The sequence below is a fragment of the Apium graveolens genome, chromosome 8 (assembly GCF_009905375.1).
Source record: "Apium graveolens cultivar Ventura chromosome 8, ASM990537v1, whole genome shotgun sequence".
Taxonomy (NCBI): Eukaryota; Viridiplantae; Streptophyta; class Magnoliopsida; order Apiales; family Apiaceae; genus Apium; species Apium graveolens.
Genome location: NC_133654.1, coordinates 34,237,547 through 34,309,635, shown reverse-complemented (window position 1 = coordinate 34,309,635; position 72,089 = coordinate 34,237,547). Strand labels below are relative to the sequence as shown.

At 34.9% G+C, this 72,089-nt stretch overlaps 4 protein-coding genes and 1 non-coding gene across 5 annotated transcripts; 1 reads left to right on the top strand and 4 right to left on the bottom strand.

Annotated features, from left to right (window-relative positions):
• The first annotated feature begins 13,754 nt into the window (after window positions 1–13,754).
• LOC141678483 (uncharacterized) lies at window positions 13,755–23,998 on the top strand. The gene is made up of 5 exons (XM_074484817.1): window positions 13,755–14,118; window positions 20,508–20,585; window positions 20,667–20,751; window positions 21,437–21,525; window positions 23,572–23,998. The coding sequence occupies exons 1-5, from the start codon at window positions 13,852–13,854 to the stop codon at window positions 23,713–23,715; spliced, it is 663 nt and encodes a 220-aa protein (XP_074340918.1). The 5' UTR covers window positions 13,755–13,851; the 3' UTR covers window positions 23,716–23,998.
• A 488-nt stretch (window positions 23,999–24,486) lies between these two features.
• LOC141678484 (uncharacterized) lies at window positions 24,487–26,241 on the bottom strand. The gene is made up of 4 exons (XM_074484818.1): window positions 25,986–26,241; window positions 25,718–25,880; window positions 24,954–25,000; window positions 24,487–24,804 (listed from the first exon to the last, which is right to left on the bottom strand). Exons 1-4 carry the CDS (start codon window positions 26,103–26,105, stop codon window positions 24,649–24,651), a joined length of 486 nt encoding a protein of 161 aa, XP_074340919.1. The 5' UTR covers window positions 26,106–26,241; the 3' UTR covers window positions 24,487–24,648.
• A 1,974-nt stretch (window positions 26,242–28,215) lies between these two features.
• LOC141677647 (uncharacterized) lies at window positions 28,216–31,037 on the bottom strand. The gene is made up of 2 exons (XM_074483654.1): window positions 28,523–31,037; window positions 28,216–28,453 (listed from the first exon to the last, which is right to left on the bottom strand). The coding sequence occupies exon 1, from the start codon at window positions 30,837–30,839 to the stop codon at window positions 28,572–28,574; it is 2,268 nt and encodes a 755-aa protein (XP_074339755.1). The 5' UTR covers window positions 30,840–31,037; the 3' UTR covers window positions 28,216–28,453; window positions 28,523–28,571.
• A 325-nt stretch (window positions 31,038–31,362) lies between these two features.
• Window positions 31,363–33,666, bottom strand: LOC141679475 (uncharacterized). Its single transcript, XM_074485970.1, has one exon. It carries the CDS (start codon window positions 33,664–33,666, stop codon window positions 31,363–31,365), a length of 2,304 nt encoding a protein of 767 aa, XP_074342071.1.
• A 5,172-nt stretch (window positions 33,667–38,838) lies between these two features.
• LOC141682231 (small nucleolar RNA R71) lies at window positions 38,839–38,945 on the bottom strand. The gene has a single exon (XR_012559633.1). It is a non-coding gene; the product is annotated as a small nucleolar RNA R71 (small nucleolar RNA).
• Window positions 38,946–72,089: the final 33,144 nt, after the last annotated feature.

The following is a 72,089-nucleotide window of genomic DNA, read 5'->3' as shown; positions in this document are numbered from 1 at the left end:
ATGTTCCCTGATGAAGTGGTACCTGATGCTGATGTGCTTTGTCATCGAGTGTTGAACTGGATTACCTGTCATAGCAATAGCACTTTGATTATCACAGTAAATAGGGATTTTGAAATATGTTAACCCATAATCCAGTAACTGATTCTTCATCCAAAGAATCTGTGCACAACAGCTTCCTGCAGCAATATACTCTGCTTCTGCAGTTGATGTGGAAATTGACTTTTGTTTCTTGCTGTACCAAGAAACCAATCTGCCTCCAAGAAATTGGCAGCTTCCACTTGTGCTTTTCCTGTCAATTTTGCAACCTGCAAAATCTGCATCTGAGTAACCTATTAGTTTAAAATCTGATTCTCTAGGATACCATAATCCCAGAGCAGCTGTTCCTTTAAGATACTTAAAGATTCTTTTTACAGCTGTTAAGTGAGGTTCTCTTGGATCTGCTTGAAATCTTGCACAAAGACAGGTAGCATACATGATATCAGGTCTACTAGCAGTTAGATAGAGTAGAGAGCCAATCATACCTCTGTAGTTAGTAATATCTACTGATTTACCGGTATCCTTATCCAGTTTTGTTGTAGTGGCCATTGGAGTGGATGCATTTGAACAATCTTGCATTCCAAATTTCTTTAGCAAGTTTCTGGTGTACTTGGTTTGACAAATAAAAGTGCCTTCCTCATTCTGCTTGACTTGAAGGCCCAGAAAATAGCTAAGTTCCCCCATCATACTCATCTGATATCTTGACTGCATTAGTTTGGCAAACTTCTTGCAAAGTTTGTCATTTGTAGATCCAAAAATGATATCATCAACATAAATCTGGACCAGAAGTAAGTCCTTTCCATGGTTGAGGTAGAACAGTGTTTTGTCTATTGTCCCTCTGTTGAATCCACTTTCCAGAAGAAACTGAGCTAAAGTCTCATACCATGCTCTAGGAGCTTGCTTAAGTCCATAAAGTGCTTTATCAAGCCTGTAGACATAATCTGAATGTTTGGTATCTACAAAACCTGGAGGTTGTTCAACATATACCTCTTCCTCCAATTCTCCATTGAGAAAAGCACTTTTCACATCCATTTGAAAGATAGTAAACTTTTTGTGAGCAGCATAAGCCAAAAATATCCTTATGGCTTCAAACCTAGCAACTGGTGCAAATGTTTCATCATAATCAATTCCCTCCTGTTGAGAATATCCTTTTGCAACCAGCCTTGCCTTATTCCTTGTAATTATGCCATCACTGTCAGTTTTGTTTCTGAATACCCACTTTGTACCAACAACAGATCTATTCTTTGGTCTTGGCACTAGGGTCCAGACTTTGTTTCTTTCAAATTCATTCAACTCTTCCTGCATTCCTTGCACCCAATCAGCATCTTGAAGAGCTTCTTCTACTTTCTTTGGCTCAGTCTGAGAGAGAAAAGAATTTTATAGACACTCATTTGAAGTACCTGTTCTAGTTCTGACACCTACATCAGGATTTCCAATTATCAAATCAGGTGTATGTGATTTTGTCCACTTCCTTGCAGATGGAAGGTTTTCTCTAGAACTGGATGCTCCCCCATGATCCATCCTATCTTCATTTTCATTTTCTGATGCTCCCCCTGAAACTATGCTCTCTGAGTTAGATTCTTCAGTATTTAGATTTTCAGCACTATCAGAACTTGGCTTATCAGAACTTGACGAATCAGAACTTGAAGAGCCAGATGCATGTTCTGATGTTTCTTGAGATGTGGTAGGATCTTGAGTATGCTCCCCCTGCATAGGTGCATCTTCCTTTAACGTAGTCACCACAGTTTCAATAACATCAGAGTTTAATCCATCAGAGTTTGTAGTATCAGGACTTAGACTGTCAGGTTTTTCAGTATCAGAATATGAGTCTTCATTTTCAAATCTCAGCTGATCATGGTCAACGAAATCTTTAAGACCAGTGATCTTCTTGTCATCAAAAGAGACATTGATAGATTCCATGACCACTTTTATTCTCAAATTATAGACTCTGAAGGCTTTTGTGGAAAGTGGATATCCAACAAAGATTTCTTCATCAGCTTTTAGATCAAACTTTGATAGCTGTTCAGGATGAGTCTTGAGAACAAAACACTTGCATCCAAATACATGAAAATATTTCAGATTTGGCTTCTTTTTCTTCACCATCTCATATGGTGTTTTTCCATGCTTGTTAATGAGTGTTGCATTTTGAGTAAAACAAGCAGTCTGCACAGCTTCAGCCCAGAAATAGGTTGGAAGCTTTGCTTCTTCAAGCATTGTACGTGCAGCTTCAATGAGAGTTCTATTCTTCCTTTCAACAACTCCATTTTGCTATGGAGTTCCAGGAGCAGAAAATTCCTGCTTGATTCCATGGCTTTTGCAGAACTCTTCCATTATCAAATTCTTGAACTCAGTGCCATTATCACTCCTTAAAATTTTCACAGAATCTTTGGCCATTTTATCCAGCTGTTTGACATGATCAATCAAGATAGATGCAGTTTCACTTTTTGTGTGCAAGAAATACACCCATGTGTATCTGGTGAACTCATCCACTATGACCAACGCATACTTCTTCTTTGCAATAGACATGACATTTACTGGACCAAATAGATCAACATGTATAAGATGATAAGGCTCAAGAATTGATGATTCAGTCTTGCTCTTGAATGAAGATTTTCTTTGTTTGGCATTCTGACATGAATCACAAAGACCATCAAGAGCAAATACTGTGTTTGGCAATCCTCTCACAAGATCTTTCTTGACCAGTTCATTTATATTGTTGAAATTTAAATGAGAGAGTTTCTTATGCCAATTCCAGCTTTCTTCAATTGATGCTCTACTTAACAGACAGATTGCAGAGCCATCAGTACTTGTTGAAAGCTTAGCTTCATAAATGTTACCACGTCTATATCCTTTCAGAACAACTTTGCCTTTAGATTTACTCACAATTTCACAGTGTTCTTCAAAGAAATCAACATGATAACCTCTGTCACAGATTTGACTTATACTCAGAAGGTTGTGTTCAAGTCCTGAGACCAGAGCTACTTCTTTAATGATGACATTCCCAAGATTGATATTGCCATATCCCAATGTTTTTCCAATGTTGCCATCTCCATAAGAAACACTTGGGCCAGCTTTCTCCACAAAGTCTGATAGCAGGGCCTTATTTCCAGTCATATGACCTGAACATCCACTGTCCAGAACTAGAATATTTTTCTTGTTGCCCTGCAATCATAAAGACCACTAATTATTAGTTTTAAGGACCCAGACTTGCTTGGATCCTTTGGTCTTATTAAGTTTGTTAACATTTGCAGCGGATTTAGCATCAGAGTTTATGTTAACATTTTTCTTATCAGAATTTACATTATCAGACTTTGAATCAGAATTTATACTAGAAGGAACAATGGAAACTTTCTTCAAAGAAGGTTTTATTTGATAATAATCATAGTACAGACTATGATATTCCTTACAAGTATAAATGGAATGCCATAAACTACCACAATGAAAACAAGGATTTTGTGGTTTGTATCTAACTGACTGACTCTTAACTCCTGATTTCGAAGGTAAGGAGTTAATATTCTTATTTTTCCTGCAAAAAGAAGCCAAATGGTTAGAACTTCCACAGTTATGACATGTTTTCCTAGGTGCATCAGGAACAGGTTTATAATCATTGCTTTTATTCACACCTTCCTTTCCATTCCTATTTTTCCTAGGTGATTTTACCTTGTTTGCATTCTTGACATCTTTCAGCTTATGCTTAAGCTGCTTCTTTGTCATTAAGCCTATGTTTACTTCAGCTGTCTTTTCCTATTTTAGTTTGTCAGAAGTTAATTCCTCTTTAACTTCTGATTTCTCATTATCAGACTTTACAGTTACAAACTTAACAGGTTTTAACTTTGGCTTTTGCTTAACAACAGGCTTAATTTCTTCAGTTCCTTTATCATTCTTATTTTCTCCATAACCTAAGCCCTCTTTCCAATTTTCACTACTTAGCAAATTTTGAGTTGTTCTGCCAGAGTTAGTCCAAGTCCTGATTATCTCTCTTTCCTTTTCTAACTCAGTTTTTAGAGATTCATTCATTTTTAGCACTTCATCCCTAACATAAAAAGCATCATCTCTATCCTTCTGAGTTTGATGGAATATGACTAACTCTTTTTCTAAGAAATTATTTCTTTTCTTATATGCAAGATTTTCAGAAGTTAATCTTTCACATGTTAAAGTTTGATCTCTATAGCTAACAAACATGGTCTTAAGATATCTTCTCAACTCATTAATATCATCAGTATGAAAAGCATAAGTAGTCTGAGGTACCTTTGTTTCAGCAGCTTCAGAACTGCTCTCAGCACTTTCTTTATCAGCATTTGCCATTAATGCATAGTTCTCCTCACTTTCAGAGTCTGAGGTGTCTGTCCAGCTTTTCTGCTTTATGACAAGAGCCTTGCCTTTGTCACCCTTTACCTTCTTGCAGTCAGGAGATATGTGGCCTTTCTCACCACAGTTATAGCATTTAACATTGGTGTAATCTCCTCTGTCAGACTTTCCTCCTCTTCCTTCAGATCTTCTGAAATTCTTCTTATCAGAACTTATGCTTTTCCTGGAAAACTTCTTTCCCTTCCTGAACTTCCTGTATGCAATCTTTGTGATTCCTTTCACCATAAGAGCACACAGTTTCATCATCTCCTCATCAGCATCAGTCTCAGGCAAGCTTTCAGAATCTGAGTTATCATCACTCTCAGAACTTGATGACTCAGTATCAGACTTTATGAAAAGAGCTTTACCCTTGTCTTTCTTTGAGGAAGCTGCTTTGGGAAATTCTTCTTCAGCCTTAAGAGCAACTGTCCTTGACTTTCCTCCTTTCCTCTTGCTTCTTTGTTCCATCTCCAGCTCGTGTGTCTTGAGCATTCCATAGATTTCGTCAAGAGTTGTTTCATCAAGATTGTAGTTGTCTCTTATTGTCGTTGCCTTCAAATCCCAGCATTCAGGAAGAGCTAACAGGAACTTAAGGTTTGAATCTTCAAGATCATACTCTTTATCAACCAGTGACAAATCATTCAAAAGTTTGACAAATCTATCATATAAATCATTCAATGACTCATTAGTCTTTGAGTCAAAGTGTTCATACTCTTGAGTGAGTATTGTCTTCCTGTTCTTCTTAATTGTGTCAGTTCCCTGACATCTTGTTTCCAGAGCATCCCATATCTCCTTAGCAGTCTTGCAGTTGATTACCCTGTTTGACATTACATTATCAATGGCACTATGCAGTAAGTGTCGTACCTTAGCATCCTTAGCAATTGATGTTGTGTCCTCAGCAGTATAATCACTCTTCTCCTTTGGTACGGTCGTTGCTGCTTCACCTGCAACTGCAACAGCGAGTTTGGTTGGTTTGTGAGGACCTTCCTTGATTCTATCCAGGTATTCTGGATCTGTTGCTTCCAGGAACATGGTCATCCTTACCTTCCATATGGCATATTCAGATGGTCTCAGTATGGGGACTCTGATGGTCTCATACCGACTCTGAATTTGTGTCTTTGGCGGTTCCTCAGTTTTGGTAGGCTTAGTTGGAGTTTCTGTGTCCGACATGATTGTGTTTGGATCTTTAACTGTATGTAAGTTAACAGATAGGCTCTAATACCAATTGTTAGGTCACACACACATACTGTAGAGGGGTGAATACAGTGTATAGTACACTCAAATCGAACTTAAAGAACTTGAGTAACAGAAAACAAACTTTATTGAAATAATAAACTCTGTTACAATATGGAACTGTTACCTCTCAGTGATGAACAAATATCACGAGAGCTGCTACGGTTATATAGAATAATAACTTCGATAATGATAACACATATAGTGTAAACCCTATGCCTGTGTGTATATACTACACAGTTATAAGATAATCGCTAATTGATATGGAATATAATTCTGCTTCCTAAAATATATCAATCAGATATCTTCTATTCCAAGTATTCCATTCTTCACGGAATTCCTTCTTCATGCATATCTCTTCTTATGTTTTATCTCTATCTTCTTTCCTTTAATCAGCTACTGTCCTTATCTGATCATCCTTCAGCACTTAAGTTCTGATATCTATCTTCTGATGATTATCTCCTGATAATATAAGTACTGATATCCTTAAGTCCTGACTTCCAGTATAAGTACTGATCAACAGTTAAGTACTGATCTATCCTGTTCACACAAGATCTGAAAGCTAAACATAAAACATATTAGCCATGACATTATCAAATATATCTAACAATAACGATTAGTTCATAATCGAGCTCATCGTCACCATGGGTTCCAATGAAAACCTGATATAAGACAATATAAGAGTACTAGGGTTCAAGAAAAATTGAAAACAAGCATCTAAAGTATCTAATATATTGAAGAATACGAAAGTCTTCTTCTCCGTAGCCATCTTTTGCTCTATAGGTCTTCGTACTGCTCTCCCTGGTCTCCTTGTTGTTAAAAATGACTTATTATTGAGTAATATAGACTTCTGGTAGACCTGGGCTTTAAATTCTCCAAAATGAAGTCAAAATAGGAATCTGGCTGAACAGACCAGCGCAGCCGCCCTGCATACCAGCGCAAGCGCGCGCTGTGTTTGGAAGTCTGGCGCGCCCGCCGCGCATACCAGCGCGGGCGCGCCATGTCACTGATTTTTGCTCCAATTTTTTCTTTTGCTTGTAAGTTGAGTTCCGCTTATCAGAATTCAACGATCCAATAGTCCATGCAAAGCTCTCGAGATCCTCTACAATTTGGGAATGGCCTTGACTTCAGAGTCTTGACTCTTTTCATCATATATTCAATAAAAGCTCCATTATTCCTCCAACTAATGCCTGAGATGCAAAAACACAAAAATACATCAAAAATACCAACAACTTGAGTTCAAAATACCAACTTAAGCTTGTAATGAAGCGCTCCAAGTAGATATAAAATCCATTTATCACGAACTCCCATTGCACCACTGCTGACCTCCTTAAGGATGGCTCCAATGTTTTCTGTAGGTACATCTTCTGGATCTCGGAGCTATGAGCGGAGTGTATCCGTGAGGGTGAGTGAAACACAAACCCCTAAACCGAGTGATAGAGTGTTGAGTGATACACTGCGAGAATCCCATGAGACACCTACCTCCCAAACCACACATATAGACATGTCACAGTACGTCACAAAATCTTACCTTGAAGAGCAGTTAGCATTTAAAGATAGTTATCTCAAAGAACAGCTGGCTCTCAAGGATCAATATATCAAGAATGAACTGTCTGTAAGGGATCATCATATTGCACGTCTTTCCGAACAACTTGAACTTTATCAAGCATCATTTGTTAGTTTACGAGAATTTGTTGAATAATCTCTCTCTCTCACTCGGGAAAGGGAAAGGCAATTGCCAATATTGAGCCAAAGATCTCAGTTAGCAAGCAAGCGCCAATCCCAGTTTCCACTGAAATAACTCTTGCCAGTACTGGGCCAAAGACCTCAGTCAGCAAGCAAGTGTATGTTTCGAAACCATCTACCAAGAGATCCCTTTCTTGATATTACCTGCTCAATCAACCCCAACTCTGAAGGATAACACAACTGAGGGGGAGAAATGGGTGGAGCAAGAAAAAGTATTTGATGCTGTGAACTTAATTCAAGATGCTTTTCAAGCAGCTGATTCTGGATATGATGAGTTTGGAGATAAGCTTCAGGAAGAAGAAGAGAGGATTGATGAAAGGTGCTATTAAAATCAAGATATGTTGCTGAGAAGAGTTCAACAACTAAGGGGGAGCAATCAACATCAAACCAAGATCACCTGAGCAAAGTCATTACGACTCAAAGGGATCTTCTGTCGGAGATATATGCTCCAAAGCCCCTATTCTCAGAGTATGAGCTGGAGGAAGGAGAAATAGATGAGAGCGATGTTCCTAAGGGGTATGAACCCAGATCTGAAGAAGTGATGACGGAAAAGAGAAAGGTTATATCTGAGGACGAAGAATTTGAAGATGAAGATGCCTTCTCGGATGACTGCTTGTTCTATGGATTGCCGGAAAAACTAAATCGATCTTATCAAGAAATTCAAGGAGATATTGAAAGATCAAGAGCTAGAGTACATGAAGTAATACAGAGAAGGGAAGCCAGAGAAGCAAGGGAATCATATCTTCGAACTAACATGACAGATAGTGAATGGGATGAGATAAAAATGAAAATGGACAAACCTGAAAAATCATAAGCTAGACCCTGGCAACAGGAATCTTCTAAACACTGTAAATAATTACAGAGTGGATTATCCCAATATTCATGAGTTCTATAATCAATTCAATAGGATAATCACTGGTACCACTGTGAATATTCTAAAGAATGGATGGAAAATCATTGTCAATCACAGAGATGGACTCCAAATGAAGATCTCTACTAGTGTATTGAAGTAGCTAAATATTGTGGAACTGTTTGTCTTAGTATAAAAAATTCCTTGGTTAAAATCGAATGAGAATGAATACTTCAGAGACAAGCTTCGGAAGATGATGATGGATGTATCTCCTCAAGCATTCTCTTATCCTTTTGTGATCAAAGTATTTGCAGATGGCAGAATGCAAAACATCACCATGACTGATCAACATATAAGATCAATTCGTTTTCTACAACTCAATTTCCTGGAAAGTCAACTCGGAAGCAAAAGAGCAAATCTGGAAGCACCAGGAGTCAAAAGATCAGAAGCAGACCTGAGAGCTGCTGAAGTTCTATATGCTTATAGGCTCAATGATAAAATGATCATGGATTCAGAGAAGGACATGAAGAAACTTAAAAGAGCTTATCATGAGATGGTGTTCATAAATGGAGAGCCAAAAATTAATCTTCTAAAAGATAGTGAACCTATCATCAGCACTAATAGTGAAGGGGATCTAATCTTTGAGATTAATAAAGCGAAGATCAAAATCAGTGACTTCGGAACAAGCAGATCATAAGCAATACATCAAGCTTTAATGGATGTCAAACTCTCCACATGTAAGAAGGATAAGATTGCTTTGATTCCAATCATAAAGATACTTGATGAGGTAGTGGAAGAAGAATCGATCAACGACACCAAGAGTACGAGGACATCCTAAAAGGATAACAGTCTTTGTAATGTCAAAAAGATCTACAATGTTGTTTGCACTTGTTCCTAAGTGCTCCAAAGTCAAATATCTTCAGATGATGCTGAATGAACTGAATAATCCACCTCCCATTAATGCACTAGAAATAGAAGCTCGTGATTTGGTCCAAGCAAGACTGAATGACCTTCTGAATAGAAGCAAATGATCATCTCTCTGAGATTCAACAAAATCAACAGATCCTAGAAAGAAAGCTACCAAGAGAAAGTCTGCTCAGACTCAATCCACTCAAGAAGGAGAAGGTAGTCAAGGCAAGAAGCTCAAGAAGACAAAGACAAATAAGACCTAGATAATTTGTTCCGGCTAGAGGAATACTTTTTTGTAATTTGTAATTTAAGATATCTGGAATTGAATATGTAATCTAGAATGCATTTAAAATCCTTATATGTTTTGAGGTTGGACTTTTTCTTATTGTCAGTTGAGTTATCCTTAGTGATTTGCTTGTCGAACTCTAACAATAAAATAGGGGGAGATTGTAAAGCATAATGTAACGTAATATGTAATCGAGGAATTATAACTCAACATGTAACAAAAAAAGATAAAAAAATATTAAATTATGAAGCACAGGAACCCTAAAGATGAATACAGGATATACACAAAGAATCAAAAGATGCAAATGACTCTCTAAGTCCACAATCAAATCATGGGAATAAATTCATTAATATGTTTAAGCCTCCATGAAGAATAAGACATCAAAGGACTTACAACATCAGTTACATGGTTTGATTTGAAGTATTAAAGATCAGGGGTTCAGTGATTTAAGCAATGATAATCAACCAAGATGTATCAGTTCAGAATTGTCAAGGAAATTGAATTAAACCAGTTCATGTTAGTTGTTTATGAACCAGACCAGTGCACCAAGCATCAGCATTTCAGGAAGGGTTTGATTTAGTTATACAGAAGAGACATTAATTGTTGATACAGTTATTGGAAACTAGATTTTCTCTAAGGAAAGAAAACCTACTAGGTTTACAAGGTCGCAAGTAAGTATGCTGTGGAAATTTGTTTAACTTAAGTTTTACTACTGTGACATCTAGGTCGCAAGTAAAGTTGTATGGTGAAATGTCCAAGGCAAATTTCCTAGTCGCAAGTAACCTTATCAAGGGATCTAGGTCGCAAGTAACTTGCTAAGGAAAATTGACTAAGGCACAAGGTCACAAGTAACTTGTGTTACAGAGTCAATAGAGTCGCAAGTAAGTATGAGAGACACGATTGGCTAAGGCAATACTCTGGTCGCAAGTAACTTTGTATACAAGGTCGCAAGTAACTACCTAAGAGAATTTTCTAAGTCAGAATCTACTCTACACTCCCAGGTCGCAAGTAACTAGGTTGCAAATAACTACTTTGCTTGTGGTCACAAGTAACTACTTGGTTGATTTATTGTTAAGTACAAATGCACCAATTGAAATGGTTTGTGTGGATAAAATGATGCCACCTGTCCAATGAAAATTGAAGTCTACAAAACAACAAATGAATTCATTTCATTTTGGTTATCTTCTTCAGCTAATAGAAAGTGTTTTACGGAGCTCCATTAAAAACTTCATTTATTAAGCTTGTAAACACAAAGTTGTGCTGCTGAATTTATTGTAGCTAATCAATTTATTGATTAGATTGTAGCAACCTCAAGTTTTATATTAATAAAACAATATATTCCTCGAATTGTTGTTTTGTCTATTTTGATTCCATACTAATAACGAAGAACTTGTAACGAATCGAAAAAGATTGTAGGTATTGTATTCAACCCCCCTTCTACGATACTTTGGGACTAACAGACATTCACCATGCACCCTTTTGTAGCAGCTACGCCTAGAAACCGTGAATTGTCCATTTTCCTCCGATAACCAAAACCATGAATCCTCTTTTTTACTCGTGGGTACTCGTACACGCTTTATTAATTATACCAGCTTAAAACCTGTGCGATGCACAACTATTTTAAATTATTATTATTATTATTATTATTATTATTATTATTATTTTATTATTTAATTTTATTTATGCCTAAATAAGTATAACCATATATATCTTTTATTAAAATAGGTATTTACAATAATTAGGCATGTAAAAATGGGTATATATTTTTTAAAACAATTAGAACCTCCTGTAATAAATAAGTTTTAAATTACAATATTCTAAAATTAAACAATTCGGTCATAATTTTGTGTTACTATTTTGTTTTAATATGGATTGAGCCAATTACCACTAAACTTAAACTGAAGCAGTGTCGGAGATCGTATTAAGAAGCCGTTATTGTGCCCGTTTGGGAAATATTAAAATAAGTAATTTATAACTTAAAATGAATAAGTGATTTACAAGTGATAAGTAGATGGACACTTATAAGTTACATAAGTGTTTGGATAATCTTACTTATAAAGTCAGAATGTTTTTTACTTAAATTAATCAAAATAACTAATTTTTAAATATAATTATCTTATTTCGTGAATTTTATATTAGATTAACATTTAAAAATATTTTTTTAAAACCTACTTTAATAAAAGGCGAAAATCAAAATAAGTTGAGAAAAAATACGTCATTACTAACATTCAACTTATCAGCTTATAAGTTGAAAATCTGACTTATAAGTTGGGTTTACAAACAGTCGTCGATAATTACTTACGGGCTTATAACTTATAAGTTAATAAGCTAACTTATACTGTGGTACCAAACAGACCCATTGTCTACATTGATTGGGGAAGAGGGTTCACAATGTGTGTATTATGTATATTTTGCATAAAGTATCACGTAAGAAATAAGTAGTCTTTTATAATGCTTTAACTTAATTTGAATTGAAATATACTTTAATTTAAATAAGGGCAATTACGTAATGTCAGCAAATACCGACTGACCGATTATCAAACTTTTAATATTTTGTATATTATAATATAATATAGATAATATAGATATCCCTCACATTACAAGTATCACCAATAACATCCATATCAGCCCTCCTGCATTTATCCTGTTATTTGAATTTAGATAAAAATTAATATATGTAAGTACTTGTGTTTTTTTTTAAAAAGGTATATGATGAGAAAAGAAACGAAAATACTTGAAACAATACATAATTAAATAAATATTTTAAAATTATATAAATACATATCGTAAATATATATTCAACATTACAAAAAAATAAAAAATTGTTTTAAATTTAAGTTTAAGAATATTTGACCACACTTGACTCGTATTACATATTGACATAAAACTCAACTAGTAAAATTTTGACCAAAAATATTTATACTTGCATTTTTTTTTATTTTTTTTTTAAAAATTATACAAAATGCCATGTAAAAATTACACTACACATACATAGGTGCATGAACATGGAACAACATGAATTCTTAATGGGCCGTGTTTGAGTTTAATATCCTTATAAAAAAATACAAAAATACCTAACATGAAAATGTTCGAAATGAACGAAATGAACTCGAGGATGAACCGAAGATAACAAAATCATATAAATTTTAAAGTGCTACACTGTATCGATTTTTTTCAGATTTTTTTGTGGATCAATTCGTAATTTGTTAAAATTAGTTACATACCCAATCAGTTACAAGAGATTGTGAAGTAATGAATTGATCGAGGAAATCTTCGGAAGATACGAGAGTAATTCAATTAAAGAAATTAATTCAATTGTTAGAGATTTAGATAACTGTACGAGTATTTACGAGTTTACAATAGTCAATATAGCTGAATATATTATTATTAAATGTTAACTATTATTTTAAATTTTAATTTTATTTTTTCTTAAAAAGTATTTTTTCATTTAATTTTCACTCTTTGACCGAATCAGCCGATTTTCAACCAATTTTAAGAAAAAACGTATTTTGAACGGCGGGCATTAAATTGACCTCCTTTTTTCTCAAAAATCCGGTCCGGTCCAAAACCCGAAAAATCCGGATAAAAGCCCGTATTTAACAAAATCTGGATAAAAGCCCGGTTCCGCCCGGATAAAAACCCGGGCATTCTGAAAAGTATGATTAAAAAACCGATTTTTTTATATAAAATTTGAAAATATACAATACTTTTTTATAATTTTAAAAAAATTATATTATAATTTTAAAAGCAATTAAGGTATATATGATTATTTATATATTATATTAAAAAATAATTATTTATTTCGGTATCTAAACTACTCTATCTGATATATCGAGATATTATTTTCTTCGGTATTTAAAAAACTCATAATTCGAGTTATAAAATATTAAGATAATTTTTATTATATAAATAAAAAGTCCGGATAAAGTTCGGTTCAGCCCGATCAGGCCCGACCCGCGGGCCCAAAACGGGTCTTATATATCTTAGGAAGCCCGTCCCAGCCTGATTTTTAAAAAAGCCCGGGGAAATCCGTTTTAAAAAACCCGAGTTTTTTAAAGTTCGAATAAAACCATGCGCGATGGGTTTTTTTTGCATATGTACTCGTTGAGACACTAAAATTAAAACGATTTTTCGAGTAGTGCATTGGGGTAATTATAAATCTGATATAATTAGGAAGTATAAAAAATTGATTAATCGAAATCAGGGAGAAAGACAACTTTACCCTTTTTAAAATAAAATTAACAAAAATTATCAATTTCTGAAATCGGTCATTTTTTTAAAAATAATTATTTTTGTTAATTTTTTAAAAAAATCTGTTATTTTTATCAATTTTTCTGGAAATCACAGGTTTCGTGAACTCTACGACTTCGACGATTAGCTCATACTTGTAATCTGAAGAAATTAGAGAACAAACCGAATAGCAAAACAAAAAAAATAGAGATACATGGAGACGCCGGCAGCATTATCGGAGCTGGAGCGCGTCCAAACCCAAATTCTCCAACGTATATCCGACCTCGAACTCCGCGTCGGCGGCGAAGCTGATATCTCCGGCGGCACGACCACTCGTTTGTCTAGTTTGTTACTAGAAAATGGAGTGAAAGACTTTAAATTCAAGAGAGTAACTTTCGATTATTATGATTGGAGTTTTGAAACTAGACGTGATGTTCTTGGTGCTGCTTCTATTCATCATCTTTGCAAGAGCATTGTTCTGGTATCCCCCCCTTCTATTCACCACTTGTTAATACTCTGTTTTAAATCGCTAAATGCATTTATGTATGTTAATAGTTTTTTCACTTTTTACAAGATTTATCAACAATCATGTATGTTAATGCTTTCACCTCATAAATTATTTGTTAATTATATTAAGTTCTTCAAGTATCACCACTTATTCAGTAACCTGCTCATCTAAGGCTCGCACGTGATCTTATACGCTAACACCACTTTCCATAAATTTGACAACACGAGAAGATTATGATTTATTAGACCAACAGACCTACCAAAAACTAGTGTTATGAAATGTTTTATAAATTCATCAAGTATGTGAAAAATTTCAGTCACAATATTAGTTTACGCGAGATTAGACTTAAAAAACCAGGGGATATTAAAATTAACACCGACTCTGACTTCCGACTTTGGGACCAATATATTTTTTTTATCAATCTAGTTAATACGTTATCGTTATCAAGTAGGAGATGGTTTTAGAGAGGCATTTTATATAAGGACCAATTTGACAACCAACTAATCGAGAACCCCCAAGGTTTAACACATTTATACTACTATAGTATAGCAGAACTAAAGATAATTTGTTGGTAGGTTGATCGGTATTATTGGCCTTTATTAATGGGCTTTCTAATTCAAATAGTTATGTTTTGGAATTACAAATTATTACAAATGATAGAATCCTATTAGAATACAATATTTTTTGTATTAAAACCTTGTTAAATTATTTCAATATTATTATAAAATATTAAAAAATCCGTGCACTGCACATGTTATAAGCTAGTGCTCCCTCTGTTTTTTTTTTATTTGTCATTTTGACTGTTGCACACATTTCAATGTGTTTTGACATGCTAGTTAGAAAGATAATTTTAAAAATTTTCTTTTTGTGAATTAAAATATAAGTTGTCTACTTTTATTTTAAAAAAGAAAATTTTACAAACGATAATTCTAACTAGCCGGTCAAAGCAATTTGAAATGTGTGCAAAAGTAAAAGCGACAAGAAAAAACAGAGGGAGTATATAATTGGGGTTCAACAATATAATAATGTTAGGCGTTACTTATGTAAGGACTATGGTATGTTGAATTGTATGTCATATATATGTGTACGTGATGTATACCTTGTGAAACCCTGTTCTTGTTCCTATATTGGGTATGTTGTATCCCAGTTATAAATATGTCGAACCTTAGTTGTTCCAATTTGTTAGCATTTTAATTTGGTTGTTGTTTCATTTAAACCATATTTATGTGTGTGTGGGGTGTTTCTTAATAAATTATATTTACTACTTGGAGTAGTTTAGAAGTTGCAATTTTTGCGCGTTAACATAATTAGACTTGGTCGTATAGCATCTCCAAGAGGGGTGCCAAAACCTGTGGCTCACTCTTGGGAGGGGGTGCCAAAACCTGTGGCTCACTCTTGGGTGCGTTCCTATTGGAGTTTCAAGGGTTCTAAGTGAAGTTGCCAATTTTTGGCACTCTCTTTGCACCCCCTTTAAATGAAAAAATCCCAAATATGTACTTGGACTAAAGGTATACATTTTCCATATCTATTTTATTATATCTAGTTTTTTATTATTTGTTTGGAGACCATCTAAGCACCTTATTTGGGGTGCGGACTATGAAGGTGCCAAATATGACATGGATGAACAATAAAATAAAATACATTATATATGGTATGTTGGACACGAGGGGTGTGAGGCAAAGCATAAAATAATTGAATTACTTACTAATTACTTATATTGTTATTTAAATATATTAGAATTAGATAAGTATCAGTTTTATTAAATATAACAAGTAGATAGTTTTTAGGCAATAGATATTAACTAGCATAATAACCCGTGCGAGGCACGGGTCATTTTCTAGAGTTTTTTTATTTATTGTTTTATTATTTGTAAATGTTGTACAATGTCTAACGTATATCAAATACAAGTTGATTGTTTATCAATGTGTATTGTTTTCATAGAAGACATTACCAAATTACACAATATTTCTAATATAGCTCATAAACAAAAAATATATATATATATATTCTTGTTTGTGTTGTATAATTTGTATTTAATGAATAAATATAAACAGGATAATTAGTGTACGTTTAAAACAAAATGATTAAACTTAATTTGTACAATGTTGTTACTATGTTTAAAAAGAAAAAGTTAAAAATTAAAGTATATGTTGAATACAGAGTTAACCAAAAAATTTTGAATTTTATTTAAATACTATTGTAATTGTCTATATTATTACTGAGTTCGCTACTAACTTACAATTAACTTACTCAATTTAAAAAAAATAAAAAATGCATAAGTGAAGTCAGAATGACTTGTAATAATTTATATATGATATTCACATTATCACTGACAAACAGTCCAAGGGTTGGCTCAGTTGGTTAAAGATAGGATAACTATTCTCTTGGTCACAGGTTCGAATTCCACGGGAGGAGAATTTATGATTATGCCTCCTGAGTCAGAATCTATCGCTTAATTGTACCCAGTACGCACCCGAAGGTTAGCGGCTGCGGGTTATCTACGATAAAAAAACAATCCATATCTATTTTTACGCAACCGAGTATCAATCATGGTTGTAACATAAAATTAAATTATAAATTGTAAAGACTTATTATTGATATTCATGATTGTTTTTCAAGAATTCGAAGGAAAGATTGTAATTATATCGTTATTTAAACCGTTTTTAAGTTTCTTTCATTACGACTCTAATATTTCATCATATACTAATTTGATAACATTGTATACTATTCTCCTAAAATTAAATATCTTTCAATTCGATAAAGTTTTATAAATATCAGTTGAACTGGTTAATTCCTTCAAATTATTGAACAATATATATTTTTTCTTTAAATAGTATAAAATGCATTGAATCAAATGCTACAATATATATATAACTTTTATTTGAATAATTTAAAATATTAAAATAATTCAAAATATTTGTACAATATTATCTTGATCAATGAATATTGCTTATCTAAAAAAATTCTTTTTAAAGATCTAGTTTTTTTTAAAGTGAAAAATGAAAAATTAATCGATTTAATATATCATCGTAGTTTTAACAAATATCGTGAGATTTCATATAAAAGTTTGAATATTTTTAAAATCGGGACAACTCCCAAAAATAATAATGTGCTACCATTTAAGTTAGTAATTTTAATACAAATAATCAATTGACTTGATCCTATAAAGACCTTAACCACATTAATATATATTAACATAAGATTTTAAAAATTAATTCACATTATTGGTAAGATATTCTCGTCGAGCTTGTAATTTAAATATACTAAACGTAGAATGTGATGATGTTTTTCGGCCGAGTCATGTAGTCAAATTTCGGGTATTTTTTTAACAATAGGCCAAGTTATGACTTTAAATTCAAAATAAACTAAACTGCATTGACTTATTATAATTCGAACTTATCTAAATATGCAATACCGATATAGATTATTTATATATATAAGCGATTCTATTTTCAATATTTTTTAAAAAAATTATATATGTACATTTTAATTACTTTTTATAATAAAAAATATGTTAAAAATATATGAGTTATATTTTCAAACTAAAAAATGATTAATAAATAAGATAATAATCCATTTATGTACTATGCTTAAATTTATATTTGGAATTCATTTTTTAAAAATTAGTTGTTCAAATATTCAAGTAATTATCTTTTTTTTTGCGGAATTCAAGTAACTACCTTTAAAGTTAAATAAAATATTTTTATTTAGCACACTTACATATTATGCGTATGATAAAAAACACATATGACAATATGGTGTAGTGGTATGAGGTTGTTTAGGTGAATGAAATATCTTGAGTTCGATTCTTACAAACCACATCTTTTATATAAATATTAAAAACAGGGGTAATTTAGTCTTTTCAATGAGACTTTTTAATCTCATGAATATTAATCACTTGTTCTCCTATTATATATAGAAGAGATTAGAACTAGTTTGCTATTTTTTAGGATCTTACTTGTTCAACAAGTTTAGGATTTTATATAAACAATTATAATCTTTATTATGGAATAGAGTTGATTAATATGAATTGAATCTGCGGATTTTTGTGTGTTTCTTGTGATTCTCTGCGGATATAGGCCTTATTCCCCTTGTTTAACCCTTCCATTTACCCTTGTCCTACATCAAGTGGTATCAAGAGCCACCGTTCCTCTACCCAAACACCATATCAGGCCATTCCATTACCAAAACTAACCTCCAATCACACAAAATCACTGCCCGCCCATTCTGTGTCTTGGAAAATTCATTAAACACTTCAGAATAGTCACCGACAGTCTACCAGCATTCCAAGCAGCCACTAGAAACTGCTCCAGCAGCCATCAGCCGTTCACAGTAGCCCCAAACATTCTCAAGCAACAGAACAGCCCCGTAATTCCTGATGAGGAAAATAATGATTAAAACCCCCGAAGCAATTGATTTTGAAATATGTTGTGCTGACTGCTGAAACAAATCGTTTAGCCTTGTCTATTTTACTTATATTATTGGATCCATACAGTACTGATTATATAATATCATACGAGAAGTGGCAATATTATGATGGTTTAATTGAATGTTTGAAATATGAGCATGAAAGATTTAACTGAGAAGATAAAAGATTTATGTAAAGACCTGATTGCTATATTGGAAGTGGTGCAGCCAACTACTGAAGTCGTAAAGGAAGTTAACAAGTGGAGCATGATGCATACGTTGACAATAAGCCACAAGTCGAGGATGAAGAACATATTTATCATCGGGTATTCGGGTGGTTGTTCCGATACACGAGGTACATTTTGGTGATGTTGATGATGTGAGGATTGTACATGGGGATATTAATGACTCAAAGTCACTCCTCGGATGCATCAAAGAGAGTTTTCAAACAACTCGTATTGACTACTTTATTATTCCTCAATGGTTTTACAAAGTCAAACATGTACATAATGTATCTCGATGGCATCCGAAAGTACATGTTCGATGCGCGTAGAGTGAGAGTCGTTTTCGTGGATTGTTGATTCTTCTTTATTGTAAAATTCATGGCCGAGTTTTTTTTTAAAGTAGAGGAGAATGATGTGGAGCATAGAATAATTGAGTTACTTACTAATTATTTATATTGTTACTTATATATATTAGAATTAGATATGTATCAGTTTTATTAAATATAGTAGTTGAGAATTTTTAGGCAATAGATATTAATTAGGGCTGATTTGCTATTTTTAGGATTTTAGTTGTTCACCAAGTTTAGGATTTTTATATAAACGGTTGTAATTTTATTATGGAATATAATTGATTAATATGAATCGAATATGCGGATTTGTGTGTTTCTTGCTGATTCTCTGTGAAGATAGACCTTATTCCCCTTGTTTAACCCTTCCGTTTACCCTTGTCCTACATTAGGGTGCCTTTATTGGAGATTCTTTAAGCATAAAGTTGATAGCTCTCCTGAAACCTCAAGATGTTGGGTAAAGGGTTTTATTTTAACGTACCCTTTTTGGTTGAAGAGTGGATCATTTGAAGTGCATAGTGTCCAAATGATGAATTTGATAGTACTAAGAGTAGGAGGGTTGGAGCTCGAGACATCCTGTGTTAAGTTACCCATTTTTCTTAACTTTAAAGTTCAAACATGTTAATACGAGGGATTAAATGGATCATATATTATATTTAACAAACATGAGTATCATAATTGTATTATTGATATTGCCCAAGAAAAAAATTGTATTAGTTGCTACAAGCAAGAGTGTGTCATGTATCTTCGTCATCCCGACAAGAGGAGCAGAATGTAGAACATTGTACCATTATAAGCTGTAACAATGTACATCTATCAGCTTGGTAGAGTAAAAGTCCAATAGCAGGTAAAATAGATTAAAAATTTTATACTTGCTACTTAAATAGCAAATGTTTAATAGTTGTATGTCGAGATAAGAAATTTTATCTCATTTTTGTACAACAAACGATTATATTTACATGACTGAAAGACCGGTTGAAGCAACTTGCCAAAGTGCTTGTAATTCGATCATTGGGATACTGCATGGTTAACTTGTCTGTAGATTTAGGATTGATATATCCCCAACTCAAATCGTGCTTTTTCATTCAGGAAGATTATTTATGCTTAGATGTGGTCAGTCATCTTTGGCCCGGTAATCGCAAAATCTGGTACCTGTGACAAAATTGTTTATTGCATAAGCCATTAAAATTTTTGTCTTCTGATTATTCCTACTCAAACTAGTTCGTCATAAAAAGGTTTGTCAAACTGCCGTCAGTTGAAAATATAGTTATTTAATTCACTTTGCACAAACACAAATTACTTACACTGTATATTTCCCAACTGAAGAAAAATTTAGATGTGCCCTAACAGTACTATCATATTAATGTAACACTTTCTTATGCAGGTAAATACTCAAGCTCCATCGAGTATCACAGACTGTAGTAACCGTAACATGTCGAAATATTATGTTGTTGTGGTGCAGGTTTGTATATCTTTCATTTAATTTATATGACAGCCATTTGCACTAATCTTTTAGCCATTAAGTTATAGCTTTTTGTTGCAGTATACTGCTCGATTTAGTGCCGAGGCAGTGAAGAACTTTTTATACAGTCTTAACAATGGAAAGGTACCTAAAAAGAGATTCAATTGTAAGTTTAAACTCTAAATCTCTTGAAACTAACATAAATACTTTAAAAACTTTATATGCAGCCAAATATGCGTGTCTATAATAATATTGATATCGTACTTAATTGGAAAAGCACATGCCTGTTATCCTTCTAGGTTTTCCTTTCCAAGTTTTAAAGCCCTAAAAATGTAAGGTTAATGTCTGTGAACATGTACCCTTGTTAAACCGTACTTTTAAGTGAAGTAATTAGCATCTTGCCACCCTCTTAATTATGGCTTCCTTCATATTTAGATTTTTCGAACTCTTTATTCAAAAAATAAATAAATAAAATGTGATGCGACTCAGCATGGGAAAAGGGTGTGGAACTGCACAATTATTGAGTAATTTACTTTTCCTTTTACTCTTATGTACTATCATACGAGTAGAGAAAATCAAGAATTTGATTGTTGACTGTCCAAGTATCTAGTTTGTAGACCCCACTAATGTTAATCTAACATATAAAGTGAGCTCCTACGGTATTTGTTGTCTTTTTCCAGCACTGAAATCGTATGATTCGAAAATATAGTGCATCTTATCTTGTTAATGTCTTTTCCTATTTACTCATTTATTAATGGCTGCGTTAGATGGAATTGCTAATACATTTTACATCTACTTAATATGTGGCTTTGGCTACTGTATCTTTCATTTGATATACATTGTTTCTGTAGTGAGGCTTGCTCCAGAGGAGTCATCACAGATGTTGACTGGTTATGAACACAATGGAGTGACATGTATCGGCATGAAAACTGACATTCCGGTAAATTGACTTTTGTAGCCTTCTTGCCCTCCTCTATTCCGGGTTTCCATAATCTTTTACCTTGCAATTTAATATAGTATTAATTATATAATCCCGTGTTGTTGTTTATAACAATGTTTTAAAAAAAATAATTGTTTATATACATTTTATTGAATTATCGTTAGATACTTTGATTAGTGATTTCGTATTCTTTGAAGTATTCTATATATTTACATCCCCTTTTGTTGAAATTTGTACCTGCCAAATCACTAGGCTTCTATTCTGTTTTTCTTCATGCATTATTCATTAATGTAGCCATAGTTTATCAGCTTATAATAACTTCAAATGGAGAAATTAAATGTTGCTTTGACTCGATTGGGGAAAACAGTTTTTCTTCGAAGCTTTTTTTTATTTTAAATATTTCAATATCGGTACTTTAAAAGAGCCTCCTAGCAACCTCACATATATTTGTTGAATATGACCCAATCAGACAACCTACCTTGAATACTATTCTCTTCTTTTACAAAAGTTTTGCGGAAGGGGTCCTTATCTTTAATTTCAGTCATCATCCTTGCGACCTTGCCTTCTCTTTCATTATTCATGTCATGTGAACTTGAGGAGATAATCCTTGCCTTCATCTCACTGATGTAGAAGCTTTTAGCCTTTAATTGAAGTTAAATGTATGTTTCATGAAATTATAATAATGGTAATCATTTACATGTGTTAAACTTTCTGAAACTTAATTTAATTATGGTCGAGTCAATTTTATATGCATTGTGAACCATTAGCCAACTATTAGGATGCTTCAAGAGATGAATTGTGCTCTGAGTCATACTTCCTTAAAAAAATTTAATTTGATATATTAAAAAATTTATAAGCAAATTATGCTTTAGCAGGGACCTTATTAAGCTTATGTAATAAGTTTGATGCAAACTCAAGAGGTAATACTAGCTAACATGTTTGCCTTTCTTATAAATCGACCAAACCATGAGTTTGTGAAAGAGTTTAAATTATTCAGCCACTGTATGTATACGTTCACAGTGATGTAAATGCCCATCTCTTACTATGGCGACCTAGGTTGGGCCAAGGGTATGTCTCGGCCCACCCTGAAATTCAGGTTATAGGCAATAAATTACAGCCATATTAGAGTATGATATGTCTGCCTTGCAGGTTTTGGGTCTTCATTTCTGTATAAACAACCATGGTTCGACCCTCTTGTCAAGCTTGCTTCTTGTAAAATTTATTTTTTAAAATGTTTTGCGTAGAACTAAACCTTTCTTTTTTCAATTTCTTTCCTTCTGAAAATTTAGCCCACCCTGACGTAATTTAATATTGAATTACATAAATTGGTAGAGTTCTATTTTTTTAGTTAAACAAATGAAGACGCATAATTGGGTCGATCTTTATCCTACATTTAGGAAAGTAAGATCGCAACTATTGCATCAACCCTTTATCGATTATACATATAAAAAGTACTATTTTTGTATTCTTATGATTAAATGAAAATATGTTATGTAACATATTTATTAATAATATTTATTTTTAATTAATTACTTTTAAAGTATCCGAATTAAACCCGAAACTGACCAGAAACCCGAAAAAACCCGAGGGATCGGATCTTGATCTTTATTTTCAATACCCGGACCCGAACCCGAATCGAACCGAACTGAAACGAAAAATAACGGATCGGATTTGGATCTTACGAAACCTGATCCGCTCCGACCCGTTGCCGTCCCTACTTGATTTTGTACTAGGAAAATGAACTATAGTTGCATCATGCATGTTCAAGTTGAAGCCACTTCGACTGGATTGGTCATACTAAATGGCCCAAACATTTATAGGAGCAATGTGTTATTTATGTGTTATGTTATCCTAGTCCATCTACATAACATAATTTTGAGGTCAACTGTTCCATACGAAGACTCTTTTCTAATCTACAACATGAGAATGTGGAATGCATAGTTGTTCATTTACATATATTTAGTAAAAAAGGAAATAGTATACACTATTATATGTTTATTAGAATACAATGTAATTGTTTAACAGGTAACTCGTGTATTTTTACAGGTGATATTGGATGAAGCAATTGTAAAACTTAATCCCGATTTCTTTTGGTTAGGAGGTGGAGAGATTGACTTGAAACTGGGAATTAGAACATCTGAATTTATCAACTATCTAAACCCTTTTATTGTGAGCTGCAGCAGTTCTTAACCTGCCATGTGAATAAATCATTAATCGCTAGCAGGACCTGATGCAAGGCTCGCAGAGACTACGACTGTATGGTAATTTGTCTGCCTGAAACTGAAACTATAAACCACCATTATCATTGACTTCTACTGTGTAGTTCCAGACTTCCAGCTTTGGAATATTGTCAATATTTTTTTGGGGAATAGTTTGGCCGACTTATTTTCTTTTTATAATTCCCTAAATTTGTTGCATAAAGGAAACAAGTAAACGAATTCATATATAAATCTAATTTGTTTTGTTGGAAGAACTTGGTGAAAAATATCGTGGCTGATAAAATTTTGCTGTGATTTCGTAGAAGTAATAAGTTACTAGCTTCTCAAGCACATACATAGGAAAAAGAAGCCATAACAGTTGCGAAAGCAACTAAAACTGTAGAAAGTTTAGTATAACCGTCTTCATTAATGAGAACCAACTAACACCTTTACATCGTGTCTGTTCACAAGAAGAAAAGACAAGACATCCATTCTGTGCAGGCTATTATTCATAACATATTAAATATAAAGAAAACAGACACTACAGGGGACCATCACCACCATATTACTATTAGCTACAACTTGTTATAGAGTGAAGAAACACTGGCCTGTGGCTACTATTTGATTTCTGTTCCAGAGTGGTTTTCAAAATTATTCAAAGGAATATAAAAATAAAATTTCTAATTTTCTACTTAAGAAACACTTCTTAAAAGTTAAAGGTGTTGTAAATCCTTTTATATGTATAATGTTCTGTTACAATAAATTGTATATAATGTTCTTTTACAGTGTATAATTAACCTGACATGGTTATACAAGATTGGTGTTTGGTATGATTAAAATTTAGAGTTTTCATATGTAAAAGATTGGTGTTTGGCACTTTCTGGTCACATATCACCCAATCATGTCTGTTGTGTATGAATGAGATCTATAGTTTTCTGTTGTGAATAGGCGGTTTTCGATGGGGTTGAGCATAATCCATAGCTACCACATCGTCTACGATTTCGCTCTCTTTGGAGTCAGTAGTTTCTTTGGCTTCATTTGAAGAAGATTCTATTGTTGATCTTGCTTGCCTCCTCCATCCCTAAGAGAAAACAAATGAATGTGTGTACATGTAGACATTAGAAGCAAGAGCTTTACAATTATGTTCTTGCAAACATGCTAGGAGAGTTGGCTATAGATTATAGCGTGTCCACTATCTACAATCAAAATATGAAACCTTAAATTTAATACCTCTAGCTGTGTTGCCTCTTTCAGATGTGATATTTCAACCTCCCCCCCTGCACATCAAACATAATTAAATATTTGAAGTCAGATATATGGTAGTAGTTCTTGAGTGCTTTGAGGTATATATAATGAATTACTTTGAACTTTGTTTTCTAGGATTGACTAGGATATTCACTTTATGTGAACAAGAAAAATTTAAAACTATTAAAACTTTCATATGTACAACCTATAAATGTTGTGACATCTAAGTTGTATTATGTGTAGCTCGAGATTTTGGTTTTCAGAAAGTGGAGATCCTGTGGACCAAGTAAACCGGTGAAATCTGTTTTCCCTAGACAAGGTCACCCAAGGTAGGGGAAAATTAAATTCTTTTATGCTATTGAATATAATATGTTTTAAACTCATACGTCAAGGGTATATACCGATGGCAGAAATGTTAGACCTGTATTTAGAAGTTGGAAAAGGAGGCATGCATGTGTCAGGAGTCCGAGCATTAAGAACTTGTATATCTTGAACACGGAACTCTAAAGAAGATTAGCGAGATATTACACAAACCTAAGTACATTTTTTATTGGAATAGGATTTGGGCTTGACCGGGTTTGCACTGAAAGTTGCAGTTGAAATTAGGATAAGATTATGGCAAAAAGAGTTCAGTAGTTAAATCAGGTAGTACAGATATAAGTTAATGAGTACTGCATGGTCTGCACTAGCTCTGCATGCTATGTATATAGTCTAACCTGAATGAAGGAAGAACAAAATTGATTCAATACCTTTCTTATCATCTTTTTTCAGGATAATTGCCTCTAAATCTTTTCCCATCACTGTATCTGTGAGTTCTTTAGCACCAGCAGTGTGTTCTTCTCGTGCTTGTACTACTTTAGGCTCCGAGCTTGTCAATATGAAAGAACCAGAGAGTTCTTTGCTATGTAGATCCTGCTCCAGATACATAAAGCAGATTAGTCAGTTGCGTATCCTCTCATGTCAGATAGAGTATATTATAATTAACTGCATGGTTAGAAACTAGCTAAGAGCGCTTACCTTGACAATTGTGCTAGATTTTCTGCCATGTCTTTTGCCAGTTAAGCTTAGATGGCGAGCGTTACATGCATGCAGAGTGAGAAGTAGAACTAGAGGAAGAATATAAACAAGTTTCAACATGTTGTCTGAGAGATGATTCTGAAAAAGGATATATAATTAATTAACTATCTGTGATTATCAGATGTTTGTGGCCGAAGAACGAGTCCTGAGTTTGATCAGGATTCGGAGTTTCCATGTAGCATATAAGTAGTGAGGGGGGGAAGGAAAGGCAATTAATGCAGGTTTGCTAGGGCTGTTATAGAGAACATGCAAGTGTTTTGTGTGGATGAAGATGGAAAATGAAATCTGAGATTTTTGGTTTCTAGTTTGTCCCCTCTTCATCACTTTTTAATCAATCAAGGGACCCTTTGATTGAAGCAGCATTATGGAGGTACGTAAGATGCATGGAATGAGTATAGGTAATGAGAAGCGAAAGATATTTCTTGACACTAAGGTAGACCAAGCACCACAGAAGATTAAGAACTTAACTAGACCACTCTTTAAGTATAAATATGCCAATTCATTTCTTTAAGAAACCAAGAACATAAAAAATTCAATAACAACAATGTAGAAGAAATATATATTGAAGACAACTGAAAGCATCCAATAAAATAATACCATTACCTAAAATAATAAATTTAATAGAAATTAAAATTGAAAGTAATAATTTATAAAAAAAATTATAACAAAAGATTGTATAGCTGAAATAAATCTTGGAGCTATTAAAAGTTTTATACAATAGGTAATTTTTTTGAAAATAATTGTAGCATAACAGAACCAATGAACTTTTTCAATGTTCTGTTATTAGATTTCCCCATATGTATTTCTTCTAGTATTGTTACTTTTGAATTTTCTCTATGTTTTAATCTAATATTTCTTGATACATATTTGCAATTTTTTTATTTAAAACTTAATGTCTATGATGTCCCCTATGATTTTTAGAGTCTTTTACCAAAATTATATATATATTTTTCATCCTATTGTATCATAAATTATGGCTAGCTGAGCATCAAGTAGATGGACCATGGTCATACTTTCTATTTACAATGGTAGTTGTGTTAAAAAAAAACACACTGAGGCAATGCTTATGTATTGCTGGAAAATCCAGATTATGATCATCTGGTGTGGGCGTCGTGCGCCTCAAGTTGCAACTATGTATGGCTAACGATGCGTTTTGAGCTCAATCTTCGCAAAAGTTCTGTTCTTTTATTGAAATCCATAAATGAACCTACATATTGACCAAATGTATATAGAAGAGCTCCAGCTTACATAGAAAGATGCATCTGTACAAACTCATATACGAGATAGCTCAAGTTTGTAGGATAAATTCGACATTAATTCAGTGGACAAGGGTCGGGTATGTTACAAGTTGAAACATGGAGGTCCCACAGAGAGTTGGAATGCATGTAGGGGACTGGACTTCCTGTGGGGGACAACGTTTCATGCTCAGATCGCCATGTGAATCAGGACAAGCATAGTGTCCGATACCACAACCCCACCGTCCAATGGCAGATCAATAAATTTTTCACCATGATGCAGTTGTAGAGTTAAATATGATTACTTACAAAGATAGAGATCCCTGTCCATGTATAAATCTGCGTTTCATCGTTTATTCTGCAGTCATGTCAAGTTGGAGCAGGATGAAGACAAATTTGCTTTTACTTTGACTTGTTCAGAACTCAGATTGGGACTACCACATTTCTTAATCAACTCCATTTCAAGTTCGTTTGGGCATAAATCGTTGTGAACTTCGTGGATGTTGGATAATGGGTTTGAAGTCAACGGAAATGGATATGAGATTTAGTACATTTTTGCTGTGCAATCTCATTCTCATTCCCGTTAGCCAGGTTGAAATCTTATTATACAAACGGTCTTAGTGAAGACTTATTCTTCACTATGAATTCAGTTCCAGAAAATCAACCGACAGCATTGTATTGTAAGCTCGGATATATATGGTTCTAGTAACACTGTTACTAAGTGTCATTGTGCAGGGAACTCTAAAATGCGGATAATTCTGATTAATGGAAAAAAAATCGTGCAAGTAACTGGAAGCTGAAATTCATGCTCTTCCATTATCTCTCTATTTAACACGGTGATGCTTTTTTCTGTGGAAAGAGGTATCCTTTGCCGCGAAGTAATGCATATGAATAGTTATAGTCGCATGTAATCTGTAAGAGAAGAGAGCTAATACTAATAATTAAGCAGCAATCACCTGCAAATTTTCATATTTGTACACAATTTACAAGGCTCGGCATATATTGATTAACATAGGTCTTAATACATGGATAAGTTGATTCTCTATGCGGGGTAGTTACAGGTCATATGCTTGCTGCAATGCACAACATTGCTCGCTGTATTCAAGAAATGAACTCACTCTGGCGAGCAGTACTTGGCCTATCCCTTTGATCAAAATTGACGAACAATAGTCCCTGCAATTATTTCAAGGATTAAGAAATCTTGAAACATATTGTTTTATGATTTTATCCAAAGCTGTATACCTTATATCAGAGACATAGCTTTGTTTTGCCCAACTGCAGGCATTTGATTCTACTCAATAGATATGTGCATGTCAGATAAAGTAAAAGAATCGCTGCTCATATCTGTACTAGCAGTACTGTAGTCCAGGATGCCCTTAGACTTGCTCAGAGAACGCCAATGATCAATGTGTGCCCTCATATCTGGAGTCAACCCTGGGATTGGTATTAGTTCAAGATTTTTCACTATTTTTTCTGTTTGGCCGAGTAGCAGAACATCGTAGCGGACGTTTTCTTCTTTATTTTCAATTGAGCTGCAGTTGCAATGTTTGGTTATCACATGTTTCAAGTTAGTAAGGCAAGCACTGATAATATCAGAGATTATAACAGAGAGCTTCTCAAACAGCATTTCGTTGCTTCCTCCAGACTTGTATTGGTACTCCTGCAGAATTGATTGACTTATTCTGTACATAGAATTTGCAGCCATTGCATTAATAGGCCATTTCGAAGGAGCTTCACTTAAACATCGATTCAAGTCATTCTGCTTTACTTCTTTAAACTTGTTCTTTGCTATATTTGACAGTTCTTCAAGTATGTCCTGATCTTTCCCTTCACGGGCCATTGCTCTTAAATTAACATCTAGCCACTTGTCACACAGATCGATACCAGACCATACAACCTCTGCAGCTTCCCTAGAATTTTTTAAATCTTTTTTTGGGTCCACCAGGTTGTTTTCTACCACCCGTATGTACACCAAGGCTTCATGGACACTGTACTTCAACTTCTTAACTGTTTGATGACTGATATTAGGAGTTGCAACTGCAATAGCTGTTAATGTCACAACTGGAAGAGCCCAACAATTTGGAGGATCTTCGGAATCCAGAGATGGAACCTTGTTGCTGTCAAACTCGTACACTCCCTTGAGCTCTCTCGAATACATAGACTTCTCCAGGAGTTGTATGAGATGTTTTGGCTGCTTTCTCACCCCCATCTCAAACCAATGATTGGTAGCATCACAGTCCTGTGCGATCATCAGATGTACTAATCCTTCCTCTCCTTGAAGATGCACAACATAACGGCTGAGATGAAATTCAGTTCTACGTTGTGTCACAGGCTCTAGTTCATTGCATGAAGAAGTGTCTTGGCTTTTGATAAACCGCTTTAGTCCGGTGCAGCTGTACCAGCACATCAATAACTGACCCACAAAAAAGATTGAAATTAATCTGACTATTTTGCTAATCAATACGATCCCTGACTGCATATAAATACAGAAATTTAAAGTTTGATACTTCAGATTTTGCACAAATCTTCTACCTCTCCGCCCCAATCTCTGTAAAGCTAATGGACGCTCTTTCCACTCAAGCAACTTCTGAATCCAGTACTTCTCCACTTGAAACTCAGTCTTGTCAACCTTTTTAAATTTCTTTAGGCACCTAAATTGTATGGCCGTAAACCATCTAGCAGCTGGCGCGATAGTTCCTACTCCCACTCCTATGATCTGAGTTTCTAAAATTAATGTAGTGGACCAATTATACTCAGATTCACCACGACAAAATTTAAAAGACCAGGGCATCAGGTAGGCTCTAAGTACGGCTTCTGCTAAAGTCACAGCGGTTAGAAGGCAGAACGCCCCTGAAGCTGTACATGTTGCTAAACGCCCTACCACAAACTGTGGATCGCAAGTATGAGCCATCATCCAACATTTGCTCAGGTTTTCTCTGAGTTTCTTAACTAAAGGTACATCTGTGTTCTCTGAGCATTCACTGACCGCTATTTTATGAATTTTACTATATTTCATCCGTAGGTAACTCTTAGTACTAGGAACAGCTAGAGCTGAAGAACACAAGATTGCCAGTAAAACAAGCATCATAACCATAACAAATACATGTTCTTTCCAGAAAACATAGATAACACCCGTGCCTAATTGGATACAGATATTCGCTATAGAAGTTAAAACAAGAATTCCCAGAGCCATAATATTCATTAATAATTCTTGATTTTCCATAGTTCCTAGTGAAGGCATGAAATTACCCATGATAGTACAGATGAACACGGTGCTGCTAAGTTTCGCAAGCTGATCTTGAGATCGCGGCATGGAGGTATTGAGATCCACCGACAGTTTACCAGCCACTGCAATAAGAGTTAAACTTGTTGCATTAAGAGAGAAAAACTTGCAAGGGAACCAGAACTTTCTGTACCGAAAGGCATGGACTGCATCAATAGACATGGCCAAGGCGCACAGTGCAGATGCTGCTGCTACATAGATACCGATCCATGGCATCGGCTCACTGAATTTCGAGTCATTCAAATAGCCATCAGTAGAGCAGCCTAGCTTTCCCATCTTGTTGTATGCTTTTTTTTTTAACTTACTAATCCTCAACTCTACTTGAAACTTTGCAGGCAACACATAAACTTTTGCTTAGCTACCTTAGAGTCATGTTATTTTTATGTGGCTGCACTAGAAGTTAAACACTATTCTACTTGACCCATCAACTTATCTAATTGGTTCCTTTGCTCCCTGGATTGACTGTTATTAACTTGACAATTCAAAGTCAATAATTGATTTTGTTTTGCCTTTTGTGTTAGTTTTCCTTGGATATATGTAGAAGATTGTAGATGGCTTTTTGCTATCAGGTTTTTTGAAAATAACCAGATATGAGCCCATCATCTTTTTTCTGGGGTAAAAGTCAGAATCGGACTTTTGGTCCCCATGATTTAAGCAATGATGCAAATAACATATAAACCTTTATATTAACCACTATCCTAGATACCACTATGTTGAATCTATTAACGAAATATAAAATCTAGCAGAATGAAAATCTACCTTATACATTAAAACACTCTCAGAGTTTCTGTGACAAGTCCTACTCAATGTCTATGTGCACCTCAGGAGAACCAACAGATATATAGTCGTTGGATGAGGGGCTTAATGGCCTGGAATTTTTTCTTCTGAATGCAAAGCGCCACTCATCAATATATGCGTATTGATTGTTGTTTAGATCAGGAAGCTCATATCTTTGAACTCTTTTCAGAATCTCTTCAGTCTCACCTAGAATTGAGGCTGCAAGCTTGACATTGTCTTCTCTGTTTTCTATCGCGCTGTGAAAGCACTTGAGTGTGATGACACGCGGTAAGTTGGTTAGACATGCACCTGTTATATCCGCAATCATAGTACATAATTTGTTGAACAGTTTGACCTCCGCTTTGTAACTGTGGCACTGGGAATCTAGAAGTATAGTTTGGCTGATTCTGTACATTGAATTTGCAGCAATCACCTTGGCTGGCCAGTTAAGAGGAATCTCCCTTGGACCAGCTTCACGCATTTTGCCCTTAAATCTCATTACAATTCTTTCAGCCATCTCACTTAAACTTCTAAGAGTCTCTGAGCATGTATTCCCTTCTATTGACATTTTCCGTAGATCAACGTCTAGCCAACTACGATAAAGGTCAACACCTATCCACAAAAAATCTGCAGCACTTGTAATGTTTAGCAGATCTCCATTGACATCAAGACTTTTCTCTACAAGTCCAATGTACAGAAGGCCTTCTCTCACACTTTGTATCAACTTTTTAACAGTGCTCTTTTTAACATTTGGAAGTGCGATCGCAATGCTTGTTAACGTCACAACCGGAAGACTCCAAACATTCGGGGGCTCTTCACAATGTAAACATTGAACTTGGTCACTATCAAACTCTGCTACCCCTTGGAAGCTTGTAGACTTATCTATAAGTTTCTCTAGCTTTCTTGGACGGTTCTTTCTAGCGATATGTATCAACCGATTCACAGCATCAGAAATGCGATGCAATATTCTTGCTGGTAATTCTTCTTCACCTTCAAGCAACAACACGTAACGTCCAAGTTCTATCTCTGCGGCAGAGCCTACTTTTGGTGACTTTCGATTGTTAAAATTAGTGTGTTCAGAAATGAGTTTTCTCTTCAACTGTTTGCAGTAGTAGCAACACGAAAGAACCGGTCTTAAGCATAAAATGGACGTGACCCGGACCGTTTTGCTTGCTAAAAGAATGAATATCTGAATTGCAATGCAGACACTGACTGTCACATTCTTAGAAACTTGCAAAACCTTCCTAAGTTTGCGACTATGAATCCTTATATCCATAGGTTTCTCTCTCCAATCTTTTAGCCCTTGTATCCAATAACTCTCTATTGTAAATTCTCTTCGTAAATTATTGATACTTGCTTTCTGCGAGTATTTGTAATTTGTGCCAATAAACCACCTAAATGCCGGTCCAATGGTACCAACAATCACCCCGACAGATTGAATTCCAAGAGTTGCAAGTGTTGAATACTTGTAACTCGAGCTGCTAACATACCAATTGACTCCAGCCTTGAAAAACAATCTAACTTCTGCTTCAGCTAAAACGACAGCTGCAAAGAGGCAGACAACTCCTGCAGCAGCGCAAGTCACTGATCGCGCCAAAACAAACTGAGGATTCCCTGTCTGAACCATCATCCAATACTTTCTAACATCTTCAATAAGACTCTCAACTCTAATCAATCTTCCTTTTTTTTCTTCTGGTTTATAGAACGCTACTCTATGCAGCTCTCTGTATTTCCATTCTAAATACCTTTTGGTAGTTGGAACTGCCACAGCTGAGAAACAGAGAACCACTAGCAAGACCATCAAGAAAAATGAAACAATAATATATTCTATATACAAATCATGGTAAATTACACCTGTATCAAGTTGTATGCCTATATTCACAACAAGGGTGATAACAAGAATAGCCAAGGCCACTACATTAGAAAGAAGTCCCTCGTCGTGTAGAGCGCCTAAAGAAGGCAAATAATTACCCATAATAGTACACAAAAATACCGAACTGCTAAGCTTCACAAGCTGATCAGCTTGGCCTGGCATTGAACTATTTAAATCCAAGGGAAGTTTCATTGCTACACCTAATAATGTTAAGGAAACTGCATTAAGAGTGATAAATTTGCATGGGAACCAAAGTTTCCTTTCCATGAATCCTCGAAACACATCAGCTGCGGTTGCAAGGAAGCAGAGAAGTGATGCTGCAGCGATATAAATACCGATCCATATCATAGGAGTACTGAATTCTTCATCTTCTGCTTCCTCTTGTTTAAAAAGCTTGTAATTTTTAAGTAAATTTCGATAATCCTCACATTTGATTCTAGTGTAACAAGACATTCTGCTTTCTTCATGTCTTGTTAGAAGGTGGTGTTACTAATTTGGAATGTATTTCATGGCCAATGTGTTTGTAAAAGCAGCAGAAAGTCTCTCTACAACACACTTACTGTTTTTGTGGTAAATTAGATATGTATTGAAATGTGTTTAACAAAGTATTATTACAATTATCCTGGAAAATAGCAGAGTTATGGAGAAGCTTACACATTACATTTGACATGTTCATAGTTCATTCAAGAATCATTCTACCCACCTATTTTCACGTATGTTGTCCATTCAACAAATAATGAATTTAATATTTCCTTTGTGTTGCACGTTGAGATAGAAGAGTTTTTGTATTCTGCTGTGTGGGCGCTCATATACTGGTTGGTAATTCATATAAACTTAATTATTAATAAATGTATTTTTGTTCCTAAATACTCCCTCCCCTCCCAATTGTTATCGTTTCTTGGAGAGTGTCCGGCATGCATTTTAAGATGAAAATAAAGTATAGTTCTTTAACTTTTTTAAAAATTTTATTTTTCTGAATAAAAGTTTAAACATTCTATTTTTATTCAGAATTTTTTTTTTAAAAAAAGTTATATAACTATACTTTGTATTCATCTTAATATGTGTGCCGGACAATCTCCCAGAAACGATAATAATTAGGAGGGACGGAGGGAGTGGTATACTTGGAGCATTTCAACCAGTGCTCTTCAAACCGGCCTTGGGGTGCCTCGCGGTTACGCGGCAGTCCAAGGAAGGTTAGGCGGTTAATTAGGCGGATTATTATAAAATTGGTCAAAATCGGTAAAAAATGATTTAGACGGTTAAAATCGGAATTAATTAGGCAATAGTTAGGCGAAATTAATTGGTGAAAAATTTAAAATAATCAAATTAATGGTAAAATTGTAAAAAAATAATTTTATAATAGAAAATGAAGTTAATATATTATAGTGAAATATCTACCTATTATATTTGACACTAAAATGAGGGTAAGTATATTTTACTTATAAAAGATATATTTTTAATATTAAAATTAAATATTTTATAAAAATAATATTTAAATATAGCCAATTAATAATCCGATTAATGTTCGTCGGGCTGATTAAACAATAGGCGATTCCCATGACGGCCTGGTCCGCCTAGCAATTTTTACAACATTGATTTCAGCTATTGACGAATAATCCCTTGAATCATTTTTTATATATTCTTCCTCATCATGTAATTTTTGCTAATATAAAGCACACTTTTAAAAGTTGTGAATGCAAATCTCGTACATAAATTTTACATAAATTGGACAGTAATAAGCTAATTAAAAGTGAAATGTTCATCATATATTCATGTAATCTATCATGTGAATGAAGTGTATTAAAATTACATGTTTGATGTTCTATCATGCGAATGAAGTATATTAAAATTACATATTTGATGTGATGACAATTTATATGACCTAATTCATGAAAAAAGGGATGTCCCAAAAATGATATATATATATAAGAGCTACTCTAATAAAAACCAATTTAGAATATAAGTTAGAAATCAAATAATTTTTTTAAAAAACTAATTCGAAATATAACACATATGGTATGCAAATCAATCGTTAAGAGATGTAGAAAAATATAGTGAAATTGGATTTTAAAAAAAACTTACGGTTTGACGGGAAAAATCAAATTAAAAATGGAGAGAAAAAGCTGAAATTGGATGTGGGAGGGTGCAGAATAGTTGGGTAGGGTGATTTAGGGGACCATTATATTAGGTAGATCTAATTGCTTAAATTGGTTCCTAATTATTATTTTAATTTTAGTTTGTATTTGATCAACCCCTCTATATATACACACGTTGTTAGTTGTATCAAACTTGTTCAAATTATAAACATATCATGACAATAATTAATTTTGAGGAATTGTGTTAATTTTGAGAAATTGTGATTTAGGTATGGGAGAAAAACAAATATAGCTACTATACTATCTATACTATATTATAATAGTCGGAATAAAGATAATTTGGTTCAACGGTTTGGTTTAACGATAATTCCCTAATTTTGATTATTACGAAAATAGATTAATAGTGTTATATATCTAATAAACTACTAAATTATTAAACTATTACTAATATAATATACTTATCCTACTAAACTACGAATACAACTTATGCTATTATTAAAAGATATAAATAATAGTGTTATATATCTGCTAAACTACTAAATTATTAAACTACTAGAAATAGTCTATTTATTCTACTAAATTACGACTACATGTTATTCTATTATTTTTATTATAAATTTATAATCATTATATATTTATATAAATATTTTAAAAATATAATATAACTGGATAAATAAAAATTTAAAATATTAATGGGAACCGTGCGAGGATTTATGCTAGTATTCTAAAAACATGAAAGTTTTCATAAATTTATGAATATTATAATATATGTACCACGAACTAAGAAAGAAAGAACAGCCGAGAGTAACAATTTTTAAGGTACTTGACATTTATGTGTACGATATATGTTTAAATAACTAACATTATTACTAGATTTAGATTAAATTAACTTTTATTGTAAGCATCTATGTAAATAGTATAAAAATTAGAAGAGCCGGGAAGAAATAAATGAAAAACATAAAATATATTGTCTCTATTTCAAATTAGTTGTCCATTTTGAATTTTACATATATTATAAGGTGTATTATCATATAGCTCCTTTAATTATTTTTAAATATTTTTTTGGTAATAAAAACTTAAATTTTAAATTTTTATTCATAAAATAAAATTTTGAAAAATAATTAACTAAGATATACAGTCAAGATATCTTAAATTACGTGCAACAATCACAATAAACAATTAATTTAGGATAGAGAGATTATAAAAGAGAGATAAAGACAAAGAAGGGAGTTTCACATTATCTGGGATGCTTTACAACATCTCCAACATTCTCCTAATAAACTCTTAAATATAATATAAAATATTATGTCCTTAGTAAGTTAGCACATTTTTAAGAGGATTAACTTTAACAATACTTTTTAAATCCCCCTCTATTCATATTTTGTTCATATTTGAACATAAACGAGAAATAAAAATGGGGTAAAAATTTGAAATGGGGTAAAAGTTGAAGTGAATGAGTATTTTATTATTAAATAAAAGTTAAGATTCATATGAGAGATCTTAACTTTGAGGAGGGAGAGTATGCTCCGGACATTTTAAAGAGCCTCGACATTTTAAAGAGCCTCGACGAGGCTGTTGGAACTCTAATTTGTGAAAGACCCTTTATTTTTGAAGTTAAGAGCCTATATATAGAGACTATTGGAAATGAATGATGTGTTATATCTTATTCAATACTTATATCATAATACAAAAACTAAAATTTATCACTTCAATGTTGTTATATATCTTGTGCTAAAATAGCACAATTATATAATTTGTGCTAAATATAGAACAAAAGATTTCATACATCATCCCACCTCAGCAAAAAGTAAAAATTTAGTTAGAAAAATTAATTTTGTGTAAAACAATAGTGGGGTAATTGGGGAGTGGATGGAACTAGCTCTATATCCCGTGTAATGCACGAGCATTCTCTAAATTGCACAAATTGATGTTCTTTACCTGAACTTATTTACTGCATATTCATGTTATCGACCATGAGATTAATTATGTATTTATTTGTGTATATGAATAATAGTTTTTGAGGTGTGATGCCGTTAGTACGTGACATATTTTTCGACATCTATGTAGTGGTATTTCTTATTATTCACTGTTGAGGGCAATTCATGTGAGTTGTTGTAAAAATTTCCGTATTTGTTTCAACTACTCCAGAATATATTAGTTTTTTCACATAAAATTTTATTTTACAATTGTTATTTGAATTTTATGTTTTCTTAAATTTTAATGCTTGACCTTAATAACTTTTCGCCTTACCTCATTCAATATTAATAAAGACATATCTCTAGACATGCCATAGACATGCCATGAACCTTCTAGTTGCATAAACCTTACTAAGATTATCCGCTTTAATCGATACCAATCTTTCATGCACGTTGTAACGTGTAAGAACACAACCAAACAATCAATGTAAACCAATATTATCATACATTTTATGAATACTATAACATAAATCATATACATGTAGGCACATGCTCAAATAGAAACTAAGATTAAAATAGAAACTAGAAACTAATCTAAGCCATTAGATCAATCTAATCTAATGGTCCCCCCTAAAAGCACCACACCCAACTAATTGATAAGTGGATTTTATATCTACTTGGAACGCTTTATTACAAGCTTAAGTTGGTGTTTTGGACTCAAGTTGGTATTTTTGATATGTTTTTGTGTTATTACATTTCAGGCATCAGTTAAATGAAGAAAGGAACTTTTCAAAAAAATATGCTGAAAAGAGCTAAGAATTGGAAGCCTAGTACAGTCTCTAAGTTGAAGAGAATCTCTTTAGCTTCGCGTGGGCAGTTGAATCGCCTAATTCTGACGAGCAGAACTCAAGATACGACCAAAAGAAGAATCAACAGAAAAATTCAGAAACCCTGAGCTTTTAAAGAAAATATGATTCATAGGTAATTTTAACCATCTTACTTGCCCTATGTAATCACGATAGATAACTTGCGCATTAAACCTTTATATTGTCAATTTCTATAGACATATAGGGTCTCAACATATTTGGTGTCTATTCAGCTTCTATCTCTTTTGTGGATGTCTGCTAGTAGGGTATTCGTACAACGAAAGTTACCATTTACTAGTTTCGTGTTACCTTTCACGGTTTACTTGTTTGTGTTTCAGGTACTTTAGTTTTTATGCGATGGGAGAACCTGCAGCACCAACGAAAGCGTTGATGGATTTTTCTCAACCGAAGATCAATGACATTCAATCTAGCATTGTCAGGCCAGCTATCGCAGCTAATACCTTTGAGATCAAGCCTGACATAATTCAGATGGTACAGAATTTAGTCCAGTTTTGGGGTTCTCCAACGGAAGATCCCAACATGCACATAAGAGATTTCATCGAGATCTGCGACACTTTTAAGTTCAACAATATTTCCGAAGATGCTATTAAGATGAGGCTCTTCCCATTCTCTCTGATGGACAAGGCTAAGAGCTGGTTACACTCTCTACCAGCTGGTTCGGTTTCTACTTGGGAAGATCTTACTCAAAAGTTTCTCACTAAATTCTTCCCTCTGGCAAAAACAGCTGCAATCAGGAATGCTCTTACTCAATTTGCACAGCAATCAGGAGAATCTCTATGTGAAGCCTGAGAGCGCTACAAGGAGATGCTTAGGAAGTGTCCTCATCATGGAATGCCTGATTGGATGATCATCAATTGCTTCTATAACGATTTTGGAGAACAGTCAAGACCTATACTCAATACAACATCAGGTGGAACATTATGGGCAAAGAGCTATAGGAAGCTTATGATCTAATTGAACTGATGGCTGCTAATGAATTTCAGTATCCAATCTAGAGATTGCCATAGGGCAAGGTAGCAGGAGTTCTTAAAATAGATACAACTACGACTATCACTGCTCAACTAAAGGCGTTGTCTATGACGATCGACTCTCTGGCTAACTATGGTGTTAATCAGATAACCAGTGTTTGTGAGTTGTGTGTAGGTTCGCATACGACGGAGCAATACGCTATATCTAGTGAATCAGCTTAGTTTGTGAGCACCTTTCAGAGATCACAACAACCAGTTCCAAACACTTATCATCCTGACAACTGGAATCATCCTAACTTCAGCTGGAGAAACAATCAGAATGCGATGCAACAGCCGTTCCAGCAGTTTGGAAACAAGCAATTCAATCCTCCTGGTTTTCAGCAACAATTTGCACCAAGGAAACAGTCTCAGCCAATGGGAATGCAACAGAAAACTCATAGAGGTACATGTCAATCTTTGAATGAAAAATCCGAATTGGAGGAGTTGTGTAATAACCCCAATTTTTGGAAATTTTTGAGACCCTAATAAAAAGTAACTTTTGCTGATATTGTTGATTAATAAAAATTGTCAGACCACCCTATGTAGGGGTTCTTTAATGGATATTCTGAGATCGTATTAGCACTCCATAATGTATATGAGGGTATGTAAAGATCGTTAGAATTTGAATTCAGACACTTTTAATTTTTTTTCCCGAAAATCCACCAGATACCGACATAATTAAGTATAAGGTAACATGATGAAAAAGATTTCAATTCAAGGATTATAAGAGAAGATCATTTAAGGAATATAAAATATTAAGAAAGGTTTAGGGAAGCCCAAGTAATAAGATCCTGGATACGATCCCTCAAACGATTAACGAAAATGAGAGTTAAGCGAACCGTAAAACAAATAAACGACCAAGGGGCAAGCGCGTGCAAGTAGCATGGGAAGGAAGCTTCCAAGAGAAGCTAAAATATGTGGTTGTAATTAAAGTTACCCTCACACCATGAGATTGTGACTAGTGGCAAAGGAATGATGCAAGCAATGACATAAGCAAGTGATGTCGTCACTTTATCAAGATATTTGTTCAAGAATTATCCTCCACCAAGCATTTCTTTCTCATTTCCCAAGGCAAAACAAGCAAGCAAAAGCCCTCCCCCATTTTCTTCTTCTTCCATTCGACCTTTTTATAGAAATGGTGAAATAGATTTTCAAAACTCAAGCTCTAGGCCATGGAAAATTACAAGGTTTGTTTCTTTGGATCCTATATTTCATAACTTAGTTATGCTATAAGTTTGAAGCCAAGATTCCAAGGATTCCTTAGTTAAAAAATTTCTCAAAGTTCTTGATGAATAGTGTTTTCAAGAACTAACATTTTGTTTTCTTATGTTTTCTTTAAAATCCAAGCTTGGTAGAGATAGTTAGAGGTTCCTAAAGGCTTGTTAGTAATTCTCCGCTCTCGAAGTAAGGTATAAACTCTTGAACCCTTAGTTTTAAATTTGGTTTGTTTGGATGATAATGGTGATTAGGATTTTGGGTTGTTTGTGGTTGATGTTTGGATTGTTGTGGTTGGATTGGTGTTGATTCGGTGTTGGTAAAATTTAGAAATCGTTAGGTTATAGCCGTCGTAATGCCCGATTTTCCTTAACTATTTTGTGCATAAATTTTGGACCCAAACACCCACTGCTACGAACTGAAAAAATCCAAGTTTATATAGGTTGTGTTTTAAGCTTCGTTTTGATATATGGTTCGCTTAGATTCGATGTACAGTTTAGGAGAAACGATCGTTTTAAGTAACGGCGTTTCGCGAACAAACCCTTACCCCTCACAAAACTTTGAGACCTTGTTTAAGGCCCTTAAAAGACTAATTGGATTACGACACAATTATGTAAGGTGGATTAGGCAGTTGATAAAGTACTCGCGAAAGAGTCACCTTAAAATGTTTAACGGTTAATTTTATAAAAATGGTGGAGCCAAGGGTACTCGAGCGACTTATGTAAATCGTTAAGCGCAAAAGCGAACCTTAGGGTCTAAATGGATAAAGTCTAGTTTCTTAAGCGATCGTGATTTAATTCCGGATTATGTTGTTGTTCATAGGTTACCGGACCCACTCTAAGCTTAAGTCTACCCCGGAACACTCAGGCAAGTTTTCTACCCGTTACACTATTATAGTGATGTAAATATATTGATGCATTATCTTGAGATAAGTGCATGGTTGTTATTAGCAATTCTTGCGATATATTGGAGCATGTTGATATGATATATATATGCATGCATGTTTCGTAATCTTGATATTTCATTATCGATTCAATTGTTATAAACTGTATAATACCTATGCTAGAGATAGGCATTATTTGCGTATACCCTTAGTATAGGGGACCCAGAGTTGAACATTTTTCTAAACCGGGAGGCGATGTTCCCGAGTATATTATATATATATATATAGTTTTCAAAACTATTAATCGAATAATGTTTATTCGATAGTTTTAATTTATAAGTGAATATTAGTTTGAATATTCATTCGAGAACTTATGACTCTGTTTATTTTATTAAATAATATTCTTTATTTTCTTAAAGAATAATATTTCGTTATTCGCCAAATATTCGAGAAATGATTGATATCGTCAATCATTCTTACCTTAAATATTTTCAGAAAGTTATTTTCAAAACTTTTACTTCATTTGCTTTGATAAAAGCTATTCATTATTGGAATATTATTTATATCATAATATTCAGATATTTTTTTATTATCTTGGAATTTATTTATTCTATCAAATCATCCTTAATCCAAACGCTTTCAAAAATGTTGTCGAGTCTTCAAAATGATTTTAAAAGTTAAAGCGGATCCCAAAACTAATTTTCAAATTTAAGATCTTCCTTTCGAAGGGGATTTATATTCGCAACGAGGTTGCTGATTTGATAAAGAGCTTTTGATTACTTTCCCAACATTCGGGAAGTAATTCCTTCTAAATGAGTCGGCATAAGCGACATGCCGGGGTACGGTCTATCAAAGTGTAAGTGGCTGGGTGGCAGTCCATCAATGCGTAAGAGGCCGGGTGGCGGTCCAGCACAAGGTCCTAATGCGGACAGGGTGATGACCGGTGGGGAATTCATCCATCTACTAGTAGAAAAGGTTACTTAATTGGTATCTTTGCCTGATCAGCAAGATATCGGATTTATGCCAAAGTTTTCTTCTTTCCAAATCCATTAGGTATTACAACTCTGTTTATACTTTTCATAACCGAGGTTTTCAAGGAGTGTATGGGATATATATATAGGTATATATATATCGGGAATTAATGAAGTATCTCGTAACTTCATTTCTTTTAAATGATATTTCAAAGATTGATTCTATTCAAGTCTTATCTTGTAGTCTCATCTATGTGATGAACTTTTGACACTTATTATACCTTGAACAGTGGTAGTTCAAGTAGTATTTGGAAAATATATAAGTATATGAGAGTATCTTGTGACTTCATCTTTTCAACTTATATCTAGTAATGATTATCTTATGCATGACAAACATTTTCAGAAAAACGTTGAGACAAGGTTAGATATATGGGATCACCTTGCAACGATATTTTTATACAGTTATAAACTTGAACTCTGTGTATATTATGCATGGCAGAGGATTTCAAAGATTTTGAAAAAGTATATATATATATATATATATATATATATATATACTGAATATTTTGCGACTTTGTCGCGTTATGATATCAAACTTGGCTCATTTCTGTTTGACCAAGACTTTCATGAGTATTATGAAAATGCTCATATATTGTTAATTATTATACATGTTATTTCGGTGGGCTTGTTGCTCACCCTTTCTTTATTCTTTCATCACACAACAACAGCTAGTCAAGATGAACATGACCAAACTCCCAATTCACGAGCGGATAGGAAATGTTCCATAATTTCCTGTAGGCGTTGATGCCGCTGTAGCTGAGGTAGGAACTACCAATAGGCTAGATTTTCAACTGTTGATGTACCAGACTTATGTATATTATGAACTGTATTAATGGCAAAGAAAATGTAAATTTATTCAGAAACCCTTTTGAGGTGTAGTGGTTTATAATTGTGGAATAAAATGACTTGTGTTATTTTTGGTATTCATTTCCGAGACTATAACTTGTGGTGTGGGTGTATATTGTGGGGTCACAGTACGCAGTAGTTGGTTGTTTATTAAGATTAAGTGTTATTAAGGGAAATGGAACTCGTGACAACTCGGATCCCCGACCCCGGATTTGGGTGTGTTACAGAAATGGTATCAGAGCTAGGCATTATAAATCTCAGAGATGATGCGTCGTTAAAATGATAAGTTCATTAAGATAATAAGAAATCTTGCCAAGTTCATAGTCGGACTACCTAACGTAGTACTGAAAGTTAAAACCCTTACGGGAACCCTTATAAATATCATGATAGTAACATAGATCATTATCGTATATGGTAGCGGGACTCCGAACCCTGAAGTTCAAGAGCAATAACACGATGATGTTTTACTATATATTGGGGATTAGATTGTGGATCCAATGGAGCCCCCTAACGAGGGACCGGATGATGTTCAAATTAAGGCTATAGCGGTTGAGGATGTTATCCCAGAAGGGATTATTGCTGAAGAGGATCCCGTGGGAGATCCTGACAAGAATGAAGAAAGGACCGCTGAGAAATTAATGACTGTAGTCAGGGCGACTACCAGAGGTAGGATTGGCCGGTTACTATCATAGGTTCATTCAAGTTTGCAAAGATAGAATCCCCTTTAACTCGACTTACTCATAAGACTAAGAAGTTCGAATGGACAGAGAAATGCGAGAGCAGCTTCCAAGAACTGAAGAAAAGATTGGTGACGACCCCTATGTTGGAGTTGCCAGATGGAAAAAGAGATTTTGTGATTTACAGTGACGCTTCGCACAAGGAATTAGGGTGTGTTCTTATACAGCATGGCAAGATAATCGCGTACGTGTCAAGACAATTAAGGGAATATAAAATCCGATATCCTACCCATGATCTTGGGCTCGTGGCAATAGTTTTGTCCTAACGATTGGAGGCACTACTTGTATAGAGAGAAGTGCGAGATTTACACAAACCATAAGAGCTCAAGTATATTTTCACGCAGAAAGAGTTCAACATGCACCAAAGGAGGTGGCTAGAGCTAATCAAGGATTACGATTATGAGATTCTTTATCATCCAGGGAAAGCCAATGTGGTGGCTGACGCCCTTAGTAGAAAGGAGAGACTCAAGATGATAATGTCTTCGGGAGAGTTGATAAGAGATTTTGAGAAAATGGAAATAGAAGTGAAGGTAACCGAAGCTGGTACCGAAAAGCTGTTTGAGATTGCAATGCAGCCCAAATTATTGGAAAAGAACATATTGTGCCAAGAAAAGTGATGAATGAAGGCAGAAAGCCAATGACCGGAGAAGAGATTAATACCGAGAAAGATGATAAGGGAATAATGAGGTATTCCTACAGAATTTGGGTTTCAAATGTTTAAGAGCTTAAGGACAGGATCTTAGATGAAAGCCATAGTTCGAGGAATAAGATTTAGGGCAAACCCTGAATGTGATAGTCACGGAGGTCGCCATCAAGAAAGAAGGAACCCATAACATAATAAAATGGAAAACAAGGATTTTAACGTATAAGATAACCCCAATTATAGGATAAGGATGAAACATTTCATACTGAGAAAATAGAAGTCGAGCAAGATAGGGAGAACCAGGATGGTACTCCTCTGGGGAAATTTATGGACCTACCTAAACAAAACTTATACTTTTATCCCCAACCACCACCATGAGGAAACAATGCGGTGGGAAATTCTTTCAGGACCTTTAAGTCGCTAAGCTCTCAGAGTTCCAAGGAACAAGTTGACCCAGTCAAGGCAAGAGCCTGGATAAAGGAAATAGAGGAATCATTTGAGATTCTAAATGACTGATGAAGCGCAAAAGATTATTTTTGCCACTTACCTTCCTAAGAGAGAGGCCATCCGCTGGTGGAAGGCTAAGAAAGATAGAGAGATAGTGCAGAAGTTTTAAAACCACGCCAGAGGCGGACAAGTATGATGAATCATGAATCTAGGTTTTTGAAAGTCGTCAAGGTTCATCTGAAGGACACGAATCCAAAATGACGGGATGTTTGAAATCAATGCTTATGTTGTGTTGGTTCATGAAATGGTTGTAATAGAAACGAAAATAAAAGACTGAAAGGGGAAGAAGTATAAAGGGATATAAAGGAAATAGAGTTGAGAAGCGATAAAGGAGTTAGGTATGTGAAACCCTAAGAAACCCTAGAAATAAATATAGAGAAGTGTGTCATCATTAGCGCGATGGTGACTGATCATGAGATAAAGTCAAAGTTTGAAGGCGTAAGCGATACGTATAATTAATCCCTTTAAGTTGGGAGTATTCAATGAAACTCCGAGATAAATCGATGGTTTAATAAGGGAACACGAATGGAGTGGGGAGATAGGAAAGCAAGAAATTAAGAAATTGGATGAAGGAAGTAACCTTCAAAAAAGGTGAAGTGTATGTAACACCTGTGGCTTGATGCCCAAAAGGGAGACTCCGGGTATAAAAGATATCCCAACATTGAGATGACTGTTGAGATAAATAACAGAGGTAAATGAGTAATTAGAACTAAAATGTTCACATTGAACACGACCAATATCTTCCAGAACATCCTTGTTATCATTACTAAATCAGGCAAGAAAAGCGGATAACTGTTGTTATCTTTTGGAGGTCATATGGATTGACCTCAGTTTGAATAAGGATATTATTGTAAAATTAGGTATAGACTATCAAGGTGGGAATGATTGAATAAGATACCATTATCAAGGATATATGACGATTTATCCATGGAAGGATGCAAGTACCTTTTTAAAGGTGGAATTAAGGATTGAACATCGATAACTTGAGATGAATCCTAGGGGAATGCATAAAGGCTGGCATTTCACCCTTAATAGGGACAGTATGGGTTTTGACAATATGAATTTTAAAGAATTAAGGTAACAACAACCTTTAAGGATCAGTGGAGAAATTTTTAGAAGTATATAGACAATGGTTCTAGTATTAGTAAATGGTATTTTGATATGCCCTGTATCTAGGGAATACAGGAGGAACGATTCAAGGATAACCCTAGAGGTCTTACAAGGAGAAAGGTAATATTCAAAGTTCTGAAGAATAGAAATTTTGATAAAGGAAATATGACGTAATTATAATAATGCCAGGTGGGCACGTGTTGAACCATAAGAAAGTATAGATCGACCCAATGAAGGTCGAGATTGGTGAAAACAAGGACCCAAGATAAGAGATGTCCTAAGTATGCTCAAAAGTCAGTCGTGATAATGTTAACCTCTAAAGACCGAGGCAATAACTTATGGAAAAATGGTGATATTTTTTCTCATTAAAGCTTAAGGAATAACATTTTCACACAAGCAGTGATTGGAAATGAGGTAGAAAATTTAGTTGAAGATTGTTCAAAAGACATTGATTATAAGGAACTACTACTATCAGGAAAGGCCAATGAGGTGGCCGACACTCTAAGTGTAAGAGATCAATTACAGGCGCTCGTTCCAGAGGAATACAATGATGATGGTTAAAGTCGTGAAGGTTGTATTATGGTGTGAAATATTGACATTCCTTCTGATGATTGTGCGATACTCAACCGTAATAGTAGTTTGGTAAAGATTTAATTCATGTAATCGCCGTGAGTGGGCTATCTATCTTAGAAGGACCTATCTTGAGATTAGCCAGTACCATGTTACGAAAGGACTAAATGAACCTTTGAGCTTCATGTCTCCCAATAAAGACATATGGTTAATAATGGTATTAACCTGCTATCAGTGCTTTTATTGAAACTCTTCTGCAATTTTATCTGCTTCATGTCATATATACGTCAAGTTCAGGAGTGTTCTTCATAAAGCATGAATAGTTTTTATGTTACCTCCTTAGAAGAATTCGATACGGTAGGTATGGACTCTTTATGGTTAGATATTAAGATTTCAAGGAAAATAAATGACTACCGTAGGTCCGTGGTGGACTATAGTAATGCATCAATGATTCTTTGAATAATGAGACGATAACAACCGTGAGAGTTGTATTGTAATGGATGTTAAGATTGAGCACCACTAATCGGGTCATGGTGATGTATAAGTTATCATTGATAGACTAATTAAGTCGATTATCTACCTATTGAATATTTATTCCTTCTTATCAATAGAGAGTCGTATTACTATACGAGGAAGGTTGCAGTACAAGCATAGAATTCTAGTAACGATGATGTCTATAATGAAATCCCATATTCGATTTTCGATGTCGAGGGAGTATCAAAGGTGATTGTTTATAAGCTCGAGCAAGAGCATGGGTTCATAGAATGATGGACAGAATAGTAAAAGATTTAGGAATATGAATTCTGATGCTATAATACTTGATGTTGAGATATATACATATATATGTTTTGTTCTCATGTGATAAACCTCTATAGTTCAGAGGTAGACTCCAAGCCAGATGTTTTGTGGCAATATTTTATATAATTCCCTTAAATTCTTTCTTTTCTCTTCTTTTCATTTTCATGTAAACTGAGAAGAACAACCCTTCCAAAAAGGGAGGTATAACCGAATGAATATCTATCTATGTCATAGAAGCCTGGTAGGATACCACATGTTGTTTAATTGCTTATCAAGTACTAAAGGATGACTACCTTCTGTACTAACTATGTAATAGAACAAGTGTTCATGATTATAGTGATCTCTCAATAAATTTTTTACTTTTATTTGATTGATCAATCTTTGGAAGATAGAAGCAGCTAGAAAATGAAGAGTATAAGTATGGTGGTATTCAGAATGAAAACGCGTTCGTGATACTAAGGTTGACGCGCTTATTAAAAGGTTATAAAACTCTAGCGAGTAAAGGTATATCCAGAATAGTATCCTGTACGGAAGATAGTAACAATTTCAAACTGGAAAAGAATAAGTATTGAGAAGCGAAAGCTGTAGAGCTAGATGATATAATGAGAGTTTGTGCGATAGACTTGAAAGAAATTTGGAATGATCACTTAGCACAGATTGATTTTTCTTACGATGATAGATGATATGACAGTGTCGGAATGCCACCTTACGAGGCCCTGTACAAAAAAAGAGAATATGCCGATCTCCCTTATATTGGGATGAAGTTGGAGAGTGCAAGATGCTTAGGTCCAAGGTGGTCCAAATAACCAAGGACATAGTAGATCTAATCAGAGGACGACTGGTAGCAGCCTAAGATCAACCGGAGAAGTAAGCCGGTCTGGCCCGAAATGACAAAGAGTATGAAGGAGGGAACCTAGTATTGTTAAAGTATTCCCTTGAAAAGGATTGATGAGGGTCGGAAATAAAGGAAAGTTAAGTCCACGATTTATTGGACCCTTGGAGATATTAAGACGTATTGAAAAGTTAGCATATGAGCTAGCCCTACCCCCGAACCTGTAGCAAGTTCATAACGTGTTCCACGTATCAATATTAAGGAAGCGTAATCCGAATGTCGGACATATAGGAGAATAGGAGCGCATAGACATGCAACTAGACTTGACCTATATGGAGCAACCAGTGAGGATCATGGATCAAAAGGAGCAAGTGCTTAGGAATATGGTTATCAAGCTTGTAAGAATTTTGTGGTAGAACCAAAATGTGGAAAATGGACTTGGGAACTAGAAAGTGCAAGGCTAGAAAGGTATCCCTGATTGTTTCCTATCTGATTCCGGGACGGAATCCTTTTAAGGAGGGGAGACTGTAATAACCCCAATTTTTGGAAATTTTTGAGACCCTGATAAATGGTAACTTTTGCTGATATTGTTGATTAATAAAAATTGTCAGACCACCCTATGTAGGGGTTCTTTAATGGATATTCTGAGATCATATTAGCACTCCATAATGTATATGTGGGTATGTAAAGATCGTCAGAATTTGAATTCGGACACTTTAATTTTTTCCCCGAAAATCCACCAGATACCGACAGAATTAAGTATAAGGTAACATGATGAAAAAGATTTCAATTGAAGGATTATAAGATATGATCATTTAAGGAATATAAAATATTAAGAAAGGTTTAGAGAAGCCCAAGTAATAAGATCCTGGATATGATCCCTCAAACGATTAACGAAAATGAGAGTTAAGCGAACCGTAAAATAAATAAACGACCAAGGGGCAAGCGCGTGCAAGTAGCATGGGAAGGAAGCTTCCAAGAGAAGCTAAAACATGTAGTTGTAAGTAAAGACACCCTCACACCATGAGATTGTGACATCTGGCAAAGGAATGATGCAAGCAATGACATAAGCAAGTGATGTCATCACTTTATCAAGATATTTGTTCAAGAAATATCCTCCACCAAGCATTTCTTTCTCATTTCCCAAGGAAAAAAAAGCAAGCAAAAGCTCTCACCCATTTTTTTCTTCTTCCATTCGACCTTTTCATAGAATTGGTGAAACAGATTTTCAAAACTCAAGCTCTAGGACATGGAAAATTACAAGGTTTGTTTATTTGGATCCTATATTTCAGAACTTAGTTATTCTATAAGTTTAAAGCCAAGATTCCAAGGATTCCTTAGTTAAACAATTCCTCAAAGTTCTTGATGAATAGTGTTTTCAAGAACTAACATTTTGTTTTCTTATGTTTTCTTTAAGATCCAAGCTTGGTAGAGATAGTTAGAGGTTCCTAGAGGCTTGTTAGTAATTCTCCGCTCTCCAAGAATGGTATAAACTCTTCAACCCTTAATTTAAATTTGGTTTGTTTGGATGATAATGGTGATTAGGATTTTGGATTGTTTGTGCTTAATGTTTGGATTGTTGTGGTTGGATTGGTGTTGATTCGGTGTTAGTAAAATTTGGAAATCGTTAGGTTATAGTCGTCATAATACCCAATTTTCCTTAACTATATTGTGCATAAATTTTGGACCCGAAAACCCACTGCTACGAACTGAAAACATCCAACCTTAGATAGGTTGTGTTTTAATCTTCGTTTTGAAATGTGGTTTGCTTAGATCCGTTGTACGGTTTAGGAGAAACGACTGTTTTAAGTAACGGCTTTTCACGAACGAACCCTTACCCCTCGCATAACTTTGAGACCTTGTTTAAGGCCCTTAAAATACTAACTGGATTACGAAAGAATTATGTAAGGTGGATTAGTCAGTTGGTAAAGTAATTGCAAAAGAGTCGCCTTAAAACATTTAACGGTAAATTTTATAAAAATAGTGGAGCCAAGGGTACTCGAGCGACTTATATATATCGTTAAGCGCAAAAGCGAACCTTATTGGACCCACTCTAAACATAAGTCTACCCCGGAACACTCAGGCAAGTTTTCTACCCGTTATACTGTTGTTGTGATGTAAATATATTGATGCATTATCTTGAGATAAGTGCATGGTTGTTATTAGCAAGTCTTGCGATATATTGGAGCATGTTGATATGATATATATATATATATATGCATGTTTCATAATCTTGATATTTCATTGTCGATTCAATTGTTATAAACTGTATAATACCTATGCTAGAGATATGCATTATTTGCGTATACCCTTAGTATAGGGGACCCAGAGTTGAACATTTTTCTAAACCGGGAGGCGATGTTCCCGAGTATATTATATATATATATGGTTTTCAACTATTAATCGAATAATGTTTATTTTATAGTTTTAAATTATAAGTGAATATTAGTTTGAATATTCATTCGAGGACTTATGACTTCGTTTATTTTATTTAATAATATTCTTTATTTTCTTAAAGAATAATGTTTCGTTATTCGCTAAGTATTCGAGATATGATTGATATCGTCAATCATTCTTACCTTAAATATTTTCAGAAAGTTATTTTCAAAACTTTTACTTCATTTGCTTTGATAAAATCTATTCGTCATTGGAATATTATTTATAGCATAATATTCAAATATTCTTTGATTATCTTGGAATTGATTTATTCTATCAAATCATCCTTATTCGAAACGCTTTCAAAAATGTTTTCGAGTCTTCAAAATAATTTTCAAAGTTAGAGCAGATCCCAAAACTAAATTTCAAATTTAAGGTCTTCCTTTCGAAGGGGATTTAAATACTCGCTCAAAACCTAAGGGATTCAGCTCTGTGGTGTATTTTATATTTGCAACGAGGTTGCTGAATTGATAAAGAGCTTTTGATTACTTTCCCAACATTCGGTAAGTAAGTCCTTCTAAATGAGTCGGCATAAGTGACAGGTTGGGGTACGGTCTATCAAAGTGTAAGTGGCTGGGTGGCAGTTCATCAATGCGTAAGAGGCCGGGTGGTTGTCCAGCACAAGGTCCTAATGCGACCAGGGTGATGACCGGTGGGGGATTCATCCATCTACAAGTAGAAAAGGTTACTTAATTGGTATCTTTGCCTGATCAACAAGATATCAGGTTTATGCCAAAGTTTTCTTCTTTCCAAATTCATTGGGTATTATAACTCTGTTTATACTTTTCATAATAGAGGTTTTTAAGGAGTGTATGGGATATATATAGGTATATATATCGGGAATTAATGAAGTATCTCGTAACTTCATTTCTTTTAAATGATATTTCAAAGATTGATTCTATTCAAGTCTTATCTTGTAGTCTCATCTATGTGACGAACTTTTGACAATTATTATACCTTGAACGATGGTAGTTCAAGTAGTATTCGGAAAAGATATATGTATATGAGAGTATCTTATGACTTCATCTTTTCAACTTATATCTAGTAATGATTATCATATGCATGACAAAGATTTTCAGAAAAACGTTGAGACAAGGTTAGATATATGGGATCACCTTGCAACGATATTTTTATACAGTTATAAACTGGAACTCTATGTATATTATGCATGGAAGAGGAATTGAAAGATTTTGAAAAAGTATATATATATATACTGAATATTTTCCGACTTTGTCGCGTTATGAAATCAAACTTGGCTCATTTCTGCTTGACCAAGACTTTCATGAGTACTATGAAAATGCTCATATATTGTTAGTTATTATACATGTTATTTTGGTGGGTTTGTTGCTCACCCTTGCTTTATTCTTTTATCACACAACAACAGCTAGAAAAGATGAACGGGACCAAGCTCCCAATTCACGAGTGGATAGGAAATGTTTCGCAGTTTCCTGTAGGCGTTGATGCCGCTGTAGCTGAGGTAGGAACTACCAATAGGCTAGGTTTTCAACTGTTGATGTACCAGACTTATGTATATTATGAACTATATTAATGGAAAAGAAAATGTAAATTTATTCAGAAACCCTTTTAAAGTTAATGGTTTATATTTGTGGAATAAAATGACTTATGTTATTTTTGGTATTCATCTCTGAGACTATAACTTGTGGTGTGGGTGTATATTGTGGGGTCACAGTACGCAGTAGTTGGTTCTTTATTAAGATTAAGTGTTATTAAGATAAATGGAACTCGTGACAACCCGGATCCCCGACCCCGGATTTGGGGGTTTTACAAGTTGAGGCTTATGTGTAAAAACCAGGATCTTATATGCCAAAGCCAGGCTGTTTCTATTAACTGGAGAACGAATAGGGCGAATTGCTAACACCTTATCGAATCGACCACCAGGAACGCTTCCTAGTGATACATAAGCCAATCCAGGCATGAGGGAAGTTAAAAAATAGGTGAACGCCATCACCTTGAGGTCTGGAAAGGTCGCAAGCCCCCAAATTCAGCAAGACGAAGAGTCTGAAAATTTTGTCTAGAATGCAGGTGCGTCTACACCCTTTCCAATTCTAGAAAATGAGATTGTAGTTGAAAAAGTTATGCAGAAGTATGCCGAGGTGGAACCGAAGAATAAAGCTATTGCAAACAATCCTCCTGAGCAGAATACATGGGAGAAAGAAGGCTATCGGCCTCCCCCATTTCCTAAAAGGCTTCAAAAGCATAAGTTGGATAAGGAATTTGCTAAGTTCTTGGAAGTTTTCAAGAAATTACACATCAACATACCTTTCGCTGAAACTCTTGAACAGATGCCTAGCTATGCGAAGTTTATGTAAGGTATACTCTCTCGGAAAGTGAAGCTCGATGACTTAGAGACTGTTGCTCTTACGGAGGAATGCAGTGCTGTGCTGCAACATAAGTTCCTTCTGAAGCTTAAGGATCCTGGAAGCTTCACTATTTCTTGCACTATCGGAAACTTGTCGTTGGACAAATGCTTGTGTGATTTGGGAGCTAGCATCAATCTGATGCCCTTGTCTATCTTCAAGAAGCTTGGTCTGCCTGATCCGAAACCGACATACATGTCATTGCAACTAGCTGGCCATTCCATCACTTATCCGCGAGGAATAGTGGAGGGTGTCTTGTTCAAGGTGGACAAACTCATCTTCCCTGCTGATTTTATAATTCTAGACTTTGAGGAAGATAAGAAGATTCCCATTATCTTGGGGAGACCATTCTTGGATACAGGCCGACCTATGATCGATATGTAATAAGGAGAGCTTACGATGAAGGTTCAAGATCAGAAGGTCACTTTGAATGTGTTCAAGGAAATAAAGTTACCCACAACTAAAGAGGAGTGCTTTAAAGTAGAGATGGTCGATTTTGTAGTGAATTCAGAGCTTGAGAACCTTAGAGAGATTCTTAATTGGGGAATCAGTTATTGAAGGTGAAGAAGGAGCAGAGCAACTGCAGGTTGAGAATGCACCTCCATGGAAAAGGAAGTTGGATATGCCATTCGATTCTCTTGGGTTAGCAGAGCTGAAAATTTCTCAGGAGCATCTCGAGCCGTCTTTTGAAGAAGCTCCCACACCTGGGCTCAAACCACTGCCAGATTATTTGAGTTATGCATTTTTAGTTGCTCCCCTTGACAAGGGGTTAGAATATATCTAAGATAATCTAAAGGGTGACCGGTCGGTTCCTCCCGTGCTTACAGAGGGTCCCTTGCGTGCACCACAAATAGTTGATATGTTTGGTCTTGGTGATGCGCAATATAAAAGGTGGATTCGGCGTATTGAGGCCATGCATGACATCCACCAACATTTTGCTAAAGATTTGACACACGCTCTCGGTATTGTTTTTCGAGACACTGGTGTCGAGGTTGATTGGCCACCTGATCCTCCACCCGAAGAGGGTGATCCTCCCGCTAACTAGGTATACCTGAAATTCTTATTATTACCTTCAATGAGGATATTGAAAATTTTAAGTTTGGGGGTGATAATATAAAGATTAGTTTATGTGTGTTCATATAGAATCATATAGATTCATGTTGCATGTTTTGTTTTATTTCATTCATATGTTTGCATGATTGTTCATATAGGACATATTTATTTATGTTTTTATGAGAGTTCATTTAGTTGCATGTGCATGCATATAACATGATCCCTTAGATTGAGCTATTGCTATCTGATAAGTTAATGTTAATTTAAGTGTGGTGATGACGAATAGAGGGTTGGTTAAGTCCTAATGAATTGATTTGCATGCCAGGAAAAAAATTTCACAAGTCTTATAGGTTGCTTTTGAGCTAGATCATGATCATACTTTTTTATTTTTTGAGATTTAATCACTTGTTTATATCTAGAATTTGTGGTATTCTCATAATGATGTAGGAACATTGAATTTAATCTGGAAAAAAACTTGGATTTCATTGCTTGTTTTGAATAAGGCTAGGCATCAAATGGCTAGTAGCTAACTCATATTTTTATGAGTAGTCTAAAGTTGAATGAGATGGAGCGAAACACACTCATTCAGATTCATTGAAAAAGAGAAAGAAAAAAATAGAAAAAGAAGAAAGTATGTATTTATGCATAATTGATCAAGAGTGAGCTCTTTAATAATAGAGTTATAAAGTTCTAGGGGACTTTGTGCCTAGTGACCTAAGGCTTTTATAGTCTGGGATCCACTAATCCAACGCTCGCTACATGAGTATTATTGTATAAGTCTTTTGGGACCTCATTCATTGCACGGTCAAATAAGCATCTTCGTTATGTGTTCAATAATAGCATGAATCCTTGTATAACTCAAGTAGAAAGGAGGTGTTGTGAGTCATTATGCGTTTAACGTCTATTGTAGTTATAAACTTGTGATTGTTTTAATGAAAGATAAGTTATGGTTATTGATCTAGTATCGAGAGTATATCTGTTAAGCATCCCACATACGCACGTTTTTGGTTTGTGAGTTGGTTTGTGGGATTTATTCGAACTCTGTTAAAAGTTATTGCATTCTTAGAGGCATTGGCTTATTCATTTGGTTATGGTTATTCTGAGGGGATCAATTGCATTGTCATTTAGTTGCATTCACGTAGTTGCATTCATGTATTAGGTTTATTTTATAGTTTTTGAGTCTATGTATGCTTGAGGACAAGCATCAATTCAAGTTTGGGGGTGTGATAAGTGGATTTTATATCTACTTGGAACACTTTATTACAAGTTTAAGTTGGTATTTTGGACTCAAGTTGTTGGTATTTTTGATATATTTTTGTGTTATTGTATTTTAGGCATCAGTTAAATGAAGAAAGGAGCTTTTCAAGGAAATATGCTGAAAAGAGCTAAGAATTGGAAACCTAGGCCATTCAAGTTGAAGAGAATCTCGTTAGCTTCGCGTGGGCAGTTGAATCGCCTAATTCTGACGAGCACGACTCAAGGTACGACCAAAAGAAGAATCAATAAAAAAATCTAGAAACCTTGCGCGGCCGCCCCCAAAACCAGCGCGTCCACGCTGACTTTCTGCCAAAAAACCAGCACTCCCGCACTCATTTGAGTGCGGCTGCCCCACCCTTTTTGCACCATAATCCTGATTTTAGTAGAAATTGATGATTTTGAGGGTCCAGGTCCACTAAGGGCTTATATAAACCAATAAAAAGACGTTTTTAACAAGGAGCCAAAGGAGAGCATTACGAAGACCTAGAGAGCGCAAGATGGCTACGGAGAAGAAGAATTTTGTATTCTTCAATTTAGTTGATATTTTGATGATTGTTTTTGATTTTTCTTAAACCCTAATACTCTTATATTGTTTTTATATCAAGTTTTTATTGGAACCCATGGTGACGATGAATTCGGTATTGAATTAATCGTTATCGTGGGGATCTAACAGATTTACTTATGGATTTCTATAGTTAATTTGTTTCAATATCTTGGTGTGTGGTGATTGATTGATATCCTAGTATTGTTTGTGCTTATTCATCTTATGTGCATAGCTAACATATAAGATAGCGTGTTAATCTCTATTGAAGTGACAATGAATATAAAGATTTAGAACTTGCCATGCTAGCATAGGTTCATGTATTTATTATGCATGATTCGTAGGTAATTTTAACCATCTTACTTGCCCTATGTAATCACGATAGATAACTTGCACATTAATTCTTCATGTTGTCAAATTCTATAGACATATAGGGTCTCAACATAATTGGTATTTATTCAGCTTCTATCTCTTTTATGGATTTCTGGTAGTAGTGTATTCGTACAACGAAAGTTGGCATTTACTAGTTTTGTGTTATTGGATTAGTTGTCATCACCATTGCATGCTAAGGTTAAGAACAATGACTTTGAATGAAGTATTTAATGAAGTTAGAATCCCATGTTTGTCTCATATAGTTAATTCAATCACTTTTATTCTTAGTTAATTGCATGTTAGTTTAACCTTAGTTATAAACATCTCAACTTGTTATTGTCTTAGCATTGAGCAATAGCTATACCATTGTTGCATAGGTGCATAATCTTAAGTTAACTAAAAAGAGTCTCTGTGGGTATAAATCTGATTTATATCTTATATTACTTGCCAACGCGTATACCTGCGTGTAATTTTAGCACGTATTTTCGCCCTAACAAGTTTTTGGCGCCGCTGCCGGGGACTCGGTGTTAATTTTTAGTTTATGTGCTTGACATCAGTGGTCGTTAAAGTTCACTGACTCTGATTCTTTTACTTTCACGATTTACTTGTTTGTGTTTCAGGTACTCTAGCTTTTATTGTGATGGGAGAACCAACAGCACCAACGAAAGTGTTGATGGATTTTTCTCAACCAAAGATCAGTGACATTCAATCTAGCATTGTCAGGCCATCTATCGCAGCTAATACCTTTGAGATCAAGCCTGGCATAATTCAGATAGTACAGAATTCAGTCCATTTTTTGGGGTGTAATTTTAGCGCGTGTTTTCGCCCTAACACTAATCCGCATCCTCCCATACACAATCTCAGCTTTTCCCCTCCGTTTTTAATTTGATTTTTTCCGCCAAACGGTATGTTTTTTAAAATACGACTTCACTTCATTTTCTCCATCTCTCAACGATCGATTTGCATACCATATATGATATATTTCGAAGTAATTTAAAAATATATATATTTACTTTCTAGTTTCTATTCTAAAATTGGTTTCTATTAGAGTAGTATATATATATATTAGTTTCCATAGTCCACTATTTCATTGGAGTCCTTGAAGTCCATATATGTTCTGCAAGTAAAAGATTGTATAAATTATTGCAAAACATTATTTTTCGAATGATGTTTAACAAACACCATTATTTTATTAAAAATCTTGCAGATTGCATATATTTTACAAGTAGAACATTGTAATATTTATGTTGCAGAATATACATATTGTACTTGTAAATTTATGAGATTTGCATGATTTTATTAATGTAATAATATTTGTAAAACATGTTTTGTAAGATAACACGTTTTAGAAAATATTTTATTTGCAGAACATGAGTAGACTCTGAGGACTCCAATAAAAAGGTGGACTACATAGAACTTTACTATATATATACATATATTCATTTCTTTCCATTGATTTTAAAGAAGTCAGTAGCACCACTTGAGAAAGCGAATGGTACATTAATAGGTCTTGACGATATAATAAAATAAGAATCTATTTTGGGGTGCACTACTTAGACACAATATTTTATTTTGCCAGTAGGACACATGTGAATACTCTAAATTTATATAAATGTTTTTTCCAGTATTATTTTGTGTGTTTCTATGTTATATATGTGGTCAGAATTATTTTGTGTATTAAACATGTGATTGATAAGTCATACAACACTGAATGTCACTATAAGTTTTTATTATACCTATATACATGATTTTTTTTATTTTGTTATCTTTGTGTGAATTTGGACTTATTTTTCCCATATAAAACTGATACTTAAAGTATAACTTGGATATAATTTATTTATTTAGAGGTATGATGATTAAAATACACATCCATGCTTAATATTTACATTATTTTTTATTGATATCTTTTTTAGTATTTAATTTGCATATTTTTATAACGGATCTAATTATTAGTATTAAAATGTTATATGGTATATGATAATAAATTGTACGATGAAATACCACTGATAGGATGTGACGAAAACCATTGTGATTGATAAGAAACAACAATATTTTTATAATAATAAATTTTATGATAATTTAAATGTACGACCACTTATTTTTAAAATAAGAGAAAATAAATAATATACACATTTTTTGGTATATGTTGACCTAATATACCTGTAATCGGTTTGTTGATCCTAAATACCCATTTAATGTGCTAACCACGATAGCCAATTTATTTTATGTTCACATACTCACATATATAATAAACTCATCCCACCCCCAATCCCATCTCGATCTTTTTTCATCATAACCGCCTCCCACGACCTCTCACCATGTGGTTACTCCTCTATTCTTTTTCTTATCCATGTTTATACTTATACTTGGTAACTTGCCGTTACGAGTCATTGAATGAACCGAGTTAACTCATATCTGAGTTAACACCATTAATCTTTCACTGTCCTACGTTGGTGTTAATTTTTTTTACCATTCTCTTGTACTCTGTTAGGTCACACACACTGTAGAGGGGGTGAATACAGTGTAAAGTACAATCAAATCGAACTCTAATAACTCAAGTAACAGAAAATAAACTTTATTGAAACAATAAACTCTGTTACAGTATGGAACTGTTACCTCTCAGTGATGAACAAATATCACGAGAGCTGCTAGGGTTATATGAATAATCTTCTCGAATATGATAACACTTATAGTGTAAACCGTATGTCTGTGTTTATATACTACACAGTTACAAGATAATCGCTAACTGATATGGAATATAATTCTGCTTCCTAAAATATATCAATCAGATATCTTTTCTTCCAAGCATTCTATTCTTCATAGAACTCCTTCTTCATGCATATCTCTTCTTATGTTTATCTCGATCTTCTTTCCTTTAATCAGCTGATGTCCTTATCTGAACGTCCTTCAGTACTTAAGTTCTGATATCCATCTTCTGATGATTATCTCCTGATAATATAAGTACTAATATCCTTAAGTCCTGACTTCCAGTAAGTACTGATTTATCCTGTTTAAGTAAGATCTGAAAACTAAACATAAATCATATTAGCCATGATATTATCAAATATATCTAACAATCTCCCCCAACTTGTAAATTAGCATAATATACAAGTTTAATAGATATTTGATGATGTCAAAAACATTAAGTACAAATGCATGAGAATTAGACTAGATAACTACAACTTACAGTCCTTAAAGCTTTACCAATCTTTAACTTCTGATAACAGCTTAAGTCTGTACAAATATCAGAATTTAATCAGTTGTAGATCTTGACTTGGCTTCATCTTCTGATCTCTCTGATGTCAAGAGTTGTTCTGAGATAGTTCTTTAACAAACATTTCTCAGCATATCTAAGTTCATCAATCATCCTCCTTTTAGCATCTTTGAGCTCTGCAGTATCTTCACCAATTTGAAAGATTGCAGCCCTGAGATCATTAATCTTAGCTTTTCTTATATCCTGATCCAGTCTGATCAAATATGCCTTATCAGACTCAAGATTGAATTCCACAGCCCTGTAACCTAGAAAGGTAGTTATAATCTTAGCAGTATTGGGCTTCATTTCAACTATATCACCCTTGTGATCTTTGTACTTTGGAACATATGTGCTGTCAGACTTAATAGAATAAAGCCTTTTCTGTCTCTGAATCTGATCCTTCAAATAGTTTGTAGCACTTCCTATCAATCTGTCATTCACTTGAAGTAAGAATAGTACATGCTCCAATTCTTCAAAATACTTCAATGGAATGGCATTTTTCCTTATATGATAAACCCTACCATCTGTCATGAAGTACAACAAGATGTGTTATTTCAAGTAGGTATGGTAAACCATTTGTACAGATTCCAGTTGATTCAATCTCTCAGGAGTTGCTCCAATACCTGGTTCACTTAAGGAAGTTGGATCATTGGTAGTGTTCTGTATTCTTCTTTCATCAGCACTTCCCAATCCAGTTTTATCTCTTGCTTCCTTTCCAGTATCTACTCTTGCTTCAAAACCACTTGCAGCAGTCTTCAAAGGTTGAGTCTGTTTTGCTTTATTGAATCCTGGTAGGAGTGTCTTTGATCTATCTTCTGATATCAAGTTAACTTGAGCTATGTCAGAGGTTACTTGTTTCTTCGAAAATATCAGAACTTACTGTCTCTTGACTCTGAATAACTTGAACCATGTCAGAGGTTGTCTTAAAAACTTTTCTTGAAGTCAGAGCAAGATCATCCTTTTCATCAGTGATTTCTTCATTCTCAGGAGGCACATAAACCTTGATAGGTTCACCAACCTTTTCTTTACCCTTGGATCTTGGACCTATCCGCGGTTGTGATTTAACCAATATTGCTTCAGTATTTGTCCTTTATTTTATCACAATGCCTTTGAGTTTTGGAAGTGTCTTTTTACCAGAAGCTTCAGATTTAGATGTGACTTTCTCTGATTTAAGTCTGGCTTCTTCTTCCATTAAACTCTCCAAGTCCATTCCTGGATTTTCCTGAAGAAATAACTGTCTTGACATTTCTTCATCAAGATCTAAAAGTTCATCAGAACTTTTCCTTTTACCAGTAGCAGAACTAATTCTTTTCCCAGTATCAGAACTTGTCCTGTGACTTGTGATTTCAGTTTTTCTTGATGAGAAACCTCTACCTTGACTATGACCTCTACCCATTCCAGAGTTTCCTTGATCATCCTTTGCATCATCCTTCCCTTTCAGTGTCTTATCAGTTTTGCATTTGGACTTAATTACTTTCTCCCCCTTTTTTGCATCAGCAGGTAATAGAAGAGAGATAAGCAATTCCACCGAGGCTTGGATTTCATTAAGTTGAGATTGCTGAGAAGCTTGATTTTTCAGAATATCATCAATCTGAGCTTGTTGGGTCTCTTGAGTCTTCTCAATATAAGCAACCCTGTCAAAGGTAGGTTGGAAGAACTTTTTCTTATCAATCTTTTGAACTTGTTCTTGCTTCATGAGTTCTTCCCTTAAGAGATCTAACTCTGCATGAGTAGTTGAATGGAGACCTTGTAAATGTTTAGTACTCAATGCAGTGACTCTAAGCTGTGTTTTGAAATCATCAGTATTTAACAGTTCATCAGCTTTTGTCAAGTGCTCAGCCAGATTCTGTGCAGATGGAGCACAGATGACTGAGTTCCATTCCTTAGTCCACTCCTGTCCTACAGGAGTTTCACTCCAAGGCACTGGTGCTTCTCTTGTAACAAACTTCTTAACAAGTTCAGATTTAAGAACAATTTGTTGAGGGGCATGTCCTGAAGGACCTGCTTCATCAGCATCTGCATTTTGAGCAGCATCACCAGTATCTCCAGTATTTGCAGCATCAGAACTTACAGAATCAGTATCTTCTGATAAAACAACAGTATGAGTGGCAATGGAGGCTTCAGCAGCATCCTCTAATTGCTGATCTGGTTCCAAGTTCTGATCAACAGCCATGTCCTGATGCTCACCTATATTCTGATCATCAGCATCTTGATGCAGAGAAGGTGTTGTAGATAATCCTGGAGTTTGAGCAGCATCAGTAACAGGTGTTGTTGATGGATTAGTTGCTATTGGAGCTTCTAGGTAAATTACTTCAGGCACAACCAAGGTCTGGATATCAATATCAGCACTTGTGCCTGTATTAACAGGAGATACAGACTTTTGAACAGGAGACACAGATGGTGTGGTGGCCTTTTCAGTAACAACTTCCTGAGTTGGAGTTGATGGAGAAGTAGGGACTTTAGCAGATTCCTTTTCTTGTGAGATCAGAGATTCCTGATCTCCTTCCTTAGCTGCTTCTTCTTCATCATCTGAAACTGGCCTTTTTGCCCTCTGTTTCTTGTATCTCTTTGAAGATATGGATTCCTTGGGAGTTGCAGCAACAGTCATTCTTCTAAGCCGTTTGAGAAGCATAGATCCCTCAATTCCAGAATCCTTCTGAGAAGAAACTTTCTCAGCTTCTTTGACAATAGGTTATGATGTAGAAACCTGTTCCTCACTGTCTGACTCGTCTCTCAAAGCAATCCTCCTTCTCTTCTGAGGTGTTTGAGGAACATTCTTTGTCCTCTTTGGCTTAGAGGATGAGGGCTTCACAGTAGGTCCTGAGGATGAAGATTGAACTTTCTGTGAAGTGGTGAGATATGATTTGAGATATTGCCTGAGGGTTGGTTGAGTAGTATGGGTGGTATGTTCTGATGGTTGTTGTGGTGTTTGGGAGGTGGTTGTTGGTTGGACATCAGGATAAACAGATCTATAGGATTCAGGATCAACATTTACTAAGATCTGTTTTACAGACTGAGGAATCTGTAAAGGTCTAACCACTTGTTTCTTAGTGTCAGCATTTACCAGGTCATTAAAGTAACTTTTTGCAACTTTGAAAGGTGGAGTTAAGGTACTGGCTAGCCGAGGTTCATCAGTACAAAAAGTATATATAAGCTGACAGAATCTAGCAAAGTAGACAACATTCCTATCCTCTGTCATCCTATCCCCAAGAAAACCTATCACAGCAGTTGCAAAATCAAAATGAGTTTGGTTATTGATAGCATACCCGATGTGCTGACTCATTATAGGGATTGCATCAAAATTTGAACACTTGTTCCCAAAAGCTTTAGTGATACAGTCGAAGAGTCCATTCCCTCCTGATATGAGCCCGTTTCAACTGCCCAAGCTTTGCCAAACTCTGCTCATACCCCAAACTGGCCATTAACTCCTGAAGAGCTGATTCCTCTGGAGTTGAAAAAGTACATCCTTCTGGTAGATGTAGAGCCTTGCGTATTGTACCAGGAGTGACTATATATGTAGAATCACCCACTTCGAAAACAAGAATATGAGTACCATTTTGACCACCATTATCAAAGTTTCCAGTCCTCCAAAATGTCAGAACTTGTTGGCTTGAGAAGACTGAAGGTTGGGTCAATGCATACCCGATTTCATTGTGTGCAAGAAGATCTTGCACAAAATGCAACTCAGACGGAGCTTCAGCATTATCAAGAATTGCAGCATAGTTGTTTGGAAAAAATTTAGCTTCATCAATGATTAAATCCTTAGGTGCCATGAAAGTAGTCGAGATTTATAAGTCCCTGTTAGGTGTTTGATAGAATGTCTATATGAAAAACCAACGTTAGAAGAAGAAAGATAGTAAAAGCGTATAGAGAGATAAAGTATAAAAGTGAATAAAAGATTGAAAAATCCTCTCTCCGTCTTACTTATACTTTGAAAAAAAAATTTACCGTTGGACACCTGTCAGACATGCAGTAATAACGAATAGTTAATGGGCACGGGAAAACAGTAATCATTACTTACCCACTTGCAGTTTTTCAAGGAAAAACCGTTCCACTGACCCAGTAATTCCATTAATCAAGGTAAGTCAGGTTTAAATCAAAATTGAAACTGTTTCCACTTATTCAATTATTTTTCACTACAACACCAATATTTTGAAAATAAAATTCGAGTGAGAATGACCAAAATGAATCAAGGGAACAAGTACTGATAATGTAAAATCAGAACTTAAGTTAAATTTAGATTATAATGGTCATCAAAATATGAATATTTATCAGGATTTATTAATATATTTCAGAACATCTCAGAGACAAGAACTTGCAAAAAAAGAAATTTCATTAATATATTGAGATAATACATTCATGAAATTTAAAGTACATCAGAACTTTTACAAGATTGTCCTAAGCTGCTAAACCTAACGTCAATAGCCTTTGTCCTAGCTCAAGAAGCTGGGCAAGGCTGACGATGAAGAAAAACAGGAAGAAGAAAAAAAATCATTTCTTCTTCCTACTCTCGACAAACAGAATAGCGAGTCGTATGATTCGCTCTTGCTGGCGGAGAGCTTCCAGCCTTTCCTCCTCCAATCGCTCCAGATGGCGATGGTAGTCCATGTAGAAGAACAGGAGGTGGGTGAGTACCTCCTGGGGAACTGAGTCCCATATCTCATCAGGAATGGCAATAACGTGCCATTCCTGCTGCCAGGCTTCACAGCTTAGCTCCATGTTATATGTTTCATAGTTTAAAAACATATTGTAATTGACCATGGTGTATTTGATATAAAGATTATGAAGGTGAGTTTGTGATAAAAGTTTTGATGTGAAGGCTGATGTGAAGTGGTTGTTTATATAGGCAAGAGAATGCCAGGAGACGCAAAGAAATTTAATGCTGACAGGTAGAATTAATCCTACCTCGTCTCCCCAGACTTGGAAAAAGAAAAACAGTCATTGGAAAGGTAAAACATGGTTTAATGCGCACAAGTAGCAAAAAATTGACTGTGCATGTACGAGTACCACTATCCCTAAATATAGTGACTGTTAATCTTCCACTTCAACATATTCCGGTTTAAACTGAGACTGTTTATAAATTTTATCCACAAATAAGTCAAGTAAAGAATCAGAATTTAATATCAGAACTTAGACTTATATCAGAACTTAATGATCATCATAACATAATTTCTTAACTCGAAAAATGAATGCCTATTTTAGTAAGTCCTCACACAAATTCTGATTTAGATTCTTCAGAACTTAATCATCAGAACATGCAATCAGAACTTGTCCTCAGAATTTGTGCAATGTGACACAGAAACTGTTCATCTAAAATAACATAGATCACCAAAGTTATTTTCATCATTCATATGGAGTGTTGAGTGTGTGCATTAAGCTAAATATCAGACAAAGAGTAAAGTCTGATTCACTTCAGTACATCTTAGAAATAAGGCATAACTAAAACTTTACTAAAAACCTGTCATTATTCTGAAACCTACTGCTGAATGAGTTCATGCTGGAGTCCACCTCAACTATTTTGTGCTAATTTTGTGCATCTTTTTAAATTCCATTTTACAGTGGCTTCTCAGTGTAAGTGAGTCACGACTGCTTATCAGAATTTATGCTATTATCAGAGTATTTCTCTAGTAATCATAGAGTGTGAAAAGTCACCAAGAAAATATTTTGCTTTTCTGATGCATATTTACTTAATACCAGCAATGTACTTGGGTCGTTCCTTCCACATTTGTACTCTAGATCTCAAAGGAGTACCTGAATTTTAATCCTTGATTCTTTTTTTTTTCTTTTGATAAGTGAGGTTTATCAGCACTTAGTACATCCAAACAGATTTACTAGCATCAGAAGTCAACAGATGAGAAGCATATTCTAGTTTGTGACTTAGTAATAAGATAGACAAAGTAAACTCAACTAAGCTCAATATCAGAATTTGCTTGTGTCAATGAATTTCCACAAGAATAATTACTTCTAACATGGGATCCCTTGTTTATCGAAGACTACTAGGTCAGCATCTAGCACAGGTATCCTCATTAGATTGAATAGTTACCTAAACAGACATATCACTATCAGAGTTTAGAAAGTTACATCAGACAACAATCAGTACTTAAGCAAGTTTTCAATTAAGCATAGAATACACAATGAGAGTAATTTCTGTAAATACTGATCATAAAGTCTGATGCATCAGAACAAAACTAAGCAGATTTAGAAAAAGAACCTGAAACCATTCCAAGTTCATTTACCAATCTTGTAAAAGTAGCTTCACACAATGGTTTGGTGAAGATATCTACTAGTTGTTGATCTGTTGGAACAAAGTGCAATTCCACTGTACCTTCATCCACATGTTCCCTGATGAAGTGGTACCTGATGCTGATGTACTTTGTCATAGAGTGTTGAACTGGATTACCTGTCATAGCAATAGCACTTTGATTATCACAATAAATAGGGATTTTGAAATATGTTAACCCATAATCCAGTAACTGATTCTTCATCCAAAGAATCTGTGCACAACAGCTTCCTGCAGCAATGTACTCTGCTTCTGCAGTTGATGTGGAAATTGACTTTTGTTTCTTGCTTAACCAAGAAACCAATCTGCCTCCAAGAAATTGGCAGCTTCCACTTGTGCTTTTCCTGTCAATTTTGCAACCTGCAAAATCTGCATCTGAGTAACCTATTAGTTTAAAATCTGATTCTCTGGGATACCACAATCCCAGATCAGCTGTTCCTTTAAGATACTTGAAAATTCTTTTCACAGCTGTTAGGTTAGGTTCTCTTGGATCTGCTTGAAATCTTACACAAAGACAGGTAGCATACATGATATCAGGTCTACTAGCAGTTAGATAGAGTAGAGAGCCAATCATACCTCTGTAATCAGTAATATATACTAATTTATCAGTATCCTTGTCCAATTTTGTTGCAGTGGCCATGGGAGTGGATGCACTTGAACAATCTTGCATTCCAAATTTCTTCAGCAAGTTTCTGGTGTACTTAGTTTGATAAATAAAAGTTCCTTCTTCATTCTGCTTGACTTGAAGGCCCAAAAAATAGCTAAGTTCCCCCATCATACTCATCTGATACCTTGACTGCATCAGTTTGGCAAACTTTTTGCAAAGTCTGTCATTTGTAGATCCAAAAATGATATCATCAACATAAATCTGGACCAGAAGTAAGTCCTTTCCATGGTTGAGGTAGAACAGTGTTTTGTCTATTGTTCCTCTGTTAAATCCACTTTCCAGAAGAAACTGAGCTAAAGTCTCATACCATGCTCTAGGAGCTTGCTTAAGTCCATAAAGTGTTTTATCTAGACTGTAGACATAATCTGGAAATTTCGAATCTACAAAGCCTGGAGGTTGTTCAACATATACTTCTTCCTCCAATTCTCCATTGAGAAAAGCACTTTTTACACCCATTTGAAAGACAGTAAACTTTTTGTGAGCCGCATAAGCCAAAAATATCCTTATGGCTTCTACCCTAGCAACTGGTGCAAATGTTGCATCATAATCATTTCCCTCCTGTTGAGAATATCTTTTTGCAACCAGCCTTGCCTTATTCCTTGTAATTATGCCATCACTATCAGTTTTGTTTCTGAATACCCACTTTGTACCAACAACAGATCTATTCTTGGGTCTTGGCACTAGGGTCCAGACTTTGTTTCTTTCAAATTCATTTAACTCTTCCTGCATTGCTTGCACCCAATCAGCATCTTGAAGAGCTTTTTCCACTTTCTTTGGCTCAGTCTGAGAGAGAAAAGAATTATAAAGACATTCATTTGAAGTACCTGTTCTAGTTCTGACACCTGCATCAGGAGTTCCAATTATCAAATCAGGTGTATGTGATTTAGTCCACTTCCTTGCAGATGGAAGGTTTGTTGGGTTTCGAAGGCATAAAACGTAGCGGATAAACGTAAATAAAACAAAAATTTTGAAACCCAAAAACAGGATCCATGTATAATTATGGGCAGATTATGGAGATAACGAATCATACCTTTCAAGAGCTTAACTTTCACGAACTCAACGGAGATCCTAGCTATCACGCTTTGTGTCTACCTCTCGGAGAAACACCTCTATGGTATCCACACGAGCACCTTCAAGAACGTCTCACGAACTTGACTACGGAATGGATGTACTAGCCTCCTTCTTGATGATCTGAATTGCCTCTGCCTCTCTTTGCTGCTAGGGTTTTCTCAAAAACGTACAAGCCTCTTTAACCTATCATTATGTATTTATAATGGTTGATTAAAAAGGCCCATAACAGCAAAGCCCAACCCTAGTAGGTATTGGATTAAATAATAAAAACGAATTTCTATTATTTAATTAATAACTAAGTCATACTTAATTATTATGGGCAAAAACATTCCTTTTAATTCGAATTTATATTATCTCAATTAAGTCTTACTTAATTATAATAAAATTCAAATAATCATCAATTAATTTAAATCCATAATTTAAATTAACTATTCCATTAAGTGCTCTATTTGTGCGACCCTATAGGCTATTATTTAATTGGCAATAATTTTATTCTCTAATAAAATTATAAACAATGAGCGGTATCTAGTAATACATCATTATTACCCAATTAAACAATAATTAAATCGTGATTAGATAAAACCTTTCATGATTAATGTTTTTCGTGTAATATAATCCCTTTAACCATACATATTATAGATTAAACTCGAGGCATGTATTTAGTCATCCTCTTCAACATTTAATCCGGGTTTACTTGATCCATGAGTAGATTATCGAGACAAATCATTATTTGAGCATGGCCATGCTTTTATAATCTCACTCAATCAAGAGGCCAATAATATCTCTCCTAATTATAGGAGGGTTAAATCCTTTATCTATTATTCATATTTCTCATACGACTCATGATATACCCGATGTCCACTTTTATCATCACCCGATCAAAAGTAACTTTTAATGTAGTCAAAGTATATTAATCCTCATATAGAAATATAATGATTTCAAGTCAAAGGATCGTTACACCATTATCACTGTGAGTCTTTCTTATGACTTTATTAAACATGAAGAATCTCACTGTGGGTCTGTCCAGTACCATGTACTCTCACATGTACCTATGTATTGACTTTAGTATCCCCATACTTATAACCAATGAGATGTGGTTATCTTGTCAAACAACATACTAGTCTATCTATGTATTATTATTGTCCTATATAATAATACTCGACTAGGGACCTTTAAGAATATGATATATTATATAATCTCAAGTTCAAGTCATGTACTTAAACTATACAATTTGTATCATGATTCTAAGGACATTTATTATGATAACAAAATATCGCAGTAATTAAGGTCATAATAAATACATTTATTGAATGATCAACTGACATAAAGATTATAAAAGAATAATGTATTGCCTCTAGGGCACCTACACTAACAATCTCCCACTTGCACTAGAGCCAATCACCCATATATCTAATACCCATGGAACTAGTGTGACCATCGTGCTTCTGCTGTGACAAGCCTTTGGTCAGTGGGTCTGCAATGTTATCATTTGTGTGCACTTTACATATGTGTATATCACCCCTTTCATTAATCTCTCGAATAAGGTGAAATCTCTTGAGTATATGTTTAGCCCGAGAGTGTGATCTAGGTTCTTTAGCCTGTGCAATGGCTCCATTATTATCACAGTATAGATCAATGGGATCTGCGATCGATGAAACCACTCCCAAATCAGAAATGAACTTTCGAATCCAAACGACCTCCTTAGCTGCTTCACAAGCTGCAATGTACTCAGCCTCTATTGTAGAATCAGCTATTGTTTCTTGCTTTGAACTCTTCCAGCTTACAGCACCTCCGTTTAGACAAAACACAAAACCAGACTGTGATACAGTATCATCTCTGTCTGTTTGGAAACTTGCATCGGTGTAACCTTTTACAACGAGTTTCTCTTCTCCTCCATACACCAAGAATGAATCTTTAGTTCTTTTCAGGTACTTAAGAATATTCTTAACTGCCGTCCAGTGACCTTCACCCGGATTAGACTGGTATCTGCTCGTCATGCTCAAAGCATACGAGACATCTGGGCGAGTACATACCATTGCATACATGATAGATCCAATTGCTGAAGCATATGGAACTTTATTCATGTGGTCCTTCTCATCCAATGATTTCGGACACTGGTCCTTAGAGATCGTTATCCCTTGAGACACGGGGACATATCCCCTTTGTGCATTTTGCATTCCAAAATGATGCAAAACCTTATCAATGTATGTGCTCTGACTTAGACCGATCATCCTTATAGATCTTTCTCTATAGATCCTCATTCCTAGAATGTAGGATGCCTCTCCTAAGTCTTTAATGGAGAAATTGCTCCCTAACCAAGTCTTAACAGCCTTTAGAGAAGGTATGTCATTCCCCATTAGTAGTATATCATCAACATATAGTACTATGAATGCCACATAGCTCCCACTAACCTTCTTGTAAACACACGGTTCATCTTCGTTTTGAACAAAGCCATACTCTGTGACTATTTCATCAAAACGGATATTCCATCTCCTAGAGGATTGCTTCAATCCATAAATGGATCGACGCAATTTACATACCTTGCCAACATTCCTTGGATCGACAAAACCCTCAGGTTGTGTCATGTACACATCCTCTTCAAGGCTTCCATTAAGGAAGGCTGTTTTGACATCCATTTGCCAGATTTCATAATCATGGAATGCTGCAATGGAAAGTAAAATCCTTATAGACTTGAACATAGCCACTGGTGAGAAAGTTTCGTCATAGTCAATACCATGAATTTGTTTGAAACCTTTTGCAACCAGCCTAGCTTTATAGGTCTGAACATTTCCATCCATGCCCTTTTTCTTCTTAAAAACCCATTTGCACCCTATGGGTTTAACCCCTTCAGGTGGTTCAACCAAAGTCCATACTTGGTTTTCGTACATGGAATCTATCTCGGATTTCATGGCTTCAAGCCATCTCTTAGAGTCTGGACTGTTCATAGCATCTTGGTATGTGAGAGGCTCATCTTCATCTATGAGCATCAAATCACCACACTGAGTCATGAGAAATCCATATCTCTCTGGCTCATGGAGAAATCTACCAGATCTACGAACAACCTGTGTTTGTTGAGCATTATCATTATTCTGCTCTTGTTCCACTTCAGGTTCAATGCTATTTTGCGGTTCTCGATCTTCATCGAGATCTATAGTTCTCCCACTGTTTCTTTTGGAAACAAAATCTCTTTCCATGAAGACAGCATCTCGAGCAATAAACACTTTCTGCTCAGAAGGACTATAAAAATAATATGCCTTTGTTTCATTAGGGTATCCTACAAAAATGCACTCTTCGGATTTAGGTCCAAGCTTGTCAGATTCTTGACATTTCACAAACGCCTTACATCCCCAAACTTTCATAAGGTTCATGCCTGACCGTTTCTCCTTCCATATCTCATATGAAGTCTTTTGAACCTTCTTAGTAGGAACACGGTTAAGTGTGAAAGCCGCTGTTTCTAGAGTGTAACCCCAGAAACTAATTGGAAGATCTGCATGACTCATCATCGATCGCACCATGTCCAACAAGGTGCGATTTCTCCTCTCTGAAACTCCATTCCATTGAGGTGTTCCTGGCGGAGTGAGTTATGATACAATACCACACTCTTTCAAATACTCTCTAAATTCGGTGCTTAAGTATTCACCCCCACGATCGGATCGTAAGATCTTAATACTTGCATCTCCGCCAATTTGCTTCTCTACTTCAACCTTGTATTCTTTAAATTTTTCAAAAGAATCAGATTTGTTCTTCATAAGATATACATATCTATATCTACTGAAATCATCAGTAAATGTTATAAAGTAGTAGTAGCCTCCTCTAGCCATTACACGCATTGGGCCACATACATCACTATATATTAGCTCCAGACGTTTAGTGGCCCTTTGACCCTTACCAGTGAAAGGGGCTTTAGTCATCTTACGAAGCAAACAAGATTCGCATTCTTGGTATGATTCAAAATCAAACTTATCCAAGTATCCATCCTTATGTAATTTGGATATGCGTTTCTCATTTATGTGGCCTAGACGACAATGCCAGAGGTATGTTTGATTTGAGTCATTCATTTTAAGTCATTTGTTTTCTATATTACAGACAGGGTTATCTAAATCAAGAACATATAAACCATTAAATAAACGCGCAACACCATAGGTTAAATTATTCAAAGCAAAAGAGCAACTGTTGTTCTTTATTGTAAATGAAAAACCTTTCTTGTCCAAACAAGAAACAGAAATAATGTTTCTGCGAATCGCAGGCACGTAAAAATAGTCTTCTAGTTCTAAAACAAGCCCAGAGGGCATAGATAAATAATAAGTCCCTACAGCTAAAGCAGCAACTTTTGCTCCATTGCCTACTCTTAGGTCCACTTCTCCCTTAGCCAAAGTTCTACTTCTCTACAGGCCCTGCACATTTATACAAATGTGAGAAGAACATCTAGTATCAAATACCCAAGATGTAGAAATAGAAAAATTGACTTCTATAACATAAATACCTGATCC

What these genes read in the sequence shown, in the direction of transcription:
- LOC141678483 (XM_074484817.1), top strand. Translation starts at nt 13,852, where the DNA reads ATGGAGACGCCGGCAGCATTATCGGAGCTGGAGCGCGTCCAAACCCAA. An exon ending in ATTATGTTGTTGTGGTGCAG is followed by an intron (nt 20,586 to 20,666) that starts GTTTGTATATCT and finishes TTTTTGTTGCAG; the next exon opens with TATACTGCTCGATTTAGTGC. An exon ending in ACCTAAAAAGAGATTCAATT is followed by an intron (nt 20,752 to 21,436) that starts GTAAGTTTAAAC and finishes TTGTTTCTGTAG; the next exon opens with TGAGGCTTGCTCCAGAGGAG.
- LOC141678484 (XM_074484818.1), bottom strand. Translation starts at nt 26,105, where the DNA reads ATGTTGAAACTTGTTTATATTCTTCCTCTAGTTCTACTTCTCACTCTG. An exon ending in GAAAAAAGATGATAAGAAAG is followed by an intron (nt 25,001 to 25,717) that starts GTATTGAATCAA and finishes TTTGATGTGCAG; the next exon opens with GGGGGGAGGTTGAAATATCA. An exon ending in AAGAGGCAACACAGCTAGAG is followed by an intron (nt 24,805 to 24,953) that starts GTATTAAATTTA and finishes GTTTTCTCTTAG; the next exon opens with GGATGGAGGAGGCAAGCAAG.
- LOC141677647 (XM_074483654.1), bottom strand. Translation starts at nt 30,839, where the DNA reads ATGGGAAAGCTAGGCTGCTCTACTGATGGCTATTTGAATGACTCGAAA.
- LOC141679475 (XM_074485970.1), bottom strand. Translation starts at nt 33,666, where the DNA reads ATGTCTTGTTACACTAGAATCAAATGTGAGGATTATCGAAATTTACTT.